The sequence below is a fragment of the Malurus melanocephalus genome, unplaced genomic scaffold (genome assembly GCF_030028575.1).
Source record: "Malurus melanocephalus ecotype Western Australia unplaced genomic scaffold, MMel_1.1 scaffold_120, whole genome shotgun sequence".
NCBI lineage: Eukaryota > Metazoa > Chordata > Aves > Passeriformes > Maluridae > Malurus > Malurus melanocephalus.
In genome coordinates this window covers 744,357-815,845 of record NW_026623352.1, presented here as the reverse complement: position 1 = coordinate 815,845, position 71,489 = coordinate 744,357, and the positions used below count along the sequence as shown (strand labels likewise).

The 71,489-nt window shown below is 44.5% G+C and overlaps 3 protein-coding genes across 3 annotated transcripts in view; 1 reads left to right on the top strand and 2 right to left on the bottom strand.

The window, feature by feature from the left end:
* Positions 1-12,197, top strand: part of TRPC5 (transient receptor potential cation channel subfamily C member 5) — a 66,509-nt gene extending 54,312 nt beyond the window's left edge. Inside the window, exons 9-12 of the mRNA XM_057370168.1 lie at positions 8,273-8,479; positions 8,639-8,680; positions 10,288-10,377; positions 11,027-12,197. Coding sequence (XP_057226151.1) covers positions 8,273-8,479; positions 8,639-8,680; positions 10,288-10,377; positions 11,027-11,755 — 1,068 coding nt within the window. The 3' untranslated portion in view covers positions 11,756-12,197. The remainder of the gene's footprint in view (positions 1-8,272; positions 8,480-8,638; positions 8,681-10,287; positions 10,378-11,026) is intronic.
* A 12,948-nt stretch (positions 12,198-25,145) lies between these two features.
* On the bottom strand, positions 25,146-51,494 carry ALG13 (ALG13 UDP-N-acetylglucosaminyltransferase subunit). The gene is given in 26 exon segments (XM_057370160.1): positions 25,146-26,016; positions 26,122-26,302; positions 27,150-27,190; positions 31,976-32,147; positions 33,191-33,243; positions 33,363-33,398; positions 35,797-35,906; positions 36,070-36,180; positions 36,182-36,220; positions 36,365-36,599; positions 37,286-37,413; positions 38,009-38,109; positions 38,986-39,050; positions 40,245-40,353; positions 41,049-41,124; positions 41,842-42,022; positions 42,365-42,446; positions 43,765-43,837; positions 44,753-44,799; positions 45,458-45,508; positions 46,221-46,304; positions 46,626-46,783; positions 48,530-48,639; positions 50,356-50,494; positions 50,686-50,845; positions 51,302-51,494. Coding segments are annotated over 26 exon segments (2,889 nt in total). The 5' UTR covers positions 51,383-51,494; the 3' UTR covers positions 25,146-25,750.
* Positions 51,495-68,272: 16,778 nt separating this feature from the next.
* Positions 68,273-71,489, bottom strand: part of SERTM2 (serine rich and transmembrane domain containing 2) — a 4,319-nt gene continuing 1,102 nt past the window's right edge. The window contains exon 2 of the mRNA XM_057370122.1: positions 68,273-69,276. Within this exon, the coding sequence (XP_057226105.1) occupies positions 68,412-68,687 (276 nt within the window). The 5' untranslated portion in view covers positions 68,688-69,276 and the 3' untranslated portion in view covers positions 68,273-68,411. The remainder of the gene's footprint in view (positions 69,277-71,489) is intronic.

The window sequence follows — 71,489 nt, the reverse complement described above, 5'->3', positions numbered from 1 at the left end:
TGGCAGGGAGAMCAAAGCCTTGGTGATATCTTCCTCATTGTTTCTTCCTGCTGAGGCTTTTTACAGAGCCTTTCTCTGCATGACCTTCCTACTGCTCCGATTTATTTGACTATTAAAATAAAAACTGAACTTAACTGGGGTATGACTGCAGAAACAAAAAGGTGTCAGTTCCCATAATTTAACTGCACTAAAACAAGCCCAATCCCCAGTTCTCTGTRTTTTCTCCAATATAATATTCCCTGGCCTTCTCATTAGCTATCGTTGTTTCCATCCAAGATGCTGGTGGGAGATGAAAAGTATTTTATATATATATGTATATGTATATATAACCTAAATACATTGTGGAATGCAGCGCATTGCAAGCCATAATAAAAAAAATTAATTATGAATATCTTCTGCACATGGAGGTTATAAATAGAGATGCTAAAGCCTGCATTTTCTGGGTACAAACAGATTCCTGGGGGTGGGAGAGGCAGCTGAGGTCCTGGGGAGAGATGGTCAGTGCCACAGCTCTGCTGTGCTGTCACCAGAGGGAATGGCACCACTCTCTGCCCCACCTGCTGTGCTCAGAAGCCACTTGTGGTTTTCTTTTCCATTACAACCAACCCCATTTCCATAATTTCTGAGCCTCTTTGCTCCAAAAGTGGAGTCCTTTGTCCATTGTATCACAAAATGCAGTGAACCCTTCCTGACTTCCTCCATTTCAAGGTGTCCTTCCATGGGTTCTGCCATGTGGGATCTTCCCCTGCTTTCAGGTTTTTAAGGTTCACAGTCCAAGGATAATTTATCTGCTGTGTCAAACTTCAGATTTGAGTTTTTTCCTCGCTTGTGCTGTTTGCTTTCCTCACCTGAGAGCGTTGCTGCCTTCTSCCAGGCAAGGACAGCTCTTTCCTGGAGTCGTTTCCTCCATCCTGGTCCAAGARTTCCCTTTCCCTGTACCCAGTGCTGGTGTTTATTTGTGAGTMCCCTTCAGGCCGTGCTGCAGAACATCCTTCAGTGTGCTGGAGCCAAAATCCCCTGCATCCCTGTCAGAGCTGCATCCCGGGCTCTCCCTCTGCCCCCTCCTGCCTTGCTGCTGGTGCAGGGGGGGCTCCAGGGGTGTTTCCCTTTATTTTCCTCTGCCATGGGCTGGCTGTCCAGGGGTGTTTCCCTTTATTTTCCTCTGCCATGGGCTGGCTGTCCAGGGGTGTTTCCCTTTATTTTCCTCTGCCATGGGCTGGCTGTCCCCAGGCATTGTCACAGCCCCTCAGAGCCCTGGCTGCTGCTGCCCAGAGCTGTGCCTTGCCCCAGTGCAGCCTGTGCTGTTGGTTCTTTCATCTCTGCTCTGTCTCATCCCCTRACTGTCCTAATTGCTTTTGCCARTGCTAGATTGTCCTCCTTTAGTACRTTTTTCTTGTATTACTTTTGAGATTGATCCTATTAAGTTCTTACCCTTCAGTATGTCATCGCCAGCTTTGAAAGCCAAGTCATTTGTTGCCAGCTGCAGCTGAATTACCTCTGCATTAATTGCCTTTGTAGCCTCCCGATTTTCTCACAGACTTTTTTCTTTCTATGACATCTTTTCTTTTGAAAAAGCGCCACTGACGTCACAYAGCCTGCTTGGATTTTTGCTGCTTGCTTTTCTGAGCTTGTCACCAACCCCCCGAGCCCTGCTGATGTTATTTCCAGCTTGCCCAACACACACATTACCAAGTTAACAGCTTTGAGACGGCACAAGAGTTGCCTGTGTCAGGTTCTGTAAAGATTAACTTTCCCCTGACCCTCTTCCTGCAGTGCCTTCTGTTAGGACACACAAGGGCATCTTTCTTGTGCCAGCCTGCTGGCAAGCCAGCACTGGTGTATTTTCTGTGCTGTTTMCTGCTCTGGGTGTAGCAGAGAGCAATAGAGGCACGTGGAGACAGAAATACATTAAATGGAGTGTAATGACTTCTCCTACGCTTTGCAGCGCCGCTAATTACACAGCAAAAAAAAAAGGGCTTTGAAGTTGCCGTGCCTCTCGGGCAGCCAGCCTCCCTTACTCGGTAGCCTGCAAGGTAAATGTTACATCTCCCCCTTCCTTCCTARAGGAAAGAACAGCTCGGGCACATCCTAATCCTGAGGGGCTGCTGGTGGCTCTTCCTGGGSCGGGACAGCAGCAGGAGCTGCTCCTGCTGCAGAAATCACTGCAGCTCCTGCCAGCGCTCCTGGCACAGCTCGAAAGCTCCCCATCCCTCCTTGGGAGGCACTGARCCACAGCCAGACAGCCTGGTCCCCAGGGCATTGTCACAGCCATCTCTATCTGCATCTGACAGGCAGCAGGCTGCTTTCCAGCCTAGCCCACTGCCTGCTGTGCAATAAAACACAGAACGGCGCACACAGCCCGCTCTGTGCCAGCCTGAGCCCTGCTGGGATCTTCATCCCTTCCCAGAGGGTGAGGGTACGATTTGATCCAGGAACGTGCCCCAGAGGAAGGGGCAGAAGCCCTTGGRTTCTGATTATCCTGGGATTGTTTGAGGGTGGAAAGGTTTCAGGATCTCAGAGTGCCCAGCTACTGAGCATTGCCATCAGCTCAGCTTTGGGTTTTACAGAATCACACAATGTTGGGTTGGAAGGGACCTTAAACATCTTCTCATCCCACCCCTGCCATGGGCAGGGACACCTCCCACTGTCCCAGGCTGCTCCCAGCCCCAATGTCCAGCCTGGCCTTGGACACTGCCAGGGATCCAGGGGCAGCCACAGCTTCTCTGGGCACCCTGTGCCAGGGCCTGCCCACCCTCCCAGGAAGGGATTTGTCCTGATTTCTGTCCCTGCCCGGGGAGCTGGGTGTGTTTGAACCACAGCTCTGCATCCAGAGCAAACCTCAGCTGAGGGCAGGGACACTGCAGAGCCCATGGATGGCCAGAATTCAGCTCAGCCTGTCACTTCTGAGCCAAACACAACTCAGGGCCATCCCAAGGGTGCTGAAAGCTCAAAGAGCCACGAGATGAACTCCCTGCCTTGGTTTGCCRCAGCTTTCCATGGGATGTGCTCAACTCCTGCGGGCTGATAAAGTCACAGTGATTCCCTCCCAGGAAGAATCTGGGAATGGGAGCTGGAATGCCGAAATCACGGAGGGGTTAGGGAGGCTGGAGGCTGTGSCAGTGGCAAACCCCTCATGCAGAAAGCTGACAGCACCTTCCCCTGCTGGCTCCGTGCTGGCTGGGTCAGGACTCGCTGCTGGTGTTTGGCAAAGCCTGATCCAGCCCAACAAGGAGAGGGAGATGGAAATCTTTAGAGAAAACATCTCACAAACTGTAAACAACACATTTTCTACACAGAGATAAAGACAGAGATTAATGCCTGAATTATCCTGGATAATTAGTGTAGCAGGTAATCAYTTAAAATCTGGCACATCTGTGAATACATCACTTTGACTGAATTAGAAAATATTTGCGACTCTACAGTGAAATGGCTTCAGCCATCCCACAGGGAAATCTTTGTGGGAGATTAATTCTCACTTCAAATGGCAGAGATTTGCAAGAGGATTATGTGGCCAGGATGACACATTCACATTGTGATAGGAAGTGAGACAGGGCTTTTTTTTTTTCCCTCAGAGCAAAGCTGAGTGCTGGTTTCTTTGAGTCCGTGTATTCTTTGAGCTGGAGGGCTCGGCCCTCTTAAGTAGAGTGTTTGATAGCTGAAACGCTGAACAGTGCTTGAAAGAAAACGGTGACAAGAACAAGGGCGAGAGAGACAGAAGCTCTCAAAGAGAGGACAGTGAAATCCCAACTTAGATTAGAATTCCTAAAGCAGCAGGGTCGCGCTGGCAAAGCTACCGAGTGTGGGTTTGTAKCTTATTATAAATGTTACCAAAGAGTTGTCATCAGCAGGAGACAGCACAGGGCTGGGAGCATCCTCACTCACTGCTCACACTCTGGCAGCTCCCAAAAATGTGTCCCTTGCCCAGGGGCCAGCAGTGACCAGAGAAACACCCCAAAATCCCCTTGGGGCCACATTCACAGCCAGGGCAAGGGCGGCTGTCCTTAATTTAAATTCCAGCTTTTAAATTAATCTGGAATATTGACTCACAGGAATTATAAGTATGTAGGTTAAGRKTATAAGTGATATATAAAGGGTATAKAAATGTTTAAAAGGGTATATAAAATATATAAAAGGGTATATAAAAAAAGAAAGGTAAAAATTATTACATATTATTCCTCCCCCCATTTTAGAGATTAATAAGGTTTAATTTTGTTTCGCTTTTATACTGTATTAGTTGTAAATATAATTATTGGAGTTTTTTAAAAATTTAGGTTTAGTTTGGTAATTATGAAAGATCCGGTCAAATTTTAAGGTGTTATTTTTGGAATTTATTTTACRTAGAATTTGAGGGGGTTTAAAATTTTATATTAATTAATGGTTAGTGGCTATCCCTGTTTAGAGGAGGTAGTTTGGTATAGACTTAGTAATTGTTTTTATTATGACTTTTGGATATATTTTGGATTATTTTGTGATGTAATTTATGGGACGGATCTGAGTCATGGTTATTAGYTGGGTGGATAATAGATATGTGAAAAATAGTTTAAACTATATAATTTTGATTTACATTAGTTTTTTKGGGGGTTTTGATGGTTTCAGGGCASAAGTTGTCACTCACAGGTGCCCCAGGTTTGACCTGGGTCCAGAACAGATGCTGGAATGGTTTTTTTTTGGTTCTCAGCACAGGAAGGAGAGCTGGGGGAGCTGTACCTTTGTGTGGGGATTTCACTGCTCACAGCACTGAGGAGGGCTCTAACCAAGAAAATGGTGGTTTCCTGGCACACAAAGACATTGTCAATAAAACTGAAGAGTCTCTTTGCTGTGTATTTCCAACACAAAACTGCTGCCAGGAGCTCTCGTCTGATTTGCTCAGGTTCGCAGAACATCAAGGTGAATAATTGAGACAGGCTGAGTTTGTAAACCCTGGGGAGTTTGCAGCAGAGCAGAACAGAGGAGGGAAGAAACGACACTTGGAGCTTTGTACAGAGGGTCTGGTGTGTGCTTTGAGAGAGGTTGGAGTGCACTCGTGGGCTGAGACAGCACAGGAGGAGATCCAGGTGGGGTAAAGCTCAAACCAATGGGGGTTTGTTCAGACCGCCCCAAAGCTTCCCAAGGGAAGAGTCCTGCTCAGCTTCACAGCCCTCAGCCCTGAGTGAAGCCCATGCAGTCACAGAACTCACAAAGTTTGGGTTAAAAGGAACATAAAGATCACCCTGTTCCACCCCTGCCATGGCAGGGACACCTTCCACCAYCCCAGGCTGCTCCAAACCCTTCATCCCAGGGATGAAATGTCCCATCCAGCTATTTTCAAATGAAAGAACAAAAAGTAAAAAAACACACAGGAAAGCTTTTTTAGCTCTTTCCCAGAAACAAATCTGCAATCCCCAAACAATCCCCAAGCTTCCCTTCCCCTTCAGACTGCACCCAGCATCCACTGCCAGACTGCATCAGCCCAGGACCCTTTTATGATGTGCTGATGGGAGCTGCTGCCAGGTCCCCTCCTGACCCCACCCCAGTGCTGACACTGAGCCTCTGGTGGACCTTTGGAGAGGGGAAGGGTGGGTTTATCACAGAATATCACAGAATATCACAAAGAATCACAGAACATCACAGAATATCACAGAACAGGTGAGCTGGAAGGAAGCACATCCACACCTGCTCCTGTGGTAACAACTTAAAAGACACGTCTCTATCTGAAGCAAGCCTTTGCACTCTCCTTCAGTTCCTGCCTGTGCAGAGCTCCCCAGCTGCCCCAGGCAGTGCTTCTGGGTGTTTGTAGGTCCTGCTCAGTGCCAGCAGGGCTGTGGAGCTCAGCCATGTGCAGCTCTTCCCCTACAAAACTGAGCTGTAGGTGCTCAAAGCACCAACATGGAGCTGCTGCTGTTCCTGGGAGGGGCAGGGCAGGGTTAGGTTGGGTAGCAGGGAAAATTCCWTCACCTGAGGAATGTCCAGYRCTGGCACAGCTGCCCAGGGGGGTTGGTCCCCATCCCTGCAGGGATTTAAAGGGTGTGTGAATATGGCACAGGGGTCAGTGGTGGCCTGGGGGAATGGTTGGAGTTGGTGATTTTAGAGGGCTTCTCCAGGATCAGTGATTCAGTATCCCAGCGAAGCTCAGGCCCCTTGTCTGGGGAGAGATTTACTCTCCCTGGTCCCTCTGGGCTCCCCTGGCTGCAGTGCCCATCGTTCCTCTGCTGAGGATGGTTCAGCTTGAGCTGCCCAGAGCAGGAAAGGCTCAGGGGGGAAGATGGACACGAGAGAGCCTTGAGGAATGGGCAGGGAGCAGCCAGCCCTCCTTCTGGAAGGGGCTGGGGCAGCTCTGCCCGTGCCTGCGAGCAGCTGTGGGCTGGTCTGGAGCTCAGATCCCTCACCCAGAGTGTGGGAAGGGGGAACACCACGGCACCAGCCTGTTCTGCTCTGCTCCAGCTCAGCTGAGCTGGCTGCAGGTACAGACAAATGAGCTAAAATGAGCAGGAGTTGTTCTTTCCTCCTTTATGGTGGCAGTTATTCCTCCTGCTGCAAACTGCGCTTTTTACTGCCCAGAGCTTCATTTCCACCAGCACCAACTTGTGATGCTTCCCTGCAGAGCTGCAGTTTATGGGRTCTGATGGTGTCTGAGGGAAAGGGGCACGGCAGGCTGCCCCTCTGAGTGTGCCATGGYTTGCACAGAGCCCCTTGGCTAATCTGGCAGGGGACAGTGGAGCTCTGGGCTGATGCAGACTGTCTGCAGAGATTAATGTGCCCCTGAGCCGCTCAGACAGTCCTTCTAAATCGAGGGCTGCAGATAATTTGAATACATTACCAGGATGGAGTTCAGCTGCACCTCCTTGTCACAATGTGAGCATTTTTCACCCGTGTCAGAGCGCTGGAGCATGGCCAGGGAGGCAGTGTAGTAATTTTTTGGGCATGATGYTCAGCCCTGTTTTATTAAACTCCTGTCCAACACTTCACTGCCCGTGAGCCCAGCAGCCCCGGCTCAATAAGCCGCTTGTTCCAACCTCGTCAAAATCTCCTCGGAAAATCCAAGTCCTGCTTTGTCCTTTTCTCCCACCTTGCGCTGTTCCYGAGCCTGAATCATCGTGGCTTTGGTGTAATCTGGTGTCAGACAGCGCTCACACAAACGCAGAGCAGCTGAAATGTCAGAKCCGTCAGCTCAGCGCTGTCCTCTGCGCTGTAACAACACACAAATCCCGTTCCAGCTCAGGCTGGGGGGTAAGCTGTGCTCAGCACTATTACCTTCCTCCCTTTTCTGCCCAATGTCTAAATTTCTGCAGAATGCACCAAACAGTGGCATTTTTTTCACCTTTTAAAGCAGCGCAAAGCAGCAGTAGATCTGTTTTGGATCCCTGCAGCATCTCTGGCTGTGCCCTGATGTTGGAGGGAATGTGCTCTGTGTTACTGGGTTGGCTCCGTGGACTAAATTGCAGGGAGTGCTCCCCAAAATTGAGCTATTTTGGAGTCKGTAAGGTCAATATCTTCCATAGCTCACTATTTCCTGGGGACTGGATCCTGTGTCTATCTGTGCAGCTGAAATGATGGTATTAACTTCCCACCTCCACTTTGTTGGGATGAAAAACACCAGGGCACAGCAAGCCATCATGGTGATCATATAAATGCAAAAAACCCCACCAGCCTAACAGTAAAATATCTCCTGGTTTCTGTAAGGATAATGCAGAGGCAAGATGTAAAATATGGCACACATAAAATGTGTCATTTCCTTATAAGAGCAGAATTAATGGGTGCTATAAAAAACAAATCAGAAACCACTGTGGAAGACCTTTTTCTCAGGGAAGAATACGAGAATTCATTGGCTTTAGACATGAGAAACAGTGGTTTGTGATAATAARAGCGCTAGCAAAAAGCAAAATAAGGAATGTGTTTTCTTGCTTGTCGCATTGGTGAACTAATAAGCACAGCCTCTTAAGGACAAAGTTGGCGTCCAGCACGTGGAATTCTGGCCTCTAGCACATGGAATTCTGGCCTCTAGCACGTGGAATTCTGGCCTCTAGCACGTGGAATTCTGGCCTCTAGCATGTGGAATTCTCCTTGCTAGGCGTTGCTCTCCTCTCATTCCTCAGTGCTCGGTGTTTTTTCACTCCAGCTACATTTCACAGTGATTTTTTTAAGCCCACCCCCAGTGAGGGAGATGTAAGAAGTGATTCTGCTCTGCCTGCAGCTGGAGGAATGCCTCACAGCTCCCAGCTCCCTGCTCAGCCCTGGGCACTGGCTCCAGGACAGCCTCCCTGCAGCTGCTGATGGTCTCTCCCTTCTCTCGCAGGACCACGCGGATATTGAGTGGAAGTTCGCGCGGACGAAGCTGTGGATGAGTTATTTCGATGAAGGTGCCACTCTGCCCCCTCCTTTTAACATTGTCCCCAGCCCCAAGTCGTTCTGGTACCTGTGCAAGTGGATCCACAAGCAGCTGTGCCCGGGTGACRACTCTGACAACGAACAGAAGAGGCACGAAAACCTCAAAACATTCACGGTGAGGAGCTCAGGGGTTTGTGCTTCGTTTCTGGAGGGTGTTGTGCATGTCCAGCTCCGTGGGGCCACGGGATCAGCTGGATCATAACTTGCTCAGAGCCATCAGGAGCTCTAAAGACAGGACCAAGCAGGTGACAGCCCTGTCCCTTTCTCTTTCCAGGAACGACACGCTGACAACCTGATYCAGAATCAACATTACCAGGTAAACTCTTGGGCGCATGAACTTTTTACTCGCTCTTTCTTTCTCCTCCTCATTTTCTAATACTTCAGTTGTTGTTTGCCTCTGGAATGCATTTTGATAAGTGTAGGTCCTCTAAGAGGATTTTGCTTATCACGGATTAAAGCATTTCCTCATTGGAGGTGGATGGTTCAGTAAATCTGCCCTTTCAGCCCCTCTGGAATAGTGAAAAACTGAAGGTGTCAGTGTGGCTGCTGAAGTCAAGGTCACATTCCCATTACCATTAGGCTGTCAGGCCTGATTAAAACTTTTTTTGATTCTTGAATTGCTCCTCTCTTGCTTTTCTTTGTAAAGCATCCCCAACTCAGACTGTGGTTGGGGTGTTCTTTTGTTTGGGGTGGWTCAGGAAGGAGGAACAATGCCTCTGTTGAATCTTGCTGGTTTTGTTTCTCCTCAGCCTGCCTGTCATCAARCACGCATTAAACTCCACCTACAAAAGCGTAAAACTTTATTAAAAATACCAGCTCCAGCCCTTGAATTCCGTGGGATGTATTAAAATTCTCCAGAATGTTAGGTGGTACGTTAGGCTCCACTGCCAAAAGCCATCAGTAATTTGTCTTAGTTAAGACATCTCCTGCTTTTTGAGGAGCACTTTCATCTGAAGCTGGTGGGKAACGTAATCAGTCACCTTTGACAGCTGACATATGGTGCCTCCTGACTTCACAGCACAGCTCACGGGTACCACACTGGCATCTCTGAAAATCCTCCCAGCAAAGCCTCAGTGCAGGGACCTCCTTCAGCTCTGTGTGGCTCAGAATTGTTCATGAAAAGGGGGAATTGCAGGGGGGGTTTGGAGCTGCCTCTTCCCTGCACAGAACATTTTGGCCACTGCTGATAAAGGGACAAGCTCAAAGCACCCCTTGACTTCTGTGGAGCCATCAGGGAGGGACATGAGCAGAACAAAACGGAGCTTATCCAAACAAAACCATGGAGTGTGGCAAAGAGGTGGCACAGAGGAGTGAGAACCCTTGGAAGGGTCGCTGGGGGTGGGATTTGGTCCTTCCAGTGCTGCCCATGGGCAGTGCAGACACCCAGAGATAATTTCTGCCTTAGGGAACAGCCAGGCAGCTGCAGACACAGTTTGAGGTGAAAGTCCCCTGTCCCATGGGGTCCTGGCTGTTCTTCACAYTATTTGCTGATAACATTCCCTCCTTGGCTCTCAAATTCTTGATAACACACCTTCAAGTGCTAAATCAAACCCATCAGGATATGCAGCACACACGAGGTTGGGAAAAACCTTCAGCAGGTGGGGTTAAAGAACACATCTAAAAACTGCTTGCAGAGACCACKCCAAGATTTTTTTCTCCATGCCTTATACATCTACAAACCCCAGTACCAAACACCTGCTTTGCTTTGCTTTGTGTTAAAACCCAAGCATCCATCAGATGGAAGGTGCATCACCCCATCCCAAGGTCTGCTCTGCTTGAAAGGAAGCGTTTTGTTTCCAGTGGTGAGTGATTTTTAGCCAGCAGTCAGGACAGMTGCTGTTGGCAAGAGCTCAGGGAAAGGCAGCAAGAACAGAGTTTGGGCTGAGCCAGCACTTGAATCACTTGGATTGTTTCCTATTCCAGGAAGTGATWAGAAATCTCGTGAAAAGATACGTCGCGGCGATGATAAGAACTTCCAAAACCAACGAAGGCTTAACTGAAGAAAACTTCAAGGTAATTTATTGTTCCTTAGTAATTATTTGTTTTATGAACTCAAACAGCCACCTGCAGAGTTTGCACTGATTTGTTCAGGTGATTTGTGGAAATAAGATTATGGAGATGGGAATGTGTGATGTGGGGTTTTTTGGGCACAGTGAATTATTATTGAGTGTCTTCTCATGTGATCACCTCCCAGATTTTAACATGCAATGTGCTGTGCAGTCAAAAGCATTGGAAAAGGGTGGGAATGAAGTATGTGACTCGAGTCAACATCACATTCCCAATCCTAAGGCAGAAAGAGACAAAGAATGGGTTTGGGTTGATGGATATTAAGAGCACTCACCAACAAAGTTGGACAGGATTCYTGCCATATTTCTACATTTCAGCAGTTTTCCCTCTTTTGTAACTCTCTTATCTGATTTTTTTGGGGGRTGTTGATCAGCAGGGCCAGTCCCCAGCCTTTGGGGACAAAAGCCTTGTGAGATCCCCAGTTCTCAGCACTGCCAACACAGCACTTGTGTGTCACTGGACATGGATGTGAAGTTCTTGTTCTCGTGGGTGATCTGGTCTGAGCCACTGGCACCRCTGACCACTGAACGTGCTCATTCCTTGGGGTCAGATAAAGCTGCTGTAAGGGARTAACTCCTTTCTCCTCTTGCCCCAGGAATTAAAACAGGACATCTCGAGTTTTCGCTATGAAGTTCTCGACCTCTTAGGGAACAGGAAGCCCCAGAGGAGAAGTTACTCCACCAGCAGCACCGAGGTGTCCCAAAAGGAMGAAACAAACGAGGACGGTGCTGGGGAGAAAGCCAGAGCCAAGAGCGTGTCTTTTGATGTAGCCAACAAAAAAAAGGACTTCAACGTGTCTGCTCTGATTAAAACCATGTCTGGGATCAACATGGTGGAGGAGAAGCCAAAAAGCAACGGGATCAGCAAGCGCTCCTTTGTGAGGAATGGGAACAGGGTCCAGAGGCTGTCCAGCTCCAAGAAGGAGTCCTTCAAGAGGCTGGGGCTGCTCTTCTCCAAAATGAACGGCCACGTCCCCGAGCCCAGCTCAGAGCCCATGTACACCATYTCTGATGGGATTATCCAGCCCCACTACATGTGGAAAGACATTAAATATTCTCCCATGGACAGAGAGAGAGAAGAAAACTGTTCCAAAAGTGAAATTAACCTCAATGAGGTGGCCTACAGTGGGAACACGAGACTGACAGGACAGAGCAACCCTGTGGTTTGTACCAGCTCCCTTCACTGTGCTTCCAGTATTTGTTCCTCTAACTCCAAACTCATAGACTCGTCAGAGGATGTGTTTGATTCCTGGGGAGAGGCCTGTGACTTGTTTATGAACCAGTGGAAGGATGGGCAGGAGGATCACGTCACCACTCGGCTCTAAGCAAAGCTCTCTTAACTCTCACTGGAAAACTCAGACAAGTATTGGTAATGGTTTGTTCTCATCTGGTTCAGCATCGCTCCTTTCTGTCCACAGGTGAAAAAAAAATGTTTAAACTACTCATGTTATAGCCTCTTTTATAGCCATCTGCACCTTTTTTAATTTACTTTTTTTTTAATACTCACTAAACGAAAGGTTTCAGCATTTATAAGGTCACCATAAACCACAGGAATCCCTTTGGATGCAGTGTTAGTCCCAAACCCCACAGACTTCAGGCACGCAGGTGGCTGAGAAAGGGATTTTTCCAGTGCTCCCATCATCATCCCACCCCAGCTGGGATCACTGCTGCTGTCCCACACCATTGGCTCTGCATCCTGCTCAGCTCCCCTCACCAACACAGCCAGCTGGTGAGCAGGAGGCTGAGAATCACATTTAAAATATTTCTTTTAAGGGTTTCAATTTATAACTGGGTTGGTTTTTTTTTTTTTGTTTCCTTTAAGCAATATGACTTCTGATTCTTTTGGTTGTGCTTGTTTTTTCAGGTCACTRTATTAATATTGTAAATTGTTACTGAGAGCCCTTTGATCACCCACCTGGAACATGTTCTTGTTGCTGACACATTTGCTGATTTTCCTAATTTCCCTTTTGGGGAGCAGAAGGACCTTCCAGTTGGGCTGACACCTGGCCTTGCCTCCAGCTTCTGTGTAGATGAATTGAAAAGAAAACAACCCAAAATACAACTGAAACACAAACCTCAGAGTAGTTTCTCATAGACTGAGCCAACCCCCAGCTCTAAACCTTTCCTTAATTTTGCAATTCCTGCTCTTACTTCCACCGCTGTGTTCCCTTTTTGCTGCTTCTCTGATGGATGTCAGGCTCCAGGGGAAAACACTCCAGGGGGAGAGCATCTTCCCTGGGCCCCTGAGCAGGAGCAGGAGCAGCTGCAGCAGCGTGGASCAGCCCTGCAGGTCCTTCTCTAAGGTGATCAAGAGGAGGGTGCCAGGAGTGGGGTCTTTTCTTTCCCCAGCCATGGCAGTGTCCRGGCAGGGCTCAGCGCTGTCACCTCTGCTGTCCCAAGGAGCCTCAGAGGGGGAAAAGACGACCCCATCAAGGGCAGGATGGTTGAATTTTTAATCATCCAGTGATCTTTAGGGGTTTTTATTTATTTATTTATTTATTTATTTATTTATTTATTTATTTATTTAAGTTTTTAACAGTGGGATACTTGAACTCCCTTCTGCAGAGGGTCAGCACTCAGCACCACTTCAGAGCTGTTGTCAGTCCCTGGAGGAAGCAGATCCTGCCCAGGAGCTCGGGAATGCCTTCATTCCTGCCCTGGTGCAGGGCTCTGCTCCCAGGAGGGTGCTGTGAGCTCCAGCCTCTCCCCAGGGTGGCTGCCAGCGGTCACCTCACCTGGGAATGGGGTGTGGATTGCCTTTGGAAGGGCACAGTGCTGGAAAATCCACACCTGCCCTTGAATTGGGTCGGATTCCACGGACCCAGAGCAAGGGACAGCTCTGCCGGCAGCACCGAGGGTCAGGAGCAGAGGGGTCAGAGGGGCTGGGACATCTGCAGCTGAGTTTAAACCAGTTTTAAACCTGGCTYCCTCCTCTCATGCAGGAAAACTCTCCTTGTGGGGTTTTTCCTTTGGGCTCTTGTGCAGCTTTACCTKGAGGGCCCAACGGAGCAAATCCACATCAGAGAGAAATGGGAGTGATGCAGCAGCTCTGGGCAGGGCTGAGCTGCCAAACCCAGACTTGTGGAAGTGCTCAGTGCAGACCTCAGGTGGAGATTGTGGCCCCAGGCCAGCCCTGGTGTCCAGATAAATCAGCGAGGAGCAGAGACTCAAAAATGTTTCTGTATTCCTTGCTTATAGTGACACCAGCCTTGTTACCAGCAGGCAGCATAAAACCCCAAATATTTAAGCCTCTGGATGTGTTAGTTAAGRCAGAGTGAAAGGCATTTTTGTATCAACAGATTTCAGGCTTTCACACTAATTGCAGGGTTAGAGCTGTCTCTGAAAACTGCATTTCCTCTTCCTTCATGGAAGGCTGAGCAGGCTGACATTGGTGGAACACAAGGAGACTTGCAAAATCCCAGGGGTGATGCCTGAAACAAGGCTCACCTGAAACAGAGGTCAGACAAAGTTAAGAGAATAAAAGCAGACAAATTTAATCCAGGCCTACTGGTACATTGAGGGCAGACAAAACCTCCTCATATGGACACCTTTTATAGGTTCTGTCTTATTATATCGGGCCCGAATTCTCCAATTCCACCTTCAGGTGGTGATGTCAATTCCCCCCAAGTTTGCTCCCCCCAATGCACTGTTGTTTACATATTTTGGAGCCTGCACAGTGAGCTGTCCTTGAGTTTCACGCCCAGAGAGGAATTGTTTTGTCTAAAGATGGGAGAACAGGAGCTTTAGTGCTGTGCACTGAAGAAGTACAAGAATACAGATGTATGGAAATACAGAAACTAAAAATCCTAAGGCATGAGGGTGGAGAGCAGCTTGCTGATCATTCCGTGAGGGAATCCAGCACCCCTGGCTCGAGGAGCAAATCCRTGGAACAGGAGAGCTGCAGGCAGAGCCCACCGAGGCAATGCTCACAGCAGCTCTCAGTGAAAGCACCACGGTCTGTAAACCCAACTGAGCACATTTCTGCAAAGATAAACATGAGCAGGAGCCTCTGCAGAGGGGGGAATTGGGATCCTTTGATGCCTCACCTAACCCACCCYGCAGCCTGTGAACTCTGCTTGACGTGGGGCCAGCAAATCTTGGTGGTATTTCCTGGGTAAGAAGTAAGAATGAAAACAATTCAAGCAGGGTTGTGCAGATTACATCCACTGGGCTTGAAGCCGGGCCAGGAACGGGGTTTATATCCTTGGACAGCGGAAAGGCTTTGAAATGCTCCATGAGAACAAGCACAGAGCCGCTGGTGACGCTCACATTGTGTCACTGCATGCATTGCCAGGTACAAACAGCACAGAGGAGCAAATTAACTCAGCAGTGCTGCCCCCARAAATGTGAAATTCCTGTCGAGGGCACAGGCTGAGTGAGTCAGTTCCCCTGCTGTGCCCCAGAAGGGCAGGGTAGGAGCTGTCCCAGGGAGAGCAGATCTGCCACCCCAGGGCTGTGCTGGAGTGGGGGACACTGCCCGGGGCTCCCCTGGTGCAGCTCCATCACTGAGATCCTCCCCAGCGGCTCTGAGCTGCCTTTGGAATGCAGCACAAATATTTGATTTGGCTGTGATTAATACACGTGTCCAGGAGTTGGCAAAACTCAAATCGGTCCCCCAAAAGGCAGAATTCTCTTTGATTGCATCTATGCATCCCTGTTGATAGCAATAGACTTTGGAGCAGCTGGTGAATTATTATTATGCTAAAGCAGGAGCTTCAGGGGAGTGAAATTGAAGTATCTTCTGAAAAATGCATTTGATAAAAAAAAAAAAAAAATCAAAAATCCAGCCCCGGTTTTGCTTAATTCATTGCAGTATTTGGGACTTCACCAGTTTTTTTCTGCTTTCAGTTGCTCAAAAAGAGACTGTGTTTTAGTGGAAGTTCTTCAGAGCACTCAGTGATGACCCCTGCGCTGTCTCTGCAGGGACTGGGGTAGGAGCTGATGGGACACTGAGTTTCTCCTGTGAGGAGTTAAACTTTTCCTTGGCTCAGCTGGTTCACACCTGGCCTTTATTCTGTGGGCTTCAAGAACAATCCCTGTACTTATGCAAGGAGTTTGGAATGAGGAATGACAGACATCTCAAACACTTGCCCTTTCTTAGGGAGTTTCTTCTTTGAAGTTGCATTGTTTTCTCACCTCCCATCCCAGTGTCATTTTCACCTGGCTTTTTAAAGCAGCACACGTGCAAATGGTCATGGAATTATGGAATGGTTTGGGTTGGAAAGGACCTCAAAGTTCTTGTTCCAACCCCCCTGCCATGGGCAGGGACACCTTCCACCAGGCCAGGCTGCTCTAAGTCCATCCAACCTGGCATCACCACCAATTATAAAATTAACAAACAACATCCAGGGTTAAGAACACAACAGAGCCGGGAGGTGTTTGTACTCAGGTCAGAGATTCCAYAAATTGCTTCAGAAACAAGAAATCTGCTGAAACACCCGCGCAGGTTATTGGGATAACCACATTTATTACATAACGTACAGGTTATTGGGATAACCGCGTTTATTAAATAATGTGCAGTTATTGGGATAACCGCATTTATTAAATACCATGCAGTTATTGGGATAACCGCATTTATTAAATAATGTGCAGTTATTGGGATAACCGCGTTTATTAAATAACATGCAGTTATTGGGATAACCGCATTCGTACGTGGCAGAGGCGCTGGTAAATATGTAAATAGTCCCGTGTTTGTAGCTGTGTCCCCTCTGAGGAAGCATGTGCAGTGCCAGGGCCGGGAGGGAGCTCAGCCCCAGCCCCTGCTCTGCCCCTGCCCCACCCGTGACCTTGGGCAAGTCACTCAGCCTCTGGAATGCCTCAGTTTCCCCATCTGTAAAATAGGGATAATAATACTTACCTACCTCGCAGGGGGGGTTAGTTCATTATTTACAAGCACTTTCGAGTCTAAAGGCGCTATATACAGGCAGTAGTCGATATTGGTAGCAGTAGTACGTACTTTTATTTTCTTACGACTAATTCAGGTTAGGATTGAACTGTAATGTCCTGTTACGATAATTTTCCATGTAGGAAACTCGCCTGGTTTCCCCATGAAGGGAATTTAGGGGACTTCTGCAGCAGGCAGAGGGCAGGAGCAGCAGACCCTGGAAGCCTAAATTCTGACACCTTTGCTTTYGTGATTTATGCCTCACCCCTTACTGTCACCTTCCTGTATTTGTGTTCCACCCCTTTCCTGACAGTCCGTGTAACATGATTTTTAGCAGAAACAGCCACTGTAAATATTAAGAGTATTTAAATAAATATATTAATGTATAAATACAAACCCTTACCTTTTAAAGAGGTCAAAATTGGTTGGGACAGCAGAATTCTAAGCATGGGGGAGGGGGGCACCACAGGCACACGGGGTAGGGCTGTAGGGAAATGTCACAGCATCACCTCTGTAATGGTCACTTGTCACCCCATCACTGGTGAGGACAGCTCCCCTGGGTGTCCCAGGAGGGCAGAGGGAGGCTGTGGCCGGAGCAGGATGGCCCCACTGTCCGTTCTGCCCCACGAGAGGGGAGGCAGCTCCCACCTCAGACAGCAGAGCGTGGCCAGCAGGACCCTGTCCCCTGAGAGGAGCTCCTCGCCCAGATCTCTCTGTACAAGGTGTTTTCTGCAGTGTTCACTCTGGATAAAGGCTTTTGGTTTGAGCCAGAGGAGCTGAGGTGGGACTGGCAGGGTGAGGGCACACACAGCTCCCTGCAGGGACATGAGCCCCTCATCCCTGCACGGGGGAACCTGACAGTGCAAACAGGGATATCTGGGCAGTTAGCAACAGCGTGGGCACAGATCTGAATTCCCTCTGGGTTTCCTAGCAGCTGGAACCCACACAACCCCCACTGCTCTCACACCATCACGTTTGTCCCACTTCCCTTCCCAGCTTTGCTTTGGTGTTGCTACTTTCCTTYTCCAAAGGACCAAAATCCCAAAGCATATTTCAGTTGACCAGGAGGAGGTTCAGTGTCAGTTTAACTCCTGGYTGAGCTCCCCTTTAACCATCCTACAGTGTCCAATCCTGTCCCCCAGSCAGAGAAAGCTCCTTGCAGCCCCCAAGACTCATCTCCAGAGAATCGTGAACCCCTTCCCACCTCTACTGTAATTCCACACAGAATGGCAAAGAACAGGCAAAACCACCCAAACACCAGGGCTGCTGTGACTTAACTGAGAGCWCCCTGGAGCTGATTTTGGGATGGGTGCACTGCAGGGAGCTCCTCTTCCCCACCAGAGGCACTTCCCAGGCCCTCTGGCACAGCAGCCCCRGCTGAGAGAGGTGCCAGGACTGCTCACACCTTCCCAGGTGGGCTGGGAGCATCAGGCACTCTAATTAAAGTTGTGGTAAAATTAATTGGAATCAGCAAGGCTGTRGTGGATAATAAATCCACTCACTGGAGAAGCATCTAAATTAAACTGTCCCCAACAGAAGCTGCAGTTTTCAGGGAATGTGTGACTTGAAACAGCTGTAAAGTCACTCCCTTACTGGATATTTTTTTTTTTGTTTTAGGACATCGGGAATATTCTGGGCTAGCCCCATCAGCATATTTCCTAAACATTTATAATTTTATTTACTTTCCCTTTCACACTTCTTKCCCCATTTCAGGCCATTTTTTTACAAAAGAGTAGTTTTTATTTTATTCATAGAACTGCCTCCAGCCAGACCAACTACTGCTCTGGAGGCAATTCACAGCCAAGCACCATTGTTTTAAAAAAAGAAGTTTCATCTGATGAAGTACACTTTAAAAGCAAAAGAGTTTGATCCTTATCTTCCCATCCTTTGATAGCATTYTGTGCTTCAGGGCAATGCTTTGACCTGCTCTGATTTTTTTTTAAGGTGAGTGAAGCAAAATGAAACCCCCACCCAGAACAGCAATAGAGCCCCAAGCACCCAGAATTTCAGAAGCCCGTTCATTCCTTCATCCAGAACCGTGGTTTGGGTTGGGAGAGACCCCTGGAGATCCTCCATTCCCCCGCTGTGCCCGGGAGGGGCTCCTGCCCGACCCTTCTCCATCAGTACCCACCACGTACAGACACCAGTGCAGCCTGCTGGCCCCCACATCCCCCTCAGCATGGTTTATTTTGGGATTTTTTTTTCCTTTCTCCTCCCATTGAAAGCATTTCCAGCTGAGCAGGACCTCGTGAGCCAGCAGAGACGCCGTGCCCTGTGCAGGAGCTGCCTTGGGGCACAGCAGCTGACAGAACACTGTGATACCTTTAGCCAACAGAGTGAGATGCCTTTTGACTATAAATAGTTGCTTTTCAGCAAGGGGGCACTTTTGGGTCTAGCTATTTTTCTGGGTATTGTACAGTTATTTAAAAACCACTGAAGGTGTTTATAAGGCAGGTCTGGGGCTACARGGCTAAGGATTTTGAGAAGCAAAAGACAGTAGCAGATGCTTAAGACGCTCTATTTTCTATATGGGAGCCCTGGAGACCCGGGCTCATCCTGAAAACAGTTTTTTTAGCAATCGAGTTTTAATGTCAAATTAAATATTCATTAATTAAAAAAAAAGCTACCACAGAAACAGCCTTCACACCCAAGCATATCTTAAAATTCCATTTTGTTTCATGGAATATAAAAGGTGAGGCTTCCCCCCGGCCCCTTTATTTTATTTTTGCTCAAAAACTCCAAGGCCTTTTCCAGGCAAAAGAGCTTTTAGATGTTGTGAGGATTTTGTGTATGCAAAGACAGAATGGGGACCTCAGAATCTGCCAGCTGAGTGGTAATAGCCACCCCTGGAGAAAAGGGGGAGAAAAGGGCAAGAGCAAAAAGCAAAAACAGATGCTTAGTTTTATGTACTTTTCTACTTGCATCTCTTCCATCTGTAGTGCAGACTCCATGTCAGACCCTCATATAACCTGTACAAAATGAAACAATGTACATAACAAATAAAATTATTTATTTTATGTGTATTTTTAGCTTAACTGTAAACTGAAAATAAAAAAAAAATTAAAAAGCATTTAAATTTTTTTCCCAAAAATGTAAGCCTATTGAAAAAAAAAAATCAAGGTGTTTCTACCTTTTCAGATGTAACATTTCCAGCTGCCTATTGATAATAAACATTTATGAACAGCAACAGGTCTGACATTTTAGAGTTTTTAAAAAACGTGTCCAGCACAGACTTCTCAGGGGCTGTCAATGGTCAGAGGAGCACTTAAGGGCTCTGATTCTATGGAGATTTTATTGGTATTTTGATAAAAAAATACATGGCACAGTCTTGCCAGTGAAGCTGGTCACCCAAATCTGAGCATTTATGGACAAGAAATGAACAACACCTGACTGGGGAAAAAAAAAACCCCTAAACAACCCCAAAATATTCATTATATCTTGGCTACAACAGAAAATAGCAACCCACTAGAAGTGTTGGTAAATAAAGTGCACCATGTGAATGCAATTACTCCTGTACAAGAAAGTCTAAATAAGTGTAATTTCATTTTAATTTGCTCCCCAAAGATACCCTCAGCCCAGCACAACCACATTGGCCACACAATTAGCAATATAGCTAATAGGGTAAGAGACTCATTAAGCAACAACTTTAACTGTATTAGCATAATGTGCTCATGGAAGGATGTCCTCCAAGCAAATCTCATTAAAGTCCTRAGGATACATTTCAAAAGGTTTCTTTGACCAGAGGCTTTTGGTCAAGCCTGCAGTAAAACATTTTTTTTTTTTAAAGTAAAAAGATTTTTTTAAAAGATCAGTGARACAATGGCAATATCCCTTTCCTTGGAATGCAGAAGGTTCCTGCACAAGGGAGGCAACATGGACACAACTCACACAAATTAACACTGACCATGGCAAAACTCTGCAAAATCCAGGAGCACAGGGATCCACAGCTGCAGAAATTTAAATACTCACATGAAGACAAAAGGCTACACAGTTTTTTTTTTAATAGACAAGGAATTTCTGCAGTTTTATGTGCACATTCCGACTAGGGTAAATATTCCTGCTATGATAAATACTAACAAAGTACTGCTTTCAACATGGTCAGAAACTACATGGTTACAATTGATTGGAAAATAAAAATAGAGCAGGGAACAGGAGCATTGCATAAAGGATAGAGGGAGTTAGAAAATCTGTTAATTTTGTCGTTATGGGATATTCCACTTTCTTTTAAAAGTCCATCTTCTCTAGCCCAGCAAAGCCAATSACTCCTCCCAGCTGTGAGCACAGACTGACCCTCACCTTGGGGCAAACCCAGCACCCAAAGCACATGGTAAAATGCTCACCTGCTCCAGGGAAGGCAAGGTTTAGCATCTGAGATAAAAGTATTGCCATAAACAGAGCCTAACACATAAAAACASCCTGTGAGGCCTCAGGCACCTGTTGTGGTGCTGCAGATCACCCCRTGTGCAGGAGGACTGGGCTGCAGTCAGTGCCTGGAACGTGCCCTGAGCTATTTCCTACGTGCTGCAGCCCAGCTGACTGGGAAACCTGGGCAGCAGCAGTGGCTGGGAGCTCCTAGATACAGGCCTGCCCTGCAAAATTTAATCTCTGATCTTATTTCAAAGCTATAAAGTCCTGGTTCAACGGTTTTATCTTTCTTGCTTATGGAAAAAAAAAAAAAAAAAAAAAAAAAAAAAAAAAAAAAAAAAAAAAAAAAAAGCAGTTACTTGGAATTCTGGGCCTGGGTTTATATGTTGAATATCTTCCATATATAATGCAGCCTTTGCTGGTGTAATTTTATAAAAAAGAGAGGTACCCCAGCAGCACTGCTGAGAGAAATGGAACCTAAGAGTGAAATAAGAGCCAGCTGAGCTAGAAAAACAACTTTCTGTAGCAATTGGTTTGGTTACGTGACCGAGGGGAAAACAGCACAGGAGCAGAGGCAGGAGAGAGCCKGGCAGGGCCGTGCTGCTGGCAGGGAGAAGCAGCAGCGTCTGTCTCTGCTGTATTTACAATTATCCCCAGTAACAGAGGGATTTGACAACTCCAGAGACAGCGGAGAGGCGCCCATCAGCAGCTGCAGCTGATGTTGGTGCAGGGCTGGTGCTGCAGGGCAGCTCTGACAGAGAGGGGACACGGGACACAGCCCGAGGGRGAAAATGGGGAACAGCCCGGGATGGGACACGGGGAACAGGCTGGGCATGTCCCTGGGGCCAGGCAGCACCTGTGCCACACAGCAGGCCCAGAGCTGGGCAGGCAGGGAGGGTGCCCGGACAACAGAAGCGCTCTGGAGCCCGGCATCATGCAGCAAACACAGCCTGGAGCCTGATCCTGCTCCGGGCAGCGAGATCTGCAGCGCTTCAGAGACTGAAACACTGAATGGCACCAGAAGCTGCACCCCAGAGCACAAGAACTGGGGTTGGTCACTGCTTTTCGCATCCTGCAGGCTCAGAAAAGTCACAGAATCACTGAGGTTGTTGGAAAAGCCCTCCAAGACTGAGTCCAGCCTGTGTCTGATCCCCCTGTGTCACCCASCSAGAGCACTGAGTGCCACATCCAGTCATTCCCTGAACACCTCCAGGGATGGGCACTCCACACTYCCTGCGCAGCCCATTGCAATGTTTAACAACATTTTCCATGAGAAATGCTTCCAGATGCCCAGCCTGAGCTGGCACAGCCTGGGCCATGTCCTCTGTCACAAGGAGGAGGAGCAGCCCCTGGTGCTGCCAGCCCACAGAGCCTCCAGGTGCTCATTTAATTTGAGCCTCTGCCTTTCATCCATAAAACCACAGTGAAGAAAAGGAGGTGACAAGCACAACTAGTGAAASTTGGCTGCACAACTCTTCTTTTCAAGGCTGAAAAGCCACCCACAAAAAATAAACAAAAAAACTCCACATTCCAGCATCAAATATTTGCTTTAAAAATTAAATATTAGGCAACCTGCCTCAAAAAGCCCAATAAAGAACAGAAACAAAATTTAAAAACATTGATCTGAAGGAAAAAAAATAATTCCAAGTAGAAATCAATACTTATGGATTTTTTCATCCTTCTAACTAAAGATAAAATATGGTTATGGCTTCCAGCTATATCCCAATACCCCCATTCAGAGCAATTCTACTGGGCATGAAAAAACCAGAACACTGGCCTGGTACCAAACTGTAACAGCAATCATCAAACTAATATAATCAAACTAAATCATATGCCAAACAGTTCTGGAAAATCACCAGGCTGACACTGGGTCCCCCACAAATAAAAACCCTGAGCCCACATCTTGGGACATGCATAAATGCCAACAAAGAAAAATCTCAAATCTCTCAAACCAGCCCCCAGTACTCCGTGTAATTTTGATGTGAATTATGCTACAGCCCCTGAAAAGGCAGATTAGCCCCAAAAGCAGGAATACTGTGAGAGCAGGGATGCTGCAGGCAGAGCTGAAGCACAAAGCAGGGCAGCTGTGGCCAAGGCAGAGCTGTGGCTTTCTTGGCAGCTGTTTCAGTCAAGCACTGCAGAACTCTTGTACTGCAACACAAAACTCTGGAAACAAGGGAAATAAAAGACTCCAGCAATCACTTACATTTCTGTACCCTTCTGAGCTCTTTTGATGTTAATAAAGAGGTGGCATTTCCTGTCCCTGGAGAGCATTCATCAGCCACCTCCAGCACACACTGCTAACTGCTCCCTGCAGCCCCTACTTGCAAGTTCAAAAAGTTGATTTTGAGCATTAACAGCCCGGGCAAAAAACACATCAAATGAGTCACAGAGGTACCTCTGTATAGCAAATCCACAAATAAGTTAAYTGGCCATTCATGACATGTTGTTATATTAATTAAAGTAATTTTCATGTATATCAAAGTGGCCTACAAGGCCACAACAGCCATGGCTAATGGTGAATAATCCAGGTTCTAGGTGGGTAAGCAAAACCATGCCAAAACCAGGACTCTGTACCAGAATTTTTAGCTTTTCCTATTAACAAAAAAAAAAAAAAAAGCTGACTTCTAGAGATAGAGTAAGACCAGAAGATAAAACACCAAGGCTTTTCTGTGATAACCATTTGTGTAGGAAAAAAGGAGACATTATTCATAGCTACAGCCTGAAAACGGAAGAGATTCCCTTCAGTGCTTGACAGCAACTGCTTGGGATATGACAGATGGCACCTGGGATTGAGGTGGGAACAGTCAATGACTCCAGTATGAAGACTGCACTTCTCAGGTCTACGGCACTTCAAAGTTCATAAAATAAATCACAAACTTTACTGATTCTTTTTAAGAGGTTCAGCTGGTGAATGCTTTTTTCAGAGAAAGAATGAAAAACAACCTCCCAGTACCTTCTCAAAAAATGTCTGTGCAAGTCAAGTGGTCCTCCAGAGGCAGAAACACAAAGGCCACCAATTATTTCACAAATAATTTTGTGTAAATGTTTTGTTTTGTTTTAAAAACAGCACAGCAGCTCAAAATCAAATYAGCTATTTTTATCATGCTGTCTTGTACCTGGCAGCTCCATCTTGAAAAGCCATTATTGAATTGCCAAATTAAATGTACAGCAATTAAAAACTGGAGGAGATAAACTGAAAGCTGAGCTTGCAGCCCTCCTAATACAGTTAACATTATCAACACCAGCAGTGCTGCATGAATTTAAGACAAAAATGTAATGGGTCATTTTTACCTACTGTTTTTGCTTCCAGGGTTACTTACAGGGGATAGCAAAGGAAATAAAATTTTTTCCCCTCCCAGKTCTGCAGTTAATCCCCTTTTCACCAACACCTAGCTAAACACAAAGGAAAAATCATTTTTAAAAAAATCACTGAGCAGTGGAATGGACCCATAGAGTTGATGTAAATTTTGTGTGACAGCAATTTTGCCACTGTCTGAAGCTGCTGACTTCATCCTCTTGTCCAGGACAAGGCTGCATTTGGATTGGGAAGACTCAAACTCCCTACAGATCTCAGCAGCMATGGCTTTGAGGATCAGGCAGAGAGATTCAAATGCTGGACTCACATGGAAGTCAGGATTATTTATGAAGTGTCTTTGTTGCTCCCCAGGGCCTGTGGCACCCGAGCTGACAGAACACACATTTGTGCTCTTGCTGCCCCAGGACAGGGCTGAGGCACAAGGTGGCTGAAGGCTGTACATCTGTACATCCTCTGTTCTTAACTTACTGGTGAAATGGGAAAAGCAGCATCATCCTCTGCTCCAATCTCACAGAAAGTTACAGTTTCACCTGGCCCTGGAGGCTCCTCCACAGCCGCTGCCACAAAGCCATACTGACACTCCTTGTTCACACCCTGCATCTGGCGGCGGCTGCGGCTGTACCAGCTTGGAACACAGGAGGGGAGCAATCAGCACCACCTGCACTTTCACCCGGGTTTGGGTACTCATTTCTAACTCAGTCCTTGCTGCAGAGCCACAAGTAACCCTCTGTGTTCACCCAGTGCTGCAAACAGGCAATTTCTGTCCCCCCATCCTCCCCCACGACTGGCAGAGCAATGTTTGGTGGAAGAGGTTTGCAGTCATTGCCCAGGATCTGCAGGAGAAGCTGTCCCCRCTCTGACAGCCTCTCCTTCCCAGGCTGGAATTGGAATGCTATTTGAGGGCCAAGCATGTTGTACCTGAGTTTAGAGGAAAAAAGGTGCAATTACTAAGAATTATTCCCCTTCCATTTTCATGCTGAAAGCTTTCGCTGTTTTCTCACAAAAGGCTGGAGCAGCCTTGTCCCCCACAATTGCATTTCTCCAGCCCAGGCTGGGGACAGCTAATTGTTAGGAACATTACCTGCCAGTGACAAACGACCACTCAGTCTCATGTGTTCAATGCTTTTATTTTGTGCTGTCAGTGCAAATTAACCACCACAGCCACCACCGAATGTGCAACAGCTTCCACAAAACAAATCTTACAAATGTACAACAATATACAACAGATCAAAACATTATTCTTACRCTTTGCATAGCCATGAAACCTATGCACTATGAAGTCTGAAGAAATACAGCTATTACAAATATGTGACCACTAGAGGCAAAGCAGCTTTGTTTTGCGAAATCTGGRAAAATAAACTTATTTTAAACATTATTATCCCCCTCTAATGACCCTGTGACAATGTTTACCTGAGTTGTAGCAGCAGCCTGATTCAGTGCTTCAGCAAGAACCAGGTGTTTGAGTGTTCAGTGCAAGCCCTGACACAACGTGCCTTTAGTGACAGCATTTTCTCACTTTCTGCAGTCACATCCAAGCTGCTCCCTGCACTACAGTACTTTGCTCCTATGCTTTGCTAATCAACTAAAGCAACAGATCTTGTCAATCATAAACCTAAAGAGGAACATCAAATTTGAACGCAGTTTGATCAACTGGCTCAACTCACTAAGAAAGGATAACATTTACAAAACMATATTGGTAATAGTTGGCAAACAAGAAATGAGAACCCAAGAAGGAGCTCCTGGCTCCCAGMTTTACATTCCCTGAGGTGCTTCAGGAGGTGCAGGGCTAGGAGAGGCCATGTAGCCCACCTGAGGCGGTGATGCTGAACTCCCAGCCTTGGCCACTGGTGRGGAATTTCCATGGGGAGGATTTACTGGATGCCAGGGACCAATGTAGCAATAGGCAGGAACCACAGAGTCAAAGCCAGGCAGAGGCTGCTGGCTGAAGGGGTCTGACACCACTGGGTAATACACTGGCCCATAGGACAGGGGTGGAGGCTCTGTATTTTGGAAGTTACCTTAAAAGAAAAAGAACAAAAAGCACATTCACACACTTTAGCCACACTCATGACCTTCTTATGCAGGCTTTCTGACCATGAACACAGCACTGCTCAAATACAAACCATTGGATGCCTCCAAGGGAACCTGGTGGATTTCAGTCTGCCCAGCATCAGGGAAGAGCTGAGGCACTGACTGGTCCAGGACAGGAGCTGGCTCAGCATATGCTGGGTACACTTCTACTGGAGATGGAGGCAGCACTGGCTGCATGTACATCATGGAGGGCCAACAGCTCTGATGGCAGTACTTGGAGGAGAGGGAAAAAYATGGTCATGCATAGCCACATCCTCTCCCCAGACCCCCTCCAAATAACTACTACTTTCAGGTCTAAAGTTAGGAAGACCATTTTTTTTCCTTCCTAGCTCTTTAAGGCAAATAAATTAACAAAAACAACACCATTAAACCAATCGAGCCTACTAGAGAAGATACTGCAATACCTGCAGCAAAAGCCACGTGCTGCTGTAGTGTCAAAGGCTTTCCAGAGAAAGAAGATTCCCACTTATTAACTTTGTCATACTCAGAGATTTTGCCTATTTCTTCAGTTRAAGGATGTTGCCTTTTTAACTTCCCTGAGCAGCAGCACTGATACTGCATTTGACTGCTGCCACAGAGACAACTCTTCAGCAGAGCAGGTTCCCAGAACACAGGGAAATGGTGCTAAACCAGCCTGAGTACAGCTGCACAAATCCTATAAGACTCAATCCACACATCTCCAAGTGCTCTTTGAGGTCTTATCTAAGTACACAAATTCTCTTAAGAATGGCTCAGGTTCTTGCCCTTTTCTTCAGAGAAAGAAAAATATTTATCCACCATCAAAAAACCCAAAAAAGCAAAAAAACTGAAAGTAAAACCAAAACAGCAGCACCACCACAACCCACAAAACAAATAATATAATGTACTTCACATTTTGATTTGGAATTTCATTTCCTGAGCCATGTTTTAATCTCCACCAAGAAAGTCTATCCATATTAATAATCATATGCACAGAATGCACATTTAGGACACTTGGAAGTTTTGAATACATCAGTACATTTGTCAAGAAACCCAGCAGTTTTTACAGACAATTTACTACACTCATTTTAAAAGCACTTACTTGCAATCCCATATTAAAATAATACCGCAAGACCTTTGTATCTGAAATTAAAGGATATGACATTAAAGAGCAGAGGAATATAAACCAAGAGACAAAAGAAACTTATACACATAAAGAACATTTTATTTTAAGTTACTCTTACTTAATGAACAACAGTATTTCAGCAYTCCTTTTTCTTTCAAATGTTAAGGGTAAAGAATGTATCTTGAATATAAATAGTTGTTAAACTGCTTTTATCTTTTCAACTAAATCCAGTCACATATTTGTGCAACAGTAGAACATTTGTCTTACCAACTTATCTAACTCAATGACTACATTACCTTTAACTTTAGTTTATTCGTTTTGATTACTCAAGTGATAACTGTCAGTGCTGTTACAAGTCTCCACTGTTTAAGCAACAAGGACTTAATTCTGGCTTCCTGTTAAGGGTGGTTTTTTAAAGGAAAAAGTATTTTCTCAAATGGAAATTTGATTATGAGCCCCTAAATTAAGCTGACCACTAAAAGCCCTCCCTCACCATAGGAATGAGGAAGGATCTGGAAGCTTGCAGACAGGCAGGAGCAGCCTCCTCACACACCCTCCAGTGACAATTCACCCCCAGAGTTATTAAATACACTGCACACACTGCAAATACCCTCTCTGGGCTGGCACACAACTTGACAGCTCCACACTGCTGCTGCCTGGTGTTAAATGTGGCTCTGGCACCAATCTTCCTTCAGAGCTTTACTGAGCCATGACCACAGGGATGTGYCAATGGGGACAACACACAGAGCAATCCTAAGACCTTCTCACCTCATTCTGGGGCCCCACAACTGTTATATTAAACCAAATGGGRGTAAGGAAGGCCAAATAAGAAATATATTCATCCCTCCCCCTTCCTCACAAGGGCGCTCAGTGCCCTGCTTTCTTGCAGAGTCTTTTACTTCTGYCTTCCCTGCACTGAATCATCTGTCCCCAGCCAAGTAAATGATAGGCTGAGAAACAGTCCCAGATGTGTGAAGGACCTTTGAAACTTCTCTCCAAAAGCAACAGGATTTTGAACTTAGAAACACATTTCTAAATGTCCAAAACCTGTGGAGCAGCTTTAAACCTTCAAAGTTGACCATTAAAAGGAAAGRAAAGTGTGTGTTTAATCCCATGGTGCAGTTCTGGAACTGTATATGACAATAATGGATTTCTTAGATTCCAACACAGATTTGCTTTAAAGTCTCAGGATRAGCAAGTGACCTATTCCACAGCACAGGCTTGGAGCTCCCAGCTGTGCTAAAGCCAAGGGAGAGCAGAGACAGCTCAGAAGGAGCCAGTAAGGGATTCAGCTTAGCAACACCTCCAGAGTTACCACCTATCCCATCTTCACAGATGCCCACTCTGCCCTAGACCAGGTYTGGGCTCCACAGTGCCTCCCCACCCACCCATCTCCCACACCTTCTCCAGCCCTGCTCTCTCTGGCACTTTGTGCCATATTTTGCTGCAGGAGGCACACCACCAGCAAAGCCAACCTGTTTTTAAACGCACAAGGATTTGTTCATCTGTTGCTTCTGCCAATTCTCAATTCTTTYACTGTTCAGCACATCTAACAGGGCAATAAATCAGGCAGCTGTTTTAGGAAGTGCACACAGATCCTTCCTTGGTCCTGGACCTGTTGGTGATCTGGCTATAGCACTGACCGCAACCAGTAAAATATTAAAAATAACCCAAAGGCTTCCACAAATGCAAACTTTTTAGTATCTAGCTGAAACTGCATCTACATCTGGAGAAAGTTGGGCTTTTTTTTAAATCAAATTTTGTTCTTCAAATCTTTATGCAAATCTATGCAAAGCAAGCATAAGAGCTGAATGAAACAGCTGTTTCCATAGAAGCGATAACAGTACAAAAGAATTGCTGGGAGACTGAAGTGACAAACTGATCCTGGAAATACTGAGGTCTGTGGAATGCTGGAACAGAMGCCAGTACAGCAGGAGAGCATTTTTTGTTTATATTCCTCTTTTAGATGTCTGGAAATCAAGTCCATCTTCAGTAAAATGTGACAATTTTACAAAGCAACAGCTAAGCCAAAAAAAGTTCTATTTTCATGTCAAGATGGATAAAGACCATGTTGACCCCTGATAAAAATCTCATCTCCTGGTAAGAGATTTTACTGTGCTGATGGGAAGCTCTGGCCAATCCTGAACACAGTAATAGCAACAGCTCTGTACCAACAGCTCCCTCAAATACAAAGCACCAGGCAAGGGCAAGACACCCAGGGTCACAGTGTTAATAAATACACTTGCCAAGTTCTAAATGCCATTAAAGCAAGATGCAAGACACAATGAAAACTGGAACAAATGCAGATATAACAAGTAATGCTAGAGCCAAGAGCAGGCTGTCCTCCCAGGTGCAGGAATTCAGTCTGTTGGCAAGTTCTGCTCCCCATCCATGGTGTCTTTAACAAAGCACACAGAACTCTAGATCAGGCACATCCACATACTTTACCCTGCCCTGCTCCAAATCTGCTGGGTTTTACATTAAAGGCCCTATAGATTCCACTCCAGCAGTGTCACATAAATGCTAAGTGTAATTTCTTATTAACTAGCAACTTTTRAAATTCCTACAGTCTGTGCCAAGGGGGACATGGCCAATATGATGTGGACTGACTCAGTTGAAGAGCTCCAGGCAGGTCTGGAGAGATTATTCATCCATATCCACTCCAGATTCTTGYCAGCACACTTAACACCCAATTCTCCCAAGTGGGGAAAGCCTCAGTTAAGGACATTCAACCAAAGCTGGAAAGCAGAAACTCTGATGTGTGCATAGGATCAGTCAGTCACACGACCACAGCAGGGAAGGCGAAAACAGAACAACCAAGACTAATAAACCTTGGATTTGAGGGCCCAGGCAAGACAGCAAAAYACCTGCAGAGAATGGCAGCAGCACCTGTGACAGCAGCAGCCTTGGTCTCTGCATTGTCACTGCTGAGCAGCTGAAAGGCACCCCAAACCCTGTTCCARCTGATGGCAGTATGTGACAAAGCTACACCCCCAAGGAACAAGCTGACCCTACATTTTAGCCCTTGTTGGTAACACTGCAGAATCACATCTTGGAGCCACAAAGCAAACCAACCAAAATATCCCACTGAACTGCACAACAGCACAGCTCTATAAATACACAATTCTTATTTTAATCAGTTAGCAGAAAAATGATTACTCTGCCACAAGCAAGTATGATATAAGCTAACTACCCTTTCCTTAGGCATTTATTTTTTTAGGATGCTGTCTAGAGCTGCACTATTCACATATTTGAGTCAGACAAACTTTCTGTTCAAAACTGGGAATGAAAATGTTTTATTGTAAGTATCTAGAATATTATTTCTCTCTCCCTGGGAGTTGCAAAGAGCCATTTTTTCTCACTATGTATTCTCACTTGGTTTCTGTTAAGCTTCCAGGGAGAACACAAGTCAGAAGTGTRCTGGAAAACAGCAGTAAAAGCACAAAACACCATCGTTACCTCGAGGCAGATCACTGCCATTGGGATCACAAGAGTAAGCTGGAACAACTGCACTGGCATCTCCCACCTCACTCACTGCAGGAAGAGGAGCTGAGTAAACTGGGAATGGCACTGAAGAAACTGCTACAATTAGAAAGAAACCAATGTCACCCAAAAATATCAACTTCACCATGGTATGTCAAACAAGCAAGGTGCTAAGTTACACAATTCAGMAGGTACTTTGACACCTCAGCACCCCTAAATACAGGCACCAACAAAATTCTGTTTAGCAATCACTTTGAAACCTTCCCAGCTAGTTTTAAAATTTCTTCTGGACACTTTTCACTATCTCAAGCCTTGACTGCTTTTCTATCTGCAAGCTGTATATCCYAGTTAAATGAAAACAAAGTCTCTTTCTCAATTACTTCTTCATATTGGAAGGCAGGCCAGACTTCGCTTACATAACTAACTCCCTGTCCTAGAACAACAGAATAGACTAATCACTTCAAGTCATCAGAAGTGTGACAGTAAAACCCACAAAAACAAGAGAAGGTTCAASATATGTCAGGACAAAAAATTCTTCTGTACAGACAACTGTTAGAACATTCATTTGGGTGGCCACACCTCTAACACAGCAGCAGGTTGGCAYCAGGGAGCAGACAGCTTTGAGAACCGTGCTGACTAAACTCTCATGCAGTGTACAAAAAAAGAGAAATAAAAAAGTGAGATAGAATTGAGCAGAATAAAAGGTGGAGTTTTTTTASATGCCAAGTGAAAAGTTGTAGAAGACAGAAGTGCTCTTTGCAAGAGGAAAACCATTTTTTCATAATAACCATTTTCTGAGAGCAAAGCAGGGACAGTACCTAAAGCAGCAAGTGCACCCTGTGACTACCCACAAACCTGATCTACTTGTACAGAAATAACTGAACAAAAAACAAAGGGTCACAGAAATGAACTGAACATTTGTGTGGATCCTGAAACACCACAGCCAGCAACTCTTCTGGAAGTGAAAAGCATTCTAGAGGCTTACTACCTCAGCTCAAGAGGAAAATTCATTGTGGGAAAGGGGAGGTGAAGAGAGCTGCACTGAACTTCTGCCTGCTGAAAAGAACTTTCTAGCAAACATTAGGCATTAGTGGTAAGGGGGGAATGCAGAGACTTGCAACTGCCATAAAAATTCAGGGGCAACTGTCCCTTCTAAATGAAGTCAGCAGCCAAGTTACAACAGAGTATTTTTAAACCAAAACAAGTGACACTTTTTTTAAGCCTTTTAACATTTGTTTTGGATGTGGGGAGGAAGTGAGGGGAAAACGTAACTGAAAACTTGGCAATCCAAGTCCACAGCTGCAGTCTGTACACTCTACCTGGCCTCCCCACAGAAAAGGGAGATACTATGACAGGCTGAACTGCTGTTTGTGGGGGAGCTGCTGTTATGACACCGGCTGGAGTGGAGGCAGCAGAATTTGGAGAGAGACCTGTAGCTGGAGCAGTATAAACATCTGTGGAGATGGAAACTGTTGCAGAGTTCACCAACACCTGGAAAAGAGTCAAGGCTATTCAACAGTCTGCCTCTGCAGCTGGCTTTGACAAAGACTATAAAAACACTGCATACTTCAAAAATTCTCACTTCACACAAATGCATGTTGTAAATCCTATCTGTAAAGGCAGCTAACTATCCAAATTCTCAAAAAATTGGCTTGAAAATATCAGTTTAGAGTTGCAGAGACCTGCAAGGCATCTTCTGTTTTGCTTGTATTTGCAGGAAATTGCATTCTCTGCTGCAARAGGTCCCCACAAACAGACACAGTCTGAGCAGAGTGGTTCCCTCTCCACAGGGATACCACAAAAAAGATACAATTCAGAGGACCAGACACTACCTTCTGGGGATAGCTGTAGGAAGCCACTTCATCTGGAGGTGACACCGAGACTGGCCCTTCTTCCTGAAGGGATTCCAAAGCAAAGCATGGTCCATTTCAGTGGCCAAGAAGCCACAAGGCACAAACACCATACCCATATTTTACTTTTTTTTTTTTTTTTTTTTTTTTTAGTTTATGGACTATACACCCAGAGTGTCTTTTGTAGCTTAGCTAATATAGTTTTATTCTGACATGCTCAGGACTGCTTTCACACCCACTGTGGAGAAGCAGGTGACTTAAAGACTTGGTTTCAAGTTAAAAAAATTAAGAAATCCAAGATAAGTTCTATCATGGATGRGATCACTCCAGTCCCACAGTGGAGGGCTAAGATTAACTAGAGCATAATCTGAAAATCAGCCTGATAAAAAAAAAAGTGCTGTCTGGAGCAGAAAAAGAAAAGTACACAGCACTCAAATACACTTTCTCTTTGCAGAGGGATAGGTGGAAAAATCATTAACGTATCCAGTRCATTTCAGACTATACTTGAAGACTCAGATAAGGCCCTCACCATTTTGGGAGGAAAAGAAGGGTGAATATATAAACAAAATTAGTGTCCCTTTCTTTCATTAAGTCTCTGGCCTACTGTACATCCAAGAACAGTTTCCATGAAGAATGTCATAAACCTAAAGGTTCCCAAATCTGAACAGTGTCAGTAAAACTTACCAAGTTTGCTGCAGGCTCTGCAGCAAACACTGTCGCAGTCTCACAGCTGGGATCTGGAGGCATAGGCAAAAAGAGCTGCATTAAATCTAATCCTTCAGAAACTTATAAACAGTTCGTAATGAATAGTACAGTCACCTAATGTTCTATCAGTAAATACGAAACCTTTACTTACCTGGAGGTGCATAGATATATTCCTCATGAAATTTCCCTACAAAGGAGAAAGAACAGGAAGTTTTGATCCAGGGAAAAAAAAAAAAGAGCAAAAAAGCTTCAAGCTGGGGTTACAGCAATTACAGTAGTGCATCCATTAACAACCTACTTTCAGTATCATCTTACTTTGTGTCTCCTTTAGGACATGTAAGGAACCTACTTTTGACAATCAAAACCACATTGGCAATCTTTTAAATGTTTTTTTTTTTACCTATTAATCCTTTGAGAACCCACCATTTTCAGTTGCTTCTTCCTCCTCCTCTAAGGTACTCAAGATTTGCTTGTTTGATGAAACAGAGTTTGGGTTTCTCCTTGTTATCCAAAATCCCCCTGGGCCAGGGACAATRGGAGCAGGGCTGGTCTGGGTCTGAAAAGCAGTGTCAGAAGCATGCCTTTAGAAATTATTTAAAGCCTTTCCATGCTCTAGAGACRCACAGAGCAGAAACAGGCACACCCAGCTTGCTGCAGCCAAAGCTTGCTAGAAGCATCATCTGTGTGTCTGTTCTAATGCAGCTCACTGCAACATGTCTCTCCTTCACCTTTTGTTCTGCCTTGCAGGCTTAAGGCAATTTATTCTTGAAGATCCACCACTGTGCTACGGCATGCAGTCAAGCTGCTCCCTCCCACAGCCTAGCCAGCTTTATCCCAAGCTCTAACAAAGCCCAAAAGGAGGGAGCAGATCCCAGACGAGGCTGCTACCCCCAACTTTATTACTGCATTCCTCATTTTAGAGCATTCCCATCACATCACCAGCAATCAGTTCATCCAAACACTGATTRTCATGGAAAAGGTTATCTTTGGTCCCAGTTAGTGGAACCAATAGGTGGCTGCTGGCATAGACACCACTGCCTGCACTAAGCTGACCCACAYGTGCAAACCTGACTATTTCAGAAAGCAGCACACATCAAGATTTCCCACAGCACCCCTTGCATGTTTTACAGGCCCTTTGTCTTTGCACTGAAATCAGTCTTTAGCCGCACCACAATGTAAAAGATTAGTTCTCTGAAGCAGGAATACAGAATTGAGATGCKTGAGTAAAAAAGCTGATTCACTCTCTTTTGTGACACTCAAAACCCTCCTCAGAAGACTCTGGTGACTATGAGATGGATAAAGTGCTCAGAGAGGCCTGAAAGATTTCCAAGGTTGAAGCAGAAGTGAGAAGWCAGAAGATTCTCCCACCAGGCCTCTAGCAGCATGGCAGAGTCCTCTGCAAGATGCATCTTTCCCCAGGAAATGTCATATTCCTTTACTAAACAAGACAAGGAAGAGACAGAGAGAAAGCTTTGGCATTGACAATAACAAAGTCACTGAATGAACATGAAAACCTATTCATTAGGAGCTGCAGGCAGAGTCTAGCAAGGGGGAGGAAAAGCCAGTGAACTGTATTGATTTCATGCTGGAAAAAAAGAAATTGCAGGTTAATATGTCCTTATTCCTTGGCACTCTTGGAGGAAAAATCAGAGCAAAGATTACAGATCTAGTATATCAGAGCAAAGAAAAAATGACTGGTGCCTAAATACCSCTAAGCACATTCCCWTTCCCTCATTTAAATACATGTCTAACACTTGTTAAGTTCACTGCTTCAACAAAGAAAAAAATTCAAACATACCACAGCTTTTTTTAGGTTTTCTTTTTCTTTTTTTAAGAACTGCTTGCCTATTCAGATACCTATGCATAAAATCATTTTTCTTAGCAAACCTAGTCCAAAGTTGGGTGTAGATACAAATTAGAAAAAAAGGTATTTTAAAACTTTAAGAAGACACTCTGCCACTTTATCTGCAGCTCAACAAAAAGACTGGTTTAAGAGAAGTCTAGATTTGTAGTCATTTCCTGTTTCTGTAGAAAAAGAAACTCTGTCAGGAACAATATGCTAAATCCAAAACACCACAACTATAAATTCTTAGGAGAAATCCAGGCTATCACTATCTGCTTTCTGAATCTTGCTACCCACATGATAAATTATGGTGTGGCAAACAAGTGAAAAGCTTTCTCCCACAATATTTAGAGCTAGACAGACATGCACGTGAGGAAGAGCTTTTGTTTTCAAACTGCAATCGAAAGAAGAAACATGACTATGTTTATGAAAATATACTAAAAAGAAAACAAGTATTGCTGGTGAGGGTATAAAGCAAGAAGGGAAGCATTTAGAAAAACTGAGGTTTCAAGCACATTTTACAGCAACTAGACTAATTTCAGTCTTCCATTCTCARAAGCACATTCACTGCTAAACCTTAGTCCAAGAAAACAAAAGCTGTTGTATATTTAGGTAAAAAAGTGCTGAGCATTCATACAGGTTTCTCTCCTCCTCTCTCTCTAGGAGAGGCTCCAGCTTACCCTTTGTTCATAACTTACTGGTGAAATGGGAAAAGCAGCATCATCCTCTCCTTCAATCTCACAGAAAGTTACAGTTTCTTCAGGATGAGGCTCCTCCGCAGCCACTGCCACAAAGCCGTACTGACACTCCTTGTTCACACCCTGCATCTGGCGGCGGCTGCGGCTGTACCAGCTTGGAACAACAGAGGAGGGGAAGAATCAGCACCACCTGCAYTTTCACCCRGGTTTGGGTACTCATTTCTAACTCAGTCCTTGCTGCAGAGCCACAAGAAAGCCTCTGTGTTCACCCWGTGCTGCAAACAGGCAATTTCTGTCCCACCATCCTCCCCCCTCACTGGCAGAGCAATATGTGGTAGAAGAGGTTTGTAGTCACTCCCCAGGACCTGCAGAAGTTGTCCGAGCTCTGACAGCCTCTCTGGCCTGGGCTGGGGTGGAATGCTGTGACGGCCAAGCATGTTGTGCCTGTCTATAAATTGGTTAGATCCCCTGAGTTTAGAGGGGAAAAGGTGGAATTCCCACAAAGTGCCTCTCAGCTATAGTTTTACCTATTGAGCAACAAAAATCCCCTCCTAACCAGGCTGCAGCAAGAATRAAAACAAGTGGCCAGTTCAGGTTTTCAAGGCTCCCTACCTCGGCATGCCAGATTCCCGGTGGTGTCTGGGAGGATTCTGCTGGTGATAGGGTTTGTAGGGTGCCATATTTGCAGCACCCTGGGAGCAGTGAACAGCAGGGAAGCGCCCTGAGGGAACACTGTGCTGCAGCCGGGGTGGCAGCATTGGCTGTCCCCTGCTGTAAGCCACAGCCATGAAYACTTCCTTCCCACGGACCTTCTTGAGCATCCTCTTCCGTGTTTTCACATCCATTTCTGCAGGTTCCATGGAGGACAAAAAAGGGAGATTTACACCTTAAACCTGAGATATAGTCTCAAATGATAAAGAGAAGACTTTGTATCTGGACCCATGGAAAAGAAAGCCAATAAGCCTATCCAGAAAAAATAAWTTTTAAGCATGGAAACTCCAGACCCTTACTTTTAAAAGGATCAAGCAGACATTGTACATGATGAGAATACAAGGATCTCACATGCCATACCTTCTCAGCTTCAGCTGATCAAACCAGCACTCAGTGTTAAAACCTCTCTYATGCAAGCTGTATTTATTTATAGAATAAAAGTAAAAACCTCAACTCCTACTCCAAATTAAACAGAATCTATATTTAATTGGCTGGGGAAGCCCATGCATCTCTGCTAATGCCAACAGACAAGCTCTCTGGTTCACTGATGTGTCTTTTTATATGGTTCTCAAGCAGCAAATTTGTTCTTGGCAATTTTGAGCAATACCCAATTTGCTCTGTATTTCAATGGATTTGCTCTTTTTCAAAGGCAAATTCATCTCTGAAAGATGATATTACATCAAACCCGCACAGTGACCATGTTTTATATCACAGGCTGCATGAAGTCACTTCCAATATCCAAAGACTGCTACAGTTACAACTGCCACGAGCACCTCCCCTACTTCCCAAGGAAAGGAACGCTTCCAGAAACTTTGTACAAACCTATTCCGGAGAAGTGTCCACCCGTTACTTTCTGATAGGCTCCTCCTCTTCTGTTGTGAGCCATATTCCAAGCAAGGACAGGAGCAACCTGTGTCACTGGCTTTAAGTTTGCCAAAGGAACTGTGTGCCTGCAGGAAGGACACCCATGTTAGATGTTGGGAGTGCCCCAGGGATACGCTCTGGACAACACAAAGTCAAGCCACAAAAACAGAAGAAAATAGTTTGTGAAAATAAATAATCTGTTTCTCTGGCACCAAACACACACTACTGCTACTTGGTTAATAAAAGAAGACATACTAGGCTTTAGTCCCAACACTATTTACTTCCTAGGGCAAGCCTCTCTCCTCTACATTTGTATGCCTCCAGAGGCACAACACAGAATTTTTGCATTTTTGCAGGGTGTTATCAATCCCAGCTTTGGAGGAGGGTGAATGATTGAACAGCAAGGGGGAGCAAGTTATTAGATTCACCAGAAGTGCCAATTATTTCGTTGCTTGGGTACAACATAAAAACTCCAGAGAACCTAACAGCAGAGGGCAATTTGCGCTCTGTGAATTAAGCCCAAACTGCCAAGATCACTTTTACATTCCAGTGAAGGAAGAGCAGCAGGATTTCACAGAAAGCATTACAATAATGATTTTGGTCATTAGAAATCCAAGAGAAAAAGAAAAACCCTCTCAACCATAAAGAGTTCAAATTTGAAATCATCACCACATTGCTTACTTTTCTGCCAGCTCCTCAACAAATACAGTCAACGTGCTGCTATCCTGTCCAACTTCCTGGATATGAGCATTGTAATACTTCCCTCCTGGTTCCAGACATACCTGGAGAGAGAACAAGGGAAGTTCTAAAAAAACCCCAGCTGCATCAGAATATTGTCTACAAACCACTAATAGCAAAGGCTTCTCCTAACCAGTCCTACAATACTGGAACAACCACGCCCAGGAGTCTCAAATGCTTCYTCAAAATTGCAGGCAAAATAAAGAGCACTGTGCAAACTTCTGGGAGGATAAAAGGAAATAAAAATCAGTCTTGTGAGCAACTGAGAGGCAAGATAGCTGCTCCCTAACTTATTTTTATCCCCTGTGCCCAGCAGATAAGTACCAAGAAAGACTGCTGCTTAAGAGCTTGAGGAGAACAGAAGATAAAATAGGAAAAAGGAAAGCTCTGCTCAGTGAGAAACAAGTCACTGAGTGAATCATCAGCACTACCTTAAAGAGTGATAAAAAACAAGCCCTCACTACATACGACATCAGAATACAAAGAAAACTGACCTTCCTTTCAGATCTCCTGTCCAGATCATTCCACTCCTCCCTTTTTTAGCTCTCCCCTTTTTATTTTATAAAAATATTTTGGTACCTCACTGTTGAGAAAGAAGACTATCCAAAATTGTCACTTAGTCCAAGTAAAAAATCTAAAGACAACTACATCAAAAGGACCTCCTGTACATTTTGAGCTCTGCCTGGAACTTCCACACTTAGAGAATGTGTATGACTGGTTTACACTGAATTCCCAAACTGCTTTTCCTTCACATTACAAATTTAAAGATAGATTTTAGAAAGAAATACCATTTAAAAGAACATCTACAAGGAAGAGAATGAGAAAAGCCTTACTGTAAAATCAAATGATTTCATGGTTTATCATAGACCATTTAAAGCAGTTTTAAGTTTATCGTAACCGTGTCTCCTTTGAGTACTAACCTGACACTTGTCTCCTAAATAGTACTGTCTCCCAGCAAACACCATGTAGTCAGTTTTTTGAAGCTCTAAAAATAAACAAATAAATAAAAGGGAGAAAACCTTTAAACTACTGTTCTTACTTCACATATCCTACAAATACTTCATGACAGCATCCAACTAGAGTTTATAAACCAATTGAGTTAAATAATTCCTGTGCATAGCTGAACATTGCCCACAGTAGCAGTGGAGTAACTCTAGATGTTCTTATAATAGACCATAGCCAGACTAAGTCRCATGAGACCAATAACATCCAGATAACGCAGTAAGCAGCACTACTACTGCACCAATGCATCTTCTGTGATGACACAGAGTTAATTCTGCATTTAATACAAATCCTGAAATTAAGAATGTTGGACAAGTCTTATCTTGCCACAGCCCCAGTGGCACTTGGCAAACCRAAATGTCATCCAGGAAAAGCTAACATTGCCTGAAGTCTCCTTGCTGTTAGATTTCAGCTTTTTTTACCTCTGTTTCTTGCCTGGCTTCTCTGCACGTCAGTATTCTACTCAGATAATTGGTTACCACACTCTGTTCCAAGAATTTTAATGATCCTCATTACTGATTACGCAGTGGTAAAATGCTGGAGTTCTTCCGCATGCAAAGCACTTTGGGTCAGACATCAAATATCACTTAAAAACTTATCTTTCTTGGTAAATCCTTGCTTTACAGATCAGCCATAGTGAATGCCAAAAAGCAACCAACCTTTCCCAAGCCATGAGAACCATGAAATTTCTACAGAATGTTAAAGCCCAGGAGGGCTGGGAAGCAGGAAAAAGCTCATCTCATTTGACAGATCTCAATGCTAAATTTGAGATCTTCATTATTATACAATTCTGAGGCCAAAATCRTGCTATAAAAAGGAGTCTTTGCACACATGCTGTAACAAAAAACTCTCACATTTGAATGCCTTCCAATACAACAGAATGACAACAGAGTTCTGTACTCTGCTTTGAATCCTCCTATTTCCTATACACAGTAAGTAGCAGAGATCAGATTTTTARCGACTTTGTACCATTACACAGTATCAGAGGCCGTGCATTTTGTACCTTCAATGGCAGACAGGAAACGTAGGACATGTCCTACCTACAGCTATCTGCTRGGTTCACCTGTGCCCTTCACATTTCAGCTGTGAAGAAACAGCTGATAGGACTCAGATTCATGAATTTAATGCTAAGCCTGCTACAGGAAGTGTTTTTTGACTTTTCCCTTCCCAAAGATACCTTTTCTGCTGTCCAGCCAAACATCAAACTCCACATTTCGATAGATGGAGGAGTCCAGTGCCTTTAGGACTTTATAAGGAACAGGCATCTTTGGAGGATTTTCTGGAGGCTAAAAACAGAATTGGAATGGAGTATTAACAAGTGCATTTCACATGTTCAGCACAGTCTCTATCCTGCCAGCATCTGTAGACCMTTTTAAAACCTACAGATGCTATTTTCAAAAATTTTCACTTTCATTGTATTTCCCTAAAAACTGAACTCCAAGCATGAAAGCAGATTTAGGCACTCAGGTGCTGAGCAAACAGACTTTAGAAAGCACTGGGGCAGGCTCAAGAGTAACATTTGGCATTTCTGTACTCAGAAGTTAACCAGACCAGTGAAGCCAAAGCTTCAAAAGTCAGTGAGAAGTTCAGCTATTGTATCTGAAAACTCCACTTCTGTAGAGCTTCTAAAACTATTCTAAAGCAATTTATACTGTGCTCAAGACAAGAGCAAACCAATCTAAACTGTTTTCTGGGGAAAAAAAGCAAACCGAGAAACACCTGCTAAGCTCAATCTTTTGGGGGAAATAAGAATTAGCTACAGAAGAACTAGAGAACTTCAGAGATAAAAAGTGCATTTCCAGTTTAAGAGAAACTCAAGAGCAAAACAAAAAAAAGTAGATGGAAGAAATAAGCCACCCACTTTCCAAAAAACCATTTTTAGTAAATAGTAAAGAGGATTTAGCCCTAACAAGGGTAACATTATACAACAGAAAAAAAACCACCCCAAATGCAAATCATAAGGACTTTTCCCCTGACAAACCTTTTGTTCTTCAATGTCTTGTTTGAATTTAGTTTCCTGCGTGTTGTCAGTATCATTGCCTTCCCAGTCATCCAGTCTAAGTAATTGAAAACAAGATTACAAACAATGCAACACACGATTTCTACCAGAATTAATACCACCAACTGTTCATACAGCCTGAAAAAGCACCATGGTGCCATCAAGTGGTACATTTTGCTTTAAACACTAGTGAAGTGCAATGCAGTGCAGGACAAACCTTTTCCAAGCTTTAAGAACATAACCTTTGCTTGCTCCAACACCCACCCCTAACGAGGGCTACTGCTTGTGTTAGGAAAGAATGAATGTGATCCCACTGACTGATTAAATTCTTGCACTGTCAAGCATAAAAAGACACTCTRTGCCAAGTCCCATCAAACCAATGTTGTCTGAAAGCATTCAGAGGCAACTCTCAAGCTTTCAGAGCTATTGGAGGCTTAGAAGAGTAGCAAGTTTCTCATTTAAAAAAGTAATAAAAAAGCTCTAATGAAATAAGGAGCAATTTTACTTACAAATTAGCTGTCATTTTACAGAATAACACACCACTATAACCCAGCCTGCAGCAGAAGACACTCAAATTACGTGACACTTCCCAGCTCCAAGGAAAGCACACTCTCTTCCGCGATATACTTGTGCTTTGTATTTGTGTCATGACATAGAAAAAAAGAGTTAATATTTTGTAAAAATTCATAGAAACTTGGAAAAGTTGTCCTCTGCAAAGTTTTAAAGGCTTTTTTTCTTGCTTCCCTCTCACCAGATCCCCTTCCCAATATACTACCTCTTTTCTGATGGATTTCTGGCCTCTTTTTCATGGAGRCAACCAAAGTTTGCATCCTCACTTCCTACAGGACCACTGTTTCTGTTCTTCTTGGATCCACTTCGAAACACCTCAACTGCAGACCTTAATTCTTCCTCATCCATGCCAAACACATCTTTGTACAGGATCTCATATAATACAGCTGAACAAATCAATACAAAGCWCGATAATACGAGATCCGTAAGAACTGCTGCAGTTTTCAAGGCAGGCGTATCTTCAGGTACTATCTACTGTTACAAGGCAGTAGTGACATTAAATGCAGTTAGGGACAAGATCATAAAGTAACTCAGCTGAARGAAGGGATCTCTGGATGTCATTTGGGCCAATACCCCACTTAACAGATAGAAAAATGAGTGTATGCATATTATGCCATAAGTGAGCTTTCATGGCTCTTCKCCCCACCCCTGAAAACTGAAACAAACCCTGCCTATAAACATCTGAAAACACACGGTTCTCTTCCATAGAAAAATGATTTCAAGTTTACCCTGGCAAATAGCAGCATTTTCCTGAAATTGTTTTGAATACACAGAGTCATAATGGCCGTTACCGGAACAACACAGTAAAATCTGGGAAAATAAAAAAAAGAGGCTTTAAGGCTGGAATGATGTAACCCCAAATTCCATCTGATATCCTTTCATTCTAGAGTTGACATMATCTCATAAAAAACTAAATGTTCTCAATATAAATATGAAAAAGCTATAGCATCACCTCAGAACTGAAATTTAGGTAAACTCGCTAAATTAGTTTTTTCTATCATACAAAAAACATCTGTAYATCCTGCTCTATTGAAGATGAATTATGAGTTTGTTTCCAGCATACSTCCAAAACCATCAATTGGCTCAGGAGGTAAAATAAATACAACTCATTGAATGCAGCACCCCTGAGACACACTGCCCCAAAAGTCAAAGGCACATTTCATCCTTCCCTTCCTGAGAGACTAGGAGAACACATTTACTTCTGTAGCCCTTAAAACCCTTGCTTTTTATAAACAGAAGAATTGCTTTCTACARCACATTTACATGGTGTGTCAATGCATCTGTCCCACCAAACCCCATTCTGGCACACAACCACAGCCAACTGCAAGGGGCAGAATCCCTCGGGCAGCTGTCAGCACGCTGCTAGCAAGGATGCTTCCCAGAAAGCAGCTCCCAGAGGGAGCCGAGATGCCAGGACTTAATTCTGTGTGCTCTGTGTATTCTGCCAACACAAGCTCTCCCCTCGTGGTGAGGAAGAGCAACACCAGAAGGAGCTGCTGCCTGCACTCGCAGTGTAATGACAGACAGCTGCCAACACTTAATGAGAGCTCTGGTGGGAAAGCCTGGGAGGGCAAACACACACTTAGACCATGCTGCTTGATTTTTAAACTCAACTCATTCTGGAATTACATTAAGCYACACAGGGAACTGTGTAGATGAAGAAAGAAGCATATATAAATGAAGACAACAATGCTCATCAACAGATCATTAACAGATCATTCAGAGCAGAATGGCCACTTTAGCAAATCTAACAGCCCACACTGAAATCCACGACACAGCAGCTTTACTTCAGCTCCATAGCAGTGGTCACAACTGTGCATCCACCTCTACACGGCTCCAAAAAACACCAGAGGGATCCGATGCAAGGTAATGCAGAGTATTTGTCCTTCATACTCCTTGCTTTTGCCCCCAGCAGCAATTCTGATGTCAGTAAGTTGTTCCAATAGCTCCCATTCTTAACTGGAATTAATTTGTACGTCACAAAAATCACTCAGTTTGTTAAGTCATCCCTTTCCATTAGCTTCCCCTTTCCACGGGAAAAAAAACTGTACACCTCATCCAGCTCCAGGAAAAGTAAGAAACCGGACTAACAGGGGAACAGAACGAAACTGGCCTCACTTCTACTGACCTTGTCTTCAAAGTCATTGTCTGTAGCACGTGTAGGTGGYTTCTCAGGGTACCGGTACACAATGAAGTCTCGCCTAGAGAAGCAGAGGGAAAACAAGACTAGCAAGAGCAGACTTTCAGTAGAACCACACTACGAAGTGTTTGCAGGGAGTCGTTTAGAGCTGTTGGTTTACAGACAAATCAAGCAAAGCACTTTTCCTGATAAATGAATGCTGCAATAAAGGAATAGCCAGATGAGTAAACCCATCTTGAGGGGAAAATAAAAATTATCTGTGAAAGACCATGATGTTTACTCACAGATTAAATTAAGTACTTAGGCTAACAGAAGAGTGCTCAGACACTGACACAATTCAGTTAAAGTGATTTAGTAACTCTTCATTAGGACTAGAACCTCAGTGCAGGGAYACAATAATTCTTGCCCGACTTCAGTTTGATCTTTTAGGACTGGGACAGAATGAGCCTGCAAAAAGCAGCTTCTAATTTCTACCACTGGAGAGACAGATTACTTTTCACAGATAATAGCATTTTTAGCAAGGCAGCATCACYTGAACAGTTCTGTGTTGCCTCTGAAATAAAAATCAGTGTTTATACACCAGGCAGGGCAGATACTCCTCACTTCTGGAGTTTACAAGAACACCTACGTCAGTTTTAGCCATGCTTATAACTACCCCACAGGGTTTTCACTATGCACACCTTCTCGTTTTTCCCCATTTTCCATCCTTCAACYACTAGAAACAAACACTTGACACTCAAGTTTAACATCAGCAAGAAGATAACAAACAAACATCCCTGGAAACTGTCCCTCCCCTTAATTCCCACTAGGGGAACAAGGGCACAGTTTATATGTCAGTTAAGTACGACTTTTAGGGAAGCATTTCTCGTCACGTTTCACACATTCACCCCCCCAGTGACATTTGGAAGATTCTGGGGCCAGAACCCCCACACCCACAAGTCCAAAACAAGGTGAAACTTCAAAAAGACATACTTACTTGTACATCACTGATAAAGCACCCATTTCCAGCTGRCCAGCACTTTCCTATGCAAGATTATGAGATGACATGACATAATAAAAGCATTTAAACACCAACAACTGTATTCTAAGCTTCTGTAGTATTAAAATATATATTCAAACTCATCAGGTTGTTAAAACAATCAATATATTGGAAGTTGAGATATAAGGATTTAGGGGAGAGTGAGGTAAATGGGGTCTGCTACATGGGATGACCACAATTRCCAAAATTATTAAGATAGAGCAGCTCTGGCAGCAAATCAAACACACCGCTCAAGATACAATTTTTTAAACSCACATTGGTTCCAGAAACTGCTGCATTCACCAAGGTTATTGGTCAAACTAAAACAAAAGTCTGAACAGTAAAGGAAGAAGCAGGGGATTGCAAAAACTGACAAACATTTAATRTATTTTGCTTTTTCCTTCTTAGAGGAGAACTACAGTTATGAATAAGCTTTTACCGTCCAGCCCCTTTACTCCCATAAAAATTCCCCACTAAAACTAGTATTGTTTATACATGTATAGTTTATTCACATTTACTCACTACAAACCCTTAGTATTAMCTACACAAATGAGACCCCACAAACTCAAATTTTAACCCCACAAACATTTTAAATCATYGTCTAAATACCCTCCTGTTCTAGTYTCTAAAAACTTCAATCTTTTAGTCTTAGAGCAGTCTTACCTTTGGATCTCCTAGTCGTTCTAGGTATTTCTCAAATGACCCTTCCACATACTTTAAACAAAACAAAGAAGAACACAAATAAGAACTTCAGCAGCTGGGAAGCAAAGTTAAATTTAAACCTAAATACTACATGACAGCTACTAGCTGTTGAATTGGAGGGGACAGGGCAAAGTCTTGGGATATATTACAGGGGAATGATAAGGGATATCATCTGGGGAATAGCAAGAGATGCAAAAAAAAAGATATTAAGGATATTGAGTCCAAGTAATACTCAAGTCCCTCCTAGATTAGATTAAGAACAAAAAAAAATCCAAAACACAATCCCCCAAAAATCCACCAACACCATACAAACCCACACTGCAGATACACCAACTGCCACAGACAAAACCAATCAAAAAACCCACCTCAAAACCCCCTAACTTTATGTAATTATTTCAGAATGTCACACCACCTTTTAATATTTGTTTCTTGCTCCACAATCCTACACRCTTTCCACCTACTAAATTCTGCAATAGTTGCTCCACAGAGATTACACTACATAAATAATACTCACTGCTTGGGTTTCAGTAAATTGRTTGAATGCAGGAACTTCAGAGACAAAGTCAAATAAATCTTGTSCAAGCAAAACTCAACCCTGCCATTTCTCCTCACTTACAAGCCTCAAGTGTGGCAAAGCATCGTGTTCTCGGTACTCATACTAAACCAGTCCCCCTTCCACAGCCCTTCCCTCTAGGTACCCAGCTGTCTAACACGCAGTACTTACGGATTCAAACCTAGACTGGTGCTCCCTCATAAACGAGACACAAGCTTTTCTAACTTCTGCGTGATAAATTTGAGTTGAAAACAGCTGGAAAAATAACGGTATGAAAGGAGAAAACGTCAGTCTTGACGCCTCGCGTTATTCAGCCCGTAGGCTTTACAGACTAACGCCACCACAACAAGGGGCAGKGCAGGGGGCCAGGGGCACCGGCGCACACCTGAGGGAAGCCCAAGCGGCCGGAGCCATCGCACCCATCCCCACACGCATTCCCACCCATCCCACTGCCGCAACCCCGCTCTGGGCACTCGGGCGRATCTCCAGGAGCACTCCCGGAGCACCCCCGGCCCACCCCCGGCCCGCCCCAGGCCTGAGGCGCCCCGGCTGCCCCCAGCCCGGCCGGCTGCGTACCTGCTCCGAGACGGCTCGGAAGAGGCACGAGGCATCCTTGGCCGTCATCTTGCGGTACAGCCCCAGGCTKCCCAGGTAGTCGTCCATGGCCACCTCGCTGAAGGACTTCTGCCCGAAGTACTTCTTGGAGCCCTTGTGCATCTTCCCGGCCAGGGCGGCTGAGGCGAGCACGGAGAGGCGAGCACGGAGACGCGGGCACGGAGACGCGGGCGAGGCGCGAGGAGGCCGCCACGGGGGCGCCGCTAATGAACCCCGCTAATGAGGCACCGCGCCCACCTGCGGGACTCCCCGGCCCCGGCCCCTCGCATCCCGCTGCACTGTCCCCGCCGGGCCGCGTTAGGCTGGCCCGCTGGCCCTCGGCGTGGCTGCGCATCCAAGCCGCGGCGAGCATCTCCGTCTGGTAAAAGGGCTCTAAGCTGGCTCCATCCAACTTCATCGGTCACCGAGCCCCTGACTGCCARTAACCAGCGGGACCATCAGCGCAGTGGCTGTTCAGAATTCCCCTGCGTGCTCCCGAGGCAAGCTGCTAGCAGTGAATTTGAAATAACAGCTCCATGGAAATCGTTAAGGGAGTGAAAAATCTTAGTYGCTCCTTATCAAGTATTTGAGGCAAACTTTGGGATTTGGCAAAAGTGACCCTTGCTCAACTGTGCGGTCGGATTTATTTCACATGTAGTCTTTTGTGCTTGATTTGATTAGAATGCCCGTATGTATTTTTAATTACCTCATWAAAATTGTACTTAAACATCAGATGCAGTAATACAAGTTTTATTTTCTTGTTTTAAACAACAAAGCCCCCGAACCAATAATGTCCGTGTAGGAAGTGCTATTAGCACCAATTATGTGCACTTCTAAAATTCTAGAGCATGAGAGACCTAAGAACATGCATGAATATTTTAAAGTTTAAGCCCCTTTTGGTTTTCAAAATATTTACTTGAGTAAATCAATGTAAAATCAACAGTCGTCAATGTCAATACCTTAAATGGGAAGCTCTGATCRGCATCAAAGAATCACAGAATGCCTTGGGTTGGGAGGGACCCTAAAATTCATCCAGTTTYAACACCCCTGCCATGGGCAGGGRCACCTTCCACTGTCCCAGGATGCTCCAAGCCCTGTCCAAGCTGGCCTTGGACACTTCCAAGGAKGGGACAGCCACAGCTRATCWGGGCACCCTGTRCCAGGGTCTCCCCACCCTCCCARGGAACAATTTMTTCCYTACRCATAATMTAATAGGAAACAYTGGGTGTGCAGAAGTCCAAACTAGTGGGTTATGATGAGGTAATACCATGTAGATGGAGTGATTGTATTGCCAAGCCTGTCCCCCTCCTATGTTGTATTTTGTGGGTAAATCACCCAAAGCCAGGGCAGCTGTGGACACTTTGGCAGCAGATTTACAGCTGACCTTTTTCACCTGGATTCACCACATGCCTTTTTCCCTTCTTTGAGTCTTAAGTCTCTCACTTTTAAGCTCTTTTTTTCAGTGCTTCTGTAAACACGTGAACCAAGAGCTATAAAGGCATCGGCAGAACATGACAGGAACATCAACGTAGACAATTTATTTCCACCTGTACTTGGYAAATATGGTCAAGAGACCACTATGCATATGACATGCCTTTTAAGTAGTTGAGCTTGTCCTCATCATTGGAATTACCATCCCAGTGCAGATTTTTGTGATGTAAATACGTTGGCTAATGAAACTAGACAGTTCCTACTCCATCCTTATTGGCATTGTGCTCCTTTAAGCCTAAAGCTGGATGAGACTAAATTGGAAGCCATTTAATGTCAGTTAATACTAGGTGATATTTTTTTAGAGGATTTGGCCCAGTTGGTGGATATTTAGTGTTGAAGGCCTCAGTAGGAGATGAGACATTTTATTCTAACATTTTTATTTCTTTGTTTTGTTTATTGAAACCCAAGAACTTTATCCAAGAACGAAGCAAACTTTTCTGGCTGTCCAGGAGGAAAAGGTTTTAAAGTTGACAAGTCCATTGACTGCAATGTCTCCACAAGAGTGCTGTAAAAAAAAGACCAAAACCAAAAATTAAAGAAGAAAAATCCATCCCAAAGGGAATTRTTTCTTTATACACACAATTTTCTTTCTATTTATCCATACATAATTCTTTAGCATGGAAATATAAATCAGGACATGCAAGAGACCCCAGAGAGCACCAGGCCCTAGCCTGCGCTGGCTCGTAGGCAGCATTACTGAGAACATAATTCCATCAGCTTTCAAACAATTTCAGGGCTTGAACATTCTAATTTTCTGTGGTTGCAATGCTGGGATACTGAACAAGATCTGAGGCTCTCCCCCATAACCATACCAGGAAATTCATCCTGTTTGAACACATGGCAGAGCTCTCCCCTGATCACAAAGCCAGAAAGAACAGCTACATCAATCTGTTACTTGCTATTATCAGGCTGCAAATAAGGCTCAAATGCTTGGCACTGCCCAACAAAAAGAAATAAAAATTCCACAGCTGACAGAAGCACCAAGATAATGAGTTTAAGAAACTTGCTCCATGTAAATGAAYGCCAGGCCTAGTCTGTTCAGAAAGCTCTTCTGAAACATATGAAATCCTACTTGCAAGGCAAAGGAACAAGATGCAGACAAAGTAGTGGGAGTTACAYTTTCTCTGCCTTCAGTTTAAAAGTAATCTGTTACTTTTAGAAGGGAGTCAATCAGAAGTAAATAAAAATCAGTAAGACATAGTCAAAAACAGGAGAGGAAATAAAACCCAATAAGAGTCAGAATGAACTCTAAAAAAATGAGTTGGGGGTAGGGGTGAGATTTTTTTTGGTGTGTTGTTTGTTTGGTGGTTTATTTTGGGGTGGGTCTTCTTGTGTGTTTTAGTTTGGTTGGTTGTTAGTTTTCCTTTTTTTTTTCCCTGAATTGACAGCAGTAAAACACCTTGTCGGAGGTTATGGTGCATTCAGGAAGTTTGGTGAAAAGGGCAGCCTCAGTGAGTACTTGAAAGACAAAGGTGTTGAAAGTTACTAACTAGACAATATCTAATTTATTAATCCCCTGAGTCCAAGTAATTAAAAGGATAAGAAACACAAGACAGAAACACAAGCAAGTCCTGTATGTTCTTGCCCTGTTTCTGCTTTTGCCTGGGCAGCTGCATATGGCCACTGCAAACAGGACACTGAACTGTACAGACTCTTGATCAGTAAGACCATTCTTACGTTTTGTTCTACATACTCCAGATACTTTGTGTTATGTCAGTGAATCCAAAGCCAACTTTACTGCCCTTTACAAGGAAAATCCAGATAGCAAAATGATAGTCCTAAGTCTGCAGGGACGAATTGACCCTCTGTGGTTTATGGTTACAAACTGATCTGATGGTCTGGGCTGTTTTATTCCTAGACTTCAAAAAAAAAAAAAAATCCAACAACTAGTGAAAAAGAGCAGAGAGATAGAGTAGCTGTTAGGTACCTCTACTGTGCTACCTGACCCTTCCAAGTTCAACCATTTCTATTTAGCTTATATTATTCTTCTTTTAATGTGAATACATGTGCCCTCAAATGGAAAAAAAAATATTAGAAGAGAGCATGGTCAAAAGGCTTGGTAAGTGTGGTAAATTAGTACCTAATCTATCCACTCTGAAAAATCTAATATCYGGATGGATGTTACAGAGAAGGATGTTCATTTCCTTGTTACATTCTCAGTTCTGCAGTAACATGAAATTAATGTTCTTGTCCATCTAGCATAGCCACAGCAGCTCCATACCTGCAGTTGCAGTAGAGGACATAGCCATCCCTGTGGAGCTGTTTGGCCAGTTCAAGCTGATGGTTGTCCATCAGCTTGTCATTTATTACTACTATTAGTGGCTTTCCTTTTTCTAGAGTCTCCAGGCAGCTGCCGGCACCTACAAGAGAAACAAAAAAACACAGTGAGTGATGAAATATCCTAATACTTGCTCCTAGAACAGGGGAGACTGTTAAACAGCCCACCTCTAGCTATGGATCTCAACATTCCCAGCCAGCCCACCCCTGAGCCCGAAAGACTTCATCCCCCTAACCTCCTACAGCAGGTCCCGAGAAGTAAAYGGGGCTGTACCTGCGTGGCTGATGACCAGGTCAGCGCTCTGCAGGTCCTCAGCCAGCGAGTCCTTGAAGCGGAACACTTCCACCGCCAGKGCCCCGCTGCTGCCGGGCTGTGGCAGCGAGCCCCGGCCCACCTGCAGCACCAGCTTCTGGAAACCGCGGCTGTGCAGCGCCTGCGGGCAACGGGAGSGGTGAATGGAGGGGATAACGGGGAGAGAACGGCGGGAGGAAGGGAGGGATGGAGGAGACGGGGATCAGAGGGGGATGATGCGGAGGGATGACAGCGGTGGAATGAAGGGATAAGGCGGAGACAGAGGGGGTGTGTGAGGGGTGTGTGAGAGATGTGTGGAGAACGTGCCCAACTCGGGCACCGCGGCGCCTAGCCCAGTTCCCGGTTACCCCGGCCCCCGTACCGCTGCTCCTCCCTCCCCACTCCACTCCACTCCACTCCACAGACCGACCCTCCCTTTCCTTCACGCCTGTCCCCAGGGCCCCCCGGGTGGCTCCGGCCGCCTCAGACAGCCCGGCACCACTGCCCGGGAGGGCGGGGCAGCTGGCGGCGCGCAGGCGCCAGCCCCGGGCAGAGCAGGCCCGCACCGGAGCGGGGTGCCGTGTCTCGGCCGCCTGACCTGCAGCGCGGGCGGGGAGCGGGCGGCGGCGATCAGCTCATCGAAGCTGGTGGTGCCCACCGTGACGAACACGGACTTCATGGCGGCCGGGACGGGCCGGCCCCAGGACCGCCAGGGGGCGCCGCCCGCCCGCTCAGCGCTCCCGAAATGGCGGCCGTGCTGAGGGGCGGCACCGGGCGGGCGGGAACGCCCCGATCCCTCACGGTTCGGCCCACCCGGCCCTTACGGCCGCCTCTCTTCACGCTCCTTCCCCGCCTGTTCCGTCCTGCTGCCTTCGTCCCGGTGAGGCAGGTGCCACGGTGTCACACCTGCAGGCCGCCTTAACGGGCCCGCTGTCCGGCAGCGTTTAGCGGGATAGCTAAGACTGTCTCAGGTTTTTGGGCTTTCAGGTAAGAGAGGTAAAAAAGAAATTTGGAAAGACATTCGAAAAGTTTTGTCCTCTACGTGTTCTTTCAGCATTGGGGACACATATTTCCTGGATAGCCTGACTGGGTGTGTTCAGAAATGCCAYTGAGCCACCCTGCCTTTACAGACTGACAGTGACCCAAACCTGAGCCTCCCACAACACTCACTGAGAGTAATACTTCAAAAACAACAAAAACTCTGAATATTAAATATGTTAMTACAATCTTGTTCACTAAACACTAGGAATGAGCCTACTGTTGCATCCCGAGCAGTTGCACGAATTCAGCGAGCAGTTTTGTTTCTCAATTGCGAGCGTTACATGATGCACCATGCTACAAAAATAAACTGAAGTTAGAGATCGAAATCTGTTTCTTCTCTGAATTAAATTTAACAGCTGAGGTCACAACTATGCACTGAGTGTTGGAAGAACGATGCAGAAAAGATGCAGCTGCCTTGAGGATACCTCTGATTGCCATGTTAATKCCTCGTTCACAATGCTCATTAGCCCCCTGTTGTTTTCATTTAGCATAATGAGCCACACTGAAATGTATTTATTTTTTGATTAAAGCAAGTAGTGCAGATAGCAGATGCGGCGTTTTGTCTGGGGGAAAAATTCTGTAGAACAAAACAATATTGGTGTCCTGAGCACACAGGGGACTTAGTGGCTCTGCCAGCCTCACTTAGCTCTTGCTGTTGTCCCTCAGGAAAAGGACTCTGGAAGCTGAGCCACAACACGAGCCAGGTAAAGACCTCATCCACAGGACGGTCTGTGCACTGGAGAAAAGCAAGCAGAGCTCTGGCAGCAACAGGTCCAGTGACCATCCAGCGAGGACAGGGTGACAGGTTCAATCTAGGAAACCCAAACAGTGGTTCAGGAATGGAATTAGCAGCAAAGACACCCACAASTCACCTCTGTCATCCCAGAATGAGAAAGACATGGACATGGTTAGGTGGGACCAGAGGAGGGCCACAAACATGGTCTGGGGCTGGAACACCTCTCCTGGGAAGGCAGGCTGGGAGAGCTGGGGRTGTTCAGCCTRGAGAGGAGAAGGCACCAGGGAGACCTTAGAATCCCTTTGAWTGCCTAAAGGGGCTCCAGGAGAGCTGGAGAGGGACTTTGGACAAGGGCCTGGAGCGACAGGACACAGGGAATGGATTTAAACTGAAAAAAGGCAGATTTAGATTGGATATTGGGAAGGAATTCTTTCCTGGGAGGGTGGGGAGGCCCTGGCACAGGGTGCCCAGAGAAGCTGTGGCTGCCCCTGGATCCTCCCTGGAAGGGTCCAAGGTCAGTCTGGACAGGGCTTGGAGGAACTTGGGGTAGGGGAAGATGTCCCTGCCCATGGCAGAGGGTTGAAACTGGATGAACTTTAGGGACCCTGTAAACCCAAAGCATTCTATGGTTCTACGTAGACCCCAAGGTTAAATAAAGTCYCTGTTAGAGACTATGAGTGGAAGCCCCAGCTGAGCTCGTTTGGGCAATTAAGACCTATGAGTGCCCTGGCAGCTGTTGGACAAGAAGGTAGACTTGGGATGAAAGGAAGATGCTAAATTTTTCAGGTGTTGGAGATGAGGTTCAGCACCTGGTAAAAGACAGGATAATTAAATGTCTGGGATTTTGGTTTGTTTTTTTCCCTGCATCACTGAAAGTCGCTGTTCTCTGCAGCTTGCATTCCCAGCTTCATGCTATATAGGGGCTAGAAGGAAAAATATTCACATGTAAAATTGCAGKGACTTACATTTGCGTTGGAGTTTTCACTGGAGGATACGTTCCACTTGCACATTGAATTAAGCTTGTTAGGGTGATTTTAAACTAAAGAGAAAAGGGAAAACCATCCATTAAGGGACTCAATTTCATGCTAATTTGTACCTGCTGTTTTAATTAGAAGTTGTGTAGGGCATAGTAGAATTTTGCCCATGAGTGCTTATGCTCTGGTCTGTGACAACTGCAGATCATTCTCGAAATGAGGTACTTGGAGCTGATCCTGTGCAGCTCTAAGGCAGGTAGAGGTCATGTGGTGCAGGCTTAGTGCTGTTCCTTGTTTCATTGCTCTGTGTTCCTACAGATGCAATGACACAGTGATCCTGTTCAGAGAACTGACCTGACAATGACTTGTTTGCAGCTAAATCAGCTCACTCAGCTGCACAAGGGAGGTGGCAGAGGTGTGGTACCCTGGATTTAGTCTGGTTTATAGGTCAGGGGATTGCACCTCTGTGCACCCCTTTGTTGTCATGAAGTGCAGCTGYGTTCTCTGGGCCATGTGGCTCAGGCAGCTGAGTGCCCATAGCCCTTGGGGCAAACCTGGTGTGAACCTGGCCCTGCTTGGCTCAGACAATCCCTCTTTGCAGTGCCAACTGTCTCTCTCCAAGCTCTGTGTGTGGGATATTATCAGGAACAGTCCAGAAATAGGGGCTCAATCTGACATAATGTAGTCCTGGACCCCAGGGAGAGRCCAGGAAAGGGCTGAAATGGAAGAGAGGTTCTTGTGAGAGCTCACTCCCATCACTGCTTTAAAGGACACAATTTACATTCTGATATTTTCTTCCTGTGACAACATCTGGGCAAGAAAGTGAAGATGTCATGAATGCAAGCTAGTTTTTGTTGAGAGAGRAATGACATATCCCTCCCTCTTCTCCTTAGCTGGTATTTGAAATGCTTCCGGATAGCTCAGTTTTGAGCATTGTCGCTTTGTATTCAGTTCAGCTCACCACAATTTGCCCAGAAAGCTCTGTAATTATATTATTCAGGGGCAAGAAAGTGCATGAAAATAAACTAGTCAGCTCACATCTGTCTCTGAAAACTACATCCTGCCTTTAGTTTGCTCTTGAAATCTAAAGGCTAACCCACAACTGTTGTGATAAAACACTGATGACCCCTGAAATGCAAGGCCCACAGATAGTGTATCAAATAATGAATCATTAAAAAATATACACCAACAGGAAGGCAGGAAACCTGTATGAGTCCACAAGCTTTGATTTTATTTGAAGGCAAAAAAAAAAAAAAAAAAAAAAAAAAAGCCAGTAACTGGCTAGTTATTGTCTTTCCTAACCCTTGCATTCTGTGCACAGATTGATTCTCCATATGGTTTGTGATACAATGGTGCAGCAGATGACATGAGGCACAAGAGAGCAATTAGAAGACGTCTTCACACTAATTTTACATTATACTTCAGTACTTGTTATGTGTTTATGAATGTGCAGAAAGAGTTAAGGTAGTCCTACTTCTTTTTCTTACTTGCTTTATATAAATTTGAACTGAAAAAAAGGTTTGCTTCCTTTTCCTCTCTCATTTAGATATAAGTGCTGTACCTATGAGGATTGATATTTTTGTTACTATAGGAAACCTTGAAAATTAGATGGAGGATCTTTTGGGGGAATAATTCCTTCATATTACCATGATTCAGAGATGCTTGGTCTGGGAAAAAAACAGTAGCATTTGCCAGGCAAATGTCAGTTTGAAATATTTCATCACATTTTACATCTTTTGGATTGTCTCTTTGTGGGTTTGTTATTTAGCAGCTGGATTGACAGGCAGGCGGCAGATACACAGAGGCTCAGACTGACTGGAGACAGGGAGATGTTGGATCACCTCTTCAGAGCTGGCTGGCAGGAGACAGACAGGGAGGAACACGGAGGAGCTCTGTCTGCTGACTCACATGTGGAGTGGAAAAGGAGGCTGTGACTGAGCCAGAAGGAKTGTCCATCGTCTGACAGCTGTCATGGGTTTTTCTGAATTTTGCCACATTTGATGGTATGCCTTGAAGCCCCAAAGTTACAAGTTCTGGAATTATGGAATCATAGTTTTTAAGGCCTTACAATTCTGAAGAGGAGTCCGAGAAMACCGCTCACTGACTCTTAAGGTTCTAAAGACCAGCACACCAACAGTATTTGTTTTAGATCTATAACTATGTATCTGTTTGTTACTCCYGCTTTGCTTTGTATTTAAACAATGTAATGATTCTTTGACACCCGAGTCTCAGGAAGCTGTTATTCATTTATGACAGTAAAGTGCTGCTGGCCTTTGCTCTCACATGAATCAGGAGGGCACCTCTACGCTTGGATACAGCACATGCTGTGTTTCAGTCCTTGGCTCAGCTGCTTTGTACCAACCCCTGAGCTGGATCCTTAGGGATGCTCCAGGCCTCTGCTAGGTTTGTATCCGGAGTGAAATGCCTGCCTTAAAGAACCAGAAAATGGGCTTCATATCAAGTAAAATTTCTCAGAGCTGGCAATTTTCAGTTTGTGTTTGAGTTATTGGGAGATTAAAGGGAATGGAAGAGTGGTGGCAAACCAGGCCAGTGTGYAGAGGCAGGAGGGAGTCAGAGGTCTGTTGCAAGGAGTGTTATCATGGATATGAAGGCTCAGGGTGGTGACGTCTCCTGGCAACTGGTCCCCTCAGCTCCCCTGGGATGACAGCCTGGCGCCGCTCCTCGCTGTCTGGGGAAACACACACCATCATTCCTGCCTGCTGGCCACCAGCAAACACCTCCACAGCAGGCCACTRTGTGAACACCCTGCCATTTCATATTCCTGCATAATCCCTCTGACAACCAAATCTATTAAAAATTCATTCCCATCCAGGCAAATCAGACTCCCTGAAATCAATTGAGCTTTGTTCTCTGAGGGCAGCTTGTGCTGGTGCAAATGTAATCAAATCCTGAGGTGCCTTGCATGCATTTTTACAAGCATTGAGATGGAATTAATGTTTCAATTATTCTTTTTGATGTGCATTTTTGAAGAAAATTAGAATATTATGCTCAAGTAAACCAACAGTTTTAGATGTTTAGGAAGGAACTCCAAGTGAGCTGAGTTCCTTTTCCCAGACAGTCCCAATTATACAAGTATATACAAATACCTCTGTTTGCCATGCAGCATAAAAATAGGTAAGGAGGTGAACCCAGTGTGAAYTCAGACTAAATTTCACATCTGACCATTTGCTTGTTGCCCTTCAGTAGTCGGCTCGAGACAGCAGCAGTCTATATAGACAGTTTGAATTGTTCTCCAGAAGTATTCAGGGACACCTAAGTTAGTCCACTAGTGAAGTAAATGGATTTTTGAAATATGTATACTTGCTGAATATGCCCTACAATAATGAATTTGCGCTGCTCTAATTCTGCCAGAAAAGCAAAGAGCAGATCAGGCATGTTGGGCAGGCATGAGCAGTGGTGTTTATACCAGGAGAGGGCTGCCTGCATTCGCTGCAGTGAGGGCACCCAGCCTGCAGGCTCCGTTTTGCTCCATCTTTTCTGCATAGCATTAGCATCTTCCCATTTGCAATGCCTGTTGTGAATTCCCAAGCTGGCTCTCAGAACCAAAGTGAAACAGTGAAAGCACACAAGGTTTGCTTCCCAGCTGATCAACAGTCACAGCCAACACAGATCCACTCKAGGTCTGAAAATCCAGAGATGTTTCATAGGCTGAACTTGCTGGTTTGCAGTAAGTCTCATTCAGAGGAACTGTGCCCTCTCATCCCCAAGCGTTTGCAGGAGCAGTAGGGGTGCTAAAAGCAGTGACAGTCATGATTCATTTCTCTCTCCTGTTTGTTTGTGCTAATAAGATGACAGCTCATTATTTACAAGCAGTCTGGTTTCCATTAGACATCAGGGATCACAGCAGCCACAAGATACTGAGCAAAACCACTGAGCTCAACTTGGAGATTCTTTAACCATTCTTTTGTGTACATGATACACAGCATATACTGAGAAGAATCAATACCAGAAACATCTTTGCATGCATTTCCTGTTTATGGCCTTCTTTTTATCACCAGAAATGCTAGAAATATTTTATGCAGAGGCAAACCAGGAGGTTAATGGTATGCGGTGAGCTTCACAAAGATAAAAAATTGTGGCTTTTATATTTTAATGTTCTAGAGAAATATGCAGAGAGACGTGTAATAGTCATATTTACAACTGGAAAATTGTTTTGAGTGCATGTGCCTGTGTGCTTTACAAATATATCCTCTTATTTAGCTATCAACATATACCAGTGAATCTTCTCTCAGGATTTCTTCTGTCGTAATTCCAGGATAACATTAAGCTGTTTAAAGTAAATAATCATTCTACARCTCACTGGGAAATATTGGACCAGATTCATCCCAGGTATGATTGAACTGGCTTAGATCTAAATCAGAGCTCAGTGTTACTTTTGGAGAGCCATTATTGCTCCATGCACTAATGTCAAAACGAAACTGTTTTACATTATTTTGTCTGTAGAGAAAACTTCTGAACTCAGGCCAGTCCTGTCTGCTTCACCCATACCTATACATGGCCACCTGTACTTCCCTGCACAGTAATCCTGCCTTTCCCTTTCCCTGATGAAAMCAAGAGCTGTTCAACTGCTGAATGTTTGTGTTCATTAAACACGGCTTTGTGTACCAATGTTTCCTGTTAGCAACACTGTACAAAGCACTGTTCTTGTCACTGTGCCATCTTGAAATGGTGATTCATGGTTCAATCCATCCAAATGAAGGGCCTTGGTTTTGGTTGGTTTGATTTGTAAGTGTATCACAGATTGGGCTGRTGGTTGAGGGTAGATTGAGGCTTTTAATGTGTCCCAAAGTGGGGTGAAACACAGCAGACATACAGACAGGTCAGCTTTCCCTGCCTTGCTTGCAAGGTGGAACTATTAAGCTGAAAAATTCTTCACACTTCCCAGCATGGGCTGTGTTTAATCCTTTTGGATTAATGGCAGTGGGGATATGAGCAGCTGGATATCCGAAAATGGACTGAGGACACTTGWGGGCTGCTGGGCCACTGTTCTGTWGAACAGCAGCCAGTTGYTGTCAGACAGGGCTGAACTTGACCMAATGTCTGTGCCATGAAGCAAATGATGTTCCTTTTCTGTCCCATATCAAAGGGACGTAATTGCCTGGTAGCACCCACAGTTAYATGTTGACACTTCTGGTATAACTAGTAAAATAAATTAATTTTTCCAAAGGTAATGAGCTTTGATATTAAAGAAATGATTCATGCCTAGGATCAAAAGGAAATGTCTTCTGAAGCCGTGTCCCATGTCCCTCCRGGGCCTTAGATTTCTGTCATCATAGGCAAAATAATTTTCTTTGGTTTCAATGAACCTGGAATTTTACTTTGTATTTTGTGAGGCAGTGACTTGGTGAGGATTCAGGTAAAATCTTCATTGATTCTGAGACTGGTGTTACACAAGGCACAATAAGGGTTATAGTGCTTCCTTATTGTTTTTTGTTTATGAGCAACCTACCCCAAGGTGCTAATTAGCTGGAGGAGTTGCACATACACAGAGCACTGGTTTGTTCCTCTGTAAAAATACATTGGTGGTTGATGTGACTTGGCTTAATTGTGAACATTCTGTATTTTCTGAAATCAGCAAGGTAATAGCAAACATTTGTGAGACTGGTRTTTTTTGTCTAAAAACTAATTACAAATATTTGGTTAATTCTTAATAACAACCATCCTCATTAAGGATTTGTTAGATGCAATAAACCTATTTAAATAATTTTATATTTCCCCAAATCTGGCCCCATATTGCTTGCACTCAATAAGAGCTGTACTTGGGGGTTGGGTACYTTTGTTCTGTAGTTGTCATCAGCTATTTTCTTGTTCCAGGTGCTGTGCAGGCTGGCAGAAATTCTGTTGTGTGCCTTTCTTTGACATACAAATATGATTTGTGCCATGCCAGGTGTTTTTGTTCTGACTTCAAGGATGCCTGAGCAGACATGAGGCAACGCATGGCTGGTTGTAATCTGTGGTTTCTGAGATTAGGTAATGCAGATGTTTTAAACTGATCTAAAATGTTCTTTGGGATTTTTTATTTTGCTCAAAGGAAGAAGGTTCACATCAGACTTAGATGAAAGCCTTGGAGATGTTTGTGGGTTCTAGATAATAAAGATACATCAGTTTTAAATGGAACTCTCTGCTTCAGAAGTGCCTGCAATAGGAGGAACCAGCATGATCTCCTTGGGTTTATGTAACAAAAATGAACACCAATTACAGTGCATTTTTTCCACTGGGACTTAAGCCATCATTTTGTCTAATTATGGTATGAATCCCACAAAGGAGAAAACCCTTCTTCTGTAAAGAACTAATTCCCTCTAGAAATGCTAAAAAGCTTAAAGAACTCYRATTATAATGAATTTTGCAATAGATAAAGARAGCCTGTGCCAGCTACTTACCACAGGAAAAAAAAAAAAAGAAAAAAAACAAAAAAAAACAGAAAAACATGAAGGACTACTCTGGGAGACAAAGAAAGAATGTGTCATAGTTTATATAAACTCCTTTCATACTTTATCTAGGCTTGTACTAAATAAAATGACTGACCTATGAAACTTTACTGTCAATTGATTGCTGATGGATTTATTGACACACTCAAGGAATGAAGTTGGACTAGATAGGAAGAAAATGGCTGAAAACATGTTCTACTCTGCTCAGAAGTTCTGACACAATGAGACTAGTAGTTTCTGTCACCAGGCATGTTACATGTCAAAATGCTTTGCCTGTGGTCAAGAAGGAAAAAACCACTGATTTCCTCACTCGCAGCCCTATTCTTCAGCCCCAATTCTGGCATTGATTTGATTGGATTTCTGCAGCTCTGAGATGGTACCTTAAGCTGCAAAGCTCTGCTGAGGGTTGTTTAAAAGACTGCTGAGTGACAAAARTCAGCAGAGAGAAGCTGCAACACTTCTTTGACCCAGTGGAGGATGGTTGTAGGTGGCAAAGATTAGGCTGTGGTCACTTGGGAATGAAATAACCCCACATACACATATTTTATTTTGCCTGATGTTCTCTTATGAGTTTAAAACCAGCAATATTGAATAAAAAGGCTTGTGTTTAGTATTGAAATTGCCTTCCCCGGCTGTCTGGTGAAATTGAATCTAAACTCCTATTTTCATTCAATAGAATGCAGTATACTTTCATATTTTGTAACACTGAATGAAAGAGTTTTCAGACWCACTTATAAGAAAGAATAAACAGCCTTTCCCAGAGGAAGACTGCATTTATTTRCAGATTGGTCTGCTAAAAAAACCCAACCAAATGATGATTACTGCTGAAAGATGATACCTTGGGATGTGAAAGCCTGGTATAGCTGGATCTAATCACCTGAGGGAGTGACAATAGCTCTCATGGCTTCCTGGCTATAGAGATGTTTGTTTGTCATGTTTGCCTTTTCTTGARAATTTATACACCAGAAAGACAAAATCTCTATTAGACAAAACCCTGCGACTCTCAGACCTTCCTGCTTCAATAACACTGAAGTCAAACCATGTACTACCAGTCCTGGGAGAGCTGCTTTTCTCTCCTCATTTTACCTTTAAATTACATTGAAAGATTTTATTTAGATAACTCCTTGCTATCAGTTTCCTGTGTTCTTCTGCGAGTGGCTGTCACAGTGATGCACATGGAACGTGCACAGATGCAAACTGGGCACAGCCAAGCTGCATTTGCTGTACTGGACCTCAGTGGGAAGGGCTGCTTGTTCAAAGAGGCTTTTCAAAGCAGGYCATACCTAGAAAAAGCAGATTCATTGTCTGTCTGCATTCCCAAATCCTTGGCTGGCAGTGCAGYGTTGACTCCTGCAGTTGGTTTGGCTGTGGCTGCTCCCTCAGTCTGCTGCCTGCTGTGAGGGAGGTCACATTGCTCCTCAGCGAGAAATGACTGCTCTTTTTGTCTAATGTATCCTAATGTGGATTTTTACTTCCTGTGAACATCACTGGCACTCTGCTGTGACTCATTTCTGTGATTTATTGTGTGGYTGCTCTGTTTGGATTCAGGGGGATCATGAGTAAAACCTACAGCAGGAGAAAGCTACWGTCACACATTTTTCCACAACAGCCCTTGCTTGGCCTTGCATACCTCTTATGTGAATTAATATTCTCCATGTCATGGGTTCTTGTGTGCCTGSATAAACTGGACACTCTGACCTAAAGTTTTCATTACAAGTGTCTCACTCTGTCCCTGCTCTTGAGCTGTGCATAATTCTTGTGTCCTCAAGTTCCTTCAGAAGGATAGGAAAAAAAGAGAGGCAAAGGTGCTGAACAAATCAGTTCTCATGAAGAAAGGCTTATCTGAGCTTTTAAGTGGCAGGAGTGACACCAAATGTAAAGGTGTTGTCTACAAGCRTTATATATATAATATATACAATATTTGTAATGTATACACATATAGAACATATAATATATGTATAATATATTTTATATATATAATGATAATATATATATTATCTCTGACTTKCTCACAGATATGGAAGGCAGCTTTCCAGAGAAAGGCCTTCAAGACACTCCACTGCCTTGAAGTGTGATCAACTTCTCCTAATCTCTTTGTTAGCACTGTTGTCCAGCGTGGGCCTTGAAGACACTGAATTTCCACTGAAGCAGTACCCTTTTAGGGATCTTTTAAGATTTCTAAGCCAGCAAAATTCACTGAAAAAGTAGAAATAGAACAAAATCTCACATCTCATCCAGGCTAAGTAAGTATACACTCAATCTGTCAGCATTTCTTTTCCAAATTGCTTTGCAAGTAAATTATTATTCATTGGAGCAGTCTGAGTGGAGGGAAGGAGGTCAGTGGAGCAATGATGTGTCTGTAGTAAATTGATGGATAGTCACCAGYAAAAGTCAAACAAAGGAAAAGCAGCCTCAGCACTCTGATCCCAGGGGTTTCTTTCTTCCCAAGAAGCTTGCAGAAGTGCATATGGAGAATATTGCTTTGCTGGGGTTATCTGTTACCTGTCCCTCATGGTGTTGGTTATGCTCTGAAACAATAAACTGCTTGAAAATTCAGCCCAGTGTTAGACCCAACCAGGTGCATCAAGATGCTTCCCTCTCTCCTCTGTTTTGTTGGACACAAACAACAACAAGAAGTCACATTTCTTCCCCTCTAGGTGCCAACATGAAGTGCAAACTGGTGTGGTGTTACCATCCTGACAGAGCCAGTGCTGAAAGGGCTGTTCGGAGCTTTTTCGAGGTGTGAAAGCATGAAAAATTTGTGAACAACAGCAAACCCACRTCAGTTTGATTCTGCTGTGACAAAYTGTAASATTTGCCACTGAGTCTWCTGCAGCAACCTCTCCCTGGCCCAYATTTGAGCCTCCTGGGGYRTTTATGTGCTAGTCATGCCACAGCTATTTGGACAGGTCCTAAAAACCTAAAGATTGTGGGGTAACATTAGAAAAAATGCTTCTTGTTAACTGACAGGGTAGCCCAGGGCCAGCTGGCTTCCAAATCTCCCCTGCATTTTAAGGAAGAGCTTCTCTGCCTTTGCTGTTTGCTCACACAYGTGGGGCACACAGAAATATCCCAGACAGGTCCTACTTGATCCTTCAGTGTTGTTGGTAGGTATGTGGTTTTTTTTCCATAAAACTACAAAAATAAGCTCTGTGGTGCCAGCGTTTCAGGACCTGAAGAAGAAGTGGCTTCAGGACAACAGCCCAGATTAAATGAGATGAATTTCTTGCTTGCAGAGGAGAACAGATTTCAAGCATCAAAGAATGTTGCTGAGCTCTCATTTGGCTTTCAGGTGCCTTTTGTTGTCTGGTAATTGATTTTTATTAAATGGTACTGTGAGAGTAGGGCTATGGCCATGCAGGGAGAATTAATGYAGAGAGAGTCGGTTTAGGAAGTCTGTGGCTATTAGCTTGATCAAATTATACTTTGAAAATGGTTTAATAAATCTAGAGGAGAAGGAAGGGAGGAGAAGGTCTTTTGAATTATTCATCATTTGTTTGACAAGTTTACACAGCCTTGAAATGCAGGTGGGAGTAGAAGGAGTGGGTTATTTATTAATGCATATGAATTGCACAGACCTTTCCCTTGTGCAGGCAGGTCTGCTTTCACAACTTAGCTTTGCTTACAGCTGGACAAATTCTTTTTGCCTTCAGAAGAAATTCTAAGAACCTCTGAAAAATCCAATCTATCAAAATTCAAATTCATTTTATTTTCTCACTCTTAACATCAGCCATCTTAGATGATACTTTAACTATTCTTGATAATGAAAGGACTGAGGAGGAAATGTTCATCTATCACATTCTAGAGAGCAAGTGCACAAGAAACCGAACTATCATTGTGGGGTTTTCAGGCTTTATTTTGACATCTGTGCCCACAGAATGAACACCAGGAACTGAAGATTGCTCTTACTCTTGCTGGAACTTCACAACCTTCTGAAAAATACTCAGGAAGGTGGAGATCTAAGAGGGCTTTTTTGGATAGGGCTCTTGCCAGATGGAATGTACAACATGCAGTTCCTTTTTGTGAACAAATATGAAATCTGTGTCGGGAACTGTAACCGAAAATACCTTAAGTATATATCATTTTTACTCAACATCCTGTGTCGCCTTTTTTGAGCCCACTGCAAAGATCAGGCAGACTTCACCRTCTCTAGGTTTATTTTTCTACCAAAATGTCAACAAGTGAGTTGACAGTTCTTGTACCARCAAAATACTGTTTGGGATTTTCCCTTTCCAGATATATCTGCATCTAAATTTTCAGTCATGCATGTCATTGTACAACTGCAAATTTTTTTGAAAGACATACGAATAAACTGTGAACAAACTTTCTGTCCATCCCAGAACTACGCTGAAGTGTAGACACAACACAAAGATGTATCTTCTTGGAGATAAATGTATGATCATTCTGCAATTTCACCTCACTTGCTCCCTAACCTGTAGCAAATCAGGTGTCTTGTGGCATTGCCTGCCAGCAGAGCAGTTGTCTGYGTGTCTCCTGCTCTCCAAACCTGCTCTAATGCTGGAGCTGTCTGTGCTTACCTGGGCTCGTCCCTCATTAGCAGTGACCTCATTGGTGACTGCAGGAGAAGAATATGTAAGGATAATAAATAAACTCCTAGTGAGGACAGGTTGTACAACTAGGTTGTCRTTAATGCTTGACAGTTAAATGGATGTGTGACTTCACAGAATTTTTGTGTTTCGAACATTTTTTACTTCTTTTTCAAGTAAAATCAAAAAAGGTCCTTTGGGAAGGATGAAGGATCAGGGTTGATCCTCTGCTGAGTTTTTCTCTGCAGCCCTGCAAGGATATGAAAATAAATTTCTGTTTATTCTGAYACAGTAAGGGAACATATTCTACATGTCAATCCTTTCTGCTTGATWCTTAAGGGTCTGTTAATACAGAAATTTCACGGTTGTGGATGGAAATGAAGTGGGTGAGATTACTCAAGGATTAGTCCAGCATGGTTTGGGGAGTCACACCATGCCCCTGACAGCTTCCAGACTAAGAACCCTGGAGATGTGGCAGCGATGGTGGTTGTTTGGTGAGAGGAGGCTCGCTCTGGCCACCCACAAGGGGTGGTGATGCACGGCGTTTTGCTGCTCCTTCACWGCAACAGGTGGCTGTCTTCCCCCGCAGGCAGGGCGTGGAGGAGGTGAGGAATTTACTCAATAATCACTTTTGTTTCCARGGTCTGATGGGAGCGAGGATGGGGGCAAACTGTGCTGGATCAAGGAATGCTCACACAGACTCTAGAGGGTCTTCCTGCCCAGACACTCCCTGTGGCCAAGTTAGTTTGGAACAGTGGCACCACCTGAGCCTGTTCCTGCACTTGAGCTGATCTTTCACATCCCCAGGTGGGAACAGCACAGAGCAGTGAGTGACTCACCAYCCATAGCACTCTGCCTCTTTATTTTTGTAAAAACCCCCCATTTTCTTTAGCAGATGGCCAAGTGGGAAGACAACAGCCTGCTGGAGGGGAAGGGTGTGGTTGTGAGACCTGCAGTGCTCCAAGATCCAGAAAACCCGTGCAAAAGTTCCMATAACTGCTTCTTAAAACCAGGGAATGCCAAACTCCACCAGAGGCCAAACACAGGGTAACACATCCCAACAGTCTCTTTTCCCAGAGACATCCCTCGGGTCCTGGATGCTGAAAATGATGGTGAAAAGAGGGGAAAGGCATTCTTCAGTTTCTCAGTGGGAAAGGTTCTAAAATGTACTGGCATTGTAAAGACACGTGAGGCACCCTGAGTGCCACTGGGGCTGTAGATGTGTCAGGTGGGATGGATACTTGATGTGAAATGAAGCTTTAGAAAGGAAAACTTGTCCTTTTCATGTGAGAAGATAGGGCTGCCTTCCATGAGAGTACAATATAAAAACACACAGCCTACCCAAAGATATCATCTGATATATAAAGTGATTACCCATTTATTTAAAGTGTATTTACTGAATCAGTTTTGAAGTGTTGTGAGACTGTTTTGAATTAACACTCTGTAGTGTGAAGGAAGGAGGCTCAGTCTTGACTCCTACTTGGGAGAACATTTTGGTTGGGAGCAGAGCAATCAGAATTTGGGTCCCAACTCAGATTCTGATACTGTCCTTTTCCATCAGTAGGTCTGATATTTTATGTCAATAAAAGTTTGACAATAAAAGCTGAGTCTGTCCTGCAGGCTCTTGGATACAAGGCTTTCCTGCAGATAGTTGTGCTGGAAGGCTAAAGTGGTTTGGTTGTTGATTTAATACATCAGAACATTTCTAGGAAAGTTGTAGCTTCTGAATGRAGAAGTTTTGCAGGGTAGATCAGATGTTGAGGCTGGGCGAGGCTGCCTCATGATGGCTCAATGAATGATACATACCAAGCCAACTTAAGCTGCATAGATTTTTGTTAATTTTAAATGTCATTGACTAACTCAGTAGCCATCTGTCTTAGTTGGATTAATATCCAGATCCTCACACAGAATTTTGGCTCATGTGCAGTATTGAGAGTGGCACTCCTCGAGGAGCCAATCTTTAGCTGGGGTGTGAAGCCACCATCCATCCWGCCTGGTGTTGTCCCCATGGAATGTAACCTGTCTCCTGCCATTTTTCCAGGGAAACATAGCCAATCATGACATGGAGAGACACTGCTGAGAATGAATATTTTGCTGTGTTCCCTCACACAATCACTGTTCTCGTTCACTGTCCAAGGCCAGGTTGGAGCAACCTGCTCTAGTGGAATGGAGGGAGACAAGATGATCTTTAAGGTCCTTTCTAASCCAGACTGTTCTGGGATTCCATGATTCACAGATGGGGGGGTTAATGAASTAAAAAGGAGTTACTCAAGATAAGGAAGCAATGTTTAAATGGTTTTGTACTCAATACATCGGTGAGAAACAACCCTAGTCCTGCCCTTRGATCAAGTGTGTCTAGTGTAGATGTTCCTTGGCATTCTGCWTCCCCCCTGCCAGCCATCTGYAAAAGCCACATTTCCTGTCCAAACAGCTCACCCAGACTTTAAAGGGAAGCAAAAACTTGTTGCACACAAAGCATTTGAGAAACAATTCCGTGCTACTATCACARGTACATGTGACAGTGTCTTCTCTGATTTTGCTCTGGGTTTGTGTGAGGACTTTACACTTTCCACACCCTTGGAGAGAGGAGAATTGGCAAATAAGTGCATGTACATGTGGAAAACATCCAGGAGATTTTATTGCTAAAGTAGAATTAGACTGTGATAGAGGGGATAAGCTGTGTAAAATACCTGCCCTTTAGAGATGCAGCTGAAACAATTCACTGAAGGTTTTCCTCTAAGAGGCAGTGGTTCTCCCAGGAGGGATTTGCCATATTTGCTCCATCTTTTCCCTCCTCAGAATCCATGCCTCCCTCTGTACGTCACTCATAGGAYTGGGTCAGATTGTTGTTCCATAAATTTAAGAAAACATTTGTTTCCCCCACGAGATTCCATCAGGATATTTGAATCCAACCTTATCTCTTAGTGCTCAGTGAGTTTACTTTCCATCTGCATGTTCCCTATTAATCTGTGTCCAAAGCTGTTCACACTATTCCTTATTGCAGTGCCAGGCCCTGGCATTTCCTCAGCTTGCTTTGGAGGAAAACAAATTAAAAACCTTTGGAAAAACATGTCCGTCTTTAGAGGAAGAAGACCTTATGGATATGAGATAACATTTATTATGAACATGAGTCTGTTAGGAGAGCAATGTCAATCGGACTCCCAAAATTTACACTGCATTTTAATTACTGAGTGATACTGGGGAGCCTAAAAGGCATAAAAATTGTATTCAGCTCACTTAATGTAAAGGAGAACAAAGGAAGAGGTAGAGTGTCCTTTAATGCTTTTTTCTCTCTCCTGCTGATCATTTCCTGCTGCTGCTTTTTTTTTTTTTTTTTTTTTTTTTTTTTTTTTTTTTTTTTTTTTTCTCTTTTCTTTTTGGAAGTTTTATCTCTTTGATATCTGGCATGCAAGTATTCACTGAATGGGTTCTAATGTCAGAACGACCTCCTTCCGGCAGGTGATGAAACATCTGTATACTTCTGAAACTCCATTGTTTAACTGCCATTCTAGTGGGAAAAAAAAAAATAATGTTTTCCTTCTTGGATGGAAGAAATGCCTGAGAATTTTCAAGCCACTGATAATTTCTGTGAGTGCCCTGTGGGCCCTTCCCACTTGGACCACTTAACTTCGTTGATTCAGAGAGGGAGGTCAGCAAACACAGCCTCCAGGACACATTCTCTTACGTGTCTCTGGGGTTTTGGCTGTCATTATTGTGGCTTTCCCTGTTTCTCCAAGGTGTTTAGAGGGATGTGAGCCTTYCCTGACAGCAGTAGGTTTCTGTAAYGTAGATTTTCTGGAGGGTGTTRMACRCATGTCTGCCATGTCAGCGCTCTCCAGATGATCTGTACTGCTGCTGCTGAGGGCTGTGGGGCTCAACAGGCAGTCAGAGCTTCTTCCCACCACCTTTGGCTGAACAAAACACATTTCCCAAGCAYGGAGCCCTCTTTGCTTTGGGCTCCCTAAGTGCTGGGGATCCTGCTGTGCATTTCCACATCTGTGAACCGCTGGAYGTTCTCAGTGCCCTCTGGGGAGGTGATGGGGGACACAACATGCTTCAGGCGCAGGAGCATGGAGAARAGCAGGATGAGGAGGATGGCCAGRAGGGTTAGGAACAATCCCACGTACACGTAGAGGCTGGAATATTTATCTGCTGTTGTGTCTACTTCCGTAGCCAGAGTTGGAAGGTGGACACGGCCAGTCAGGTTCCCACGGAATTTGAAATAAATCTCAGTCATTGCTTTCTGTCAGCTTTGGTCCATTTTCCCTATTTACCCTCAGATCTCCTGTCTCCCCTCAGCAGACTCACAAAGGAGGTCAGGAGAGGAAMCTTAGCACAGATGGCAGGATGGCTGCAGCAGGAGATGCTCCATGCTCTCGGTACGAAGGCTCCTGTTCACGCAGTTAAAGCAGGGACAAGCCTTTGCAAACCGGTTTGCAAGTTGCTGTCATAATGACAACGAGCATTACACTTGTGCTTCACACTTCCTTCTGGTTTGATTTTGTCCTAAAAATGCTTTGGGCCTCCTTTTGGTAAGTCACCTCCTTTGGCAGGGGAAAAGCTTTGGTCCTTCTCTCAAACTGAGCTGCCAAGGTTTGCACAGCTTTGGTGTTTCTAGCGTTGTTTTCCAGGCAGACTGAGCAATCAGCTTTCTGCCAGCTTCTGCCACAGCAGGKGGATTATCCTTGGGTGAGCTGGGGAAGGTTGTTTCCTGCTTTGTCAGACTTCTGGGGGATCCCTTCTCTCCTAATTCAGGGCTGCTGAAACTTGCTTAAGGAGCACGGATTTCTGAGTTTCTCATTAGGGACAGTCAAAAAGTCAGCTTTCTGAAAGGAAAAAAGTGAGGGAGAGAGAAAGAGAGAGAGAAATGACACCAGGTACCAAAATAGCTTAGCCTCGGTGTGTTATCTTTAGAACAAATAGATAAGGAAACCCTTGCCATGCTCCTGTGAGACACCTTGAGAGGAGGAGAAGCACAAAATATTTGACCTTAGGACAAAACATGCAAATCTTTGTTAAGGTCTCCTCTGGTAACTCTTCCCTTATGGATACAAGAAGGCCCCACAGTCTGTGGAATCAGATGTCAGAGAGGAAGGGAAGATATGAATCCAATCAGTGTTTTTTACCATGTGTCTCATTTATTGTGTATCAGGACCCTCTTTTTCTGCAGCCAGGTGCACCTGGCAGGTGCAGAGCCCTCCCTGTCCCCCTGGAGAAACTCTGCTGCAGGAAGTGACACTGCCCTCACCTCTGGCAGCAGAACATACTAGAAATGGGGGGAATCTTAACATTTTAGCAGTTTCAGTTCTGCCAGCTGGAAACAGAAAATGGAAATGTTGAAATTTCACTGTAAAATGCATCCAAAGCATTGTGTTCTGCTCTGATAAAACCAGAATTTTGGTTTTATCTGAAACAAAAAGTAAAGCACTGAAACAAGCTGATGCAATAATTTATAATGTCCACTATCTATATACCTACAATGAATATAAATACAGTAATATTAACATGGTAATATACTGTGATAATCAGAATCAATGAAACACTAGGTCAATATGAGGAAAGCTCTGACATGTGAGRTTTCACCTAAATGACATCTTGCTGCAAAACATTTTGACTTCTAGGGRCCTCAGACTTTCACTGCAAGCAATACAGAGCTACCTTGGCTCAGATGACAGGGAAGTATCTGATTTGCTGACTTTTTGAGAAGGGGGCTTGTCTACACTTTACATCTCAAGCTCCTCCCTCAGTCCCAAAACATTTGAGATAACAGCTATCCAGTTTAGGGAATATTGGACCAGATCCTGCTCAGTAATMAATTGGCCCAAATCACTGATTGAAAAAATTACCTGGGGATTTGACATCTGCAGTGGCTGTGTGGGCAGTGGGTTCTGAGCTGTGCTGTGGAGGAGGCTGTGGGCAAGCTCAGTGTTTTTCTGGGGGCTGACCCAACACCTCTGGAGCCAGTTCTTCTGGCAGAGGGTTTGGTGCTGCTGCAGAGGTGTGGGGAGGACAGCCAGGCAATTTTGCTCTCAATCACAGGGCAATAACTGTGATTTTCACACTCGGAATCTATAAATGGCAATTCTTCCCCCATGYAGAATATTCTCATGCTACACAGCAGGTGGGAAATAGAGGGTGTGAAGGTAACTGACTGTATTAAACTTCTGTTCTTACAATATGATTTTTCTGTTGATAATGAAATGCAACCAGCCTGGAATCTGACACTTGTGTGAGTTAAAGTACACAGCAATGTCTTTGCCCATCCCATCTGCTCTGTTCCCGAGAGCAAAAGCCAGAGCTGGTTTCTCCCCTTAATGAGCTGAGAGCCTAGTGGCTTGATATCCTTCATAAAATTGGACTGCAGAATGCTGAGGACATTAGTCTGAAGTTCAATAATTAACTGCACACCAAGATGTTGAATTAGTGAAGCTCAGCTGGGCATTTATTGATAAAAGGAGCAGATTAATAGTAAGAATTATTAGCAATGGGAAGCTGGCACTGTTCGGGGCTTTTTTAAGCTCAACCATAGATTTGTCAGGAGCAACCAACTATTCAGACTATTGAAAGCTGCAACATTAAATGCATCTTCTCCAGAAATGAGCCAGAAATWATTCAATAGCTCCAGGCAACCCCAAAGACTTTTGCTTTTCAATCTACCAATTATCCCATTGAGCACATCTCTTTGGATACCAGTARACTTAGATTTTGTACACTCCTCTTTCACATGTTGTGAAAATAAGTGGCACACAATGATTCTGAGAAACTGTGTGTAAAGCAGGTCAGATTATAATTGTGTATGACTGAGGTTAGGGGAGGCAGGATCTCACTGGTGACCATGAGGAGCCCTCAAGTTCATGGACACAGGAACMTTCCCCGTGATCTCAGTTTTCAAGGTTTAGTCATTCTCTGGCTGACCAATGCTTCGATTCTGAGTGAGCACTGGTGCTCAGTGGGTGCAGATTGATTCAAGCAGACACTTGGGGCTTTTTTTTTATCAGTTTGTGGCTGTTTTTAATCAGGGATTAAAAAAACCCAAACC